Source organism: Stenella coeruleoalba (genome assembly GCF_951394435.1).
Source record: "Stenella coeruleoalba genome assembly, chromosome: 6".
NCBI classification, from domain to species: domain Eukaryota; kingdom Metazoa; phylum Chordata; class Mammalia; order Artiodactyla; family Delphinidae; genus Stenella; species Stenella coeruleoalba.
Window position 1 is genome coordinate 125,215,556 of NC_137151.1, and position 67,890 is coordinate 125,283,445.

General features: G+C 56.9%; 2 protein-coding genes across 3 annotated transcripts; both read left to right on the forward strand.

The window, feature by feature from the left end:
* Window positions 1-2,964: 2,964 nt before the first annotated feature.
* Window positions 2,965-31,982, forward strand: SCLY (selenocysteine lyase; the record flags this gene model as incomplete). The annotated part of the gene is made up of 12 exons (XM_079924211.1): window positions 2,965-3,053; window positions 5,828-5,940; window positions 11,840-11,940; window positions 16,358-16,538; window positions 19,740-19,867; window positions 20,048-20,212; window positions 21,227-21,333; window positions 25,159-25,195; window positions 27,902-27,985; window positions 28,645-28,744; window positions 30,229-30,304; window positions 31,173-31,982. The coding sequence occupies 12 exons, from the start codon at window positions 2,965-2,967 to the stop codon at window positions 31,324-31,326; spliced, it is 1,335 nt and encodes a 444-aa protein (XP_079780337.1). The 3' UTR covers window positions 31,327-31,982.
* A 1,229-nt stretch (window positions 31,983-33,211) lies between these two features.
* On the forward strand, window positions 33,212-60,521 carry ESPNL (espin like). Of its 2 annotated transcripts, none has more exons than XM_079924235.1 (9): window positions 33,212-33,536; window positions 34,767-34,957; window positions 36,601-36,787; window positions 39,638-39,820; window positions 48,121-48,252; window positions 54,462-54,579; window positions 55,636-55,739; window positions 56,625-56,819; window positions 58,901-60,521. In XM_079924235.1, the coding sequence occupies exons 1-9, from the start codon at window positions 33,243-33,245 to the stop codon at window positions 60,491-60,493; spliced, it is 2,997 nt and encodes a 998-aa protein (XP_079780361.1). In that variant the 5' UTR covers window positions 33,212-33,242; the 3' UTR covers window positions 60,494-60,521. The 2 variants fall into 2 exon arrangements, with proteins under 2 accessions (XP_079780361.1, XP_079780360.1); XM_079924234.1 differs by having other exon boundaries at window positions 55,642-55,751.
* Window positions 60,522-67,890: the final 7,369 nt, after the last annotated feature.

A 67,890-nucleotide genomic window follows, 5' to 3' on the forward strand; every position in this document is an offset into this window, starting at 1 on the left:
CCCCAACCAGGGGTTGAACCTGCACCCCCTGCCGTGGAAGCGCAGAGTCTTAACCACTGAGCTGCCAGGGAGGTCCCAATATGTTTTTTTTTATTGTTGTTTGTTCTTGTTTTGTGACTGCCTTTTTTAAAAAATAAGATATACCCCCTTATCTCCTTGTAGACCTTTCCTGTACTGAAGACACTGAGTGCTGTATGACTTTTTTCCCTTAGGTGTGAGCTGTTTGGTGCATTTACTTCCTCATTTCCATGGAGATGGCGTTCCTCAAACGTTTGGTCTTTATTGGACACTGATTTCGTAATTAAGACACCCTGTTAGGGCACCTGTTGCATCTGTTTGACCAGCCCACTCGGAATCGTGGTGGCTGCTACCGCTTCTAGGAAGAGTGGAGAAGAGGCCACTGGTCCTCTGTGTGTGGACATCGCCAGCCACATGGGGCGCTGTCTTGTCTCTGACTTCACCACTACGCTCACTATATCCACCTGGAAACACAAACCCTCTAACCGCTGCCTAACTGGTCCAAGGGGGGCTGGAGATGAATCAACCCCCTTGTCAGTGGTCCCTGGGCCCCTCCAGCTCCCACCCTTATGGCCTTCCATATAGACTTAGAGAATGAAACGTGCCCCCCACCTTTGCTCTTGCCCTCATGCCCGCTCACTGCATCCAGGACTTCACCTCTTCTTTCTATCTTCAGCTTCCTTGTTAGCTACTTCCCGTCAGCTATAAACATGCTCAGTCTCTAAAACATTTCCCCTTCATCCTGTACCCCTTTGACCTCCTTCCTCCACCTTTTGAAGAGCTGCCTGCCTTCTCCACCCTTTCTTGTCCTGTTCTTTCCTCAGCTCTGCATCACCCCTCCCCCACCACTGCTCTACTGAAATTCCTCTCGCTGAAACCATCAGTGTCTCCCGACTGACTACTGAGTATCAGCAGATACTTCAGATTTCCTCTCAGCTGCACTTACACTACCTTCTGTATTTTGACACTCTTCCTTCATTCCCTTTCCTTTCCTCCTCTTTTCACTGGCCTTGAGCTTCTGTGTATCTATTTGCTTCTTTATTATTATTATTTTAATTCGAAAGGGTATTTTTAAAATTTATTTATTTATTTTGGCTGCGCTGGGTCTTCGTTGCTGCACGTGGGCTTTCTCTAGTTCGGCGAGCAGGAGCTACTCTTCCTTGTGGTGCGAGGGCTTCTCATTGTGGTGGCTTCTCTTGTTGCAGAGCACAGTTCTAAGCGCCCGGGCTTCAGGAGTTGTGGCTCGCGGGCTCTAGAGTGCAGGCTCAGTAGTTGTGGCACATGGGCTTAGTTGCTCCGCGGCATGTGGGATCTTCCTGGACCAGGGCTCGAACCCATGACCCGTGGCAAGTGGATTCTTAACCATTGGGCCACCAGGGAAGCCCTCTATTTGCTTCTTAAATGTTGGTGTGTCCTTTGCTCCTGGCCGCATTTGGCAAGAAATGAGCTCGGTTTGCAAGCAAGAATGAAAGGAAATAAGGAGTCCAGGAATGTGGAGACTTGAAGAGCTGGAAAAAAACAACTTCTTCTGGACCCCAACAGGAGATAAAATTGAGCAAGTCTACAAACATCCAATTAAAATTCAATTTCTTTTTTTTTTTTTTTTTTTTTTTGCGGTACATGGGCCTCTCACTGCTGTGGCCTCTCCCGCTGCGGAGCACAGGCTCTGGATGCGCAGGCTCAGCGGCCATGGCTCACGGGCCCAGCCGCTCTGCGGCATGTGGGATCTTCCCCGACCGGGGCACGAACCCGTACGAACCCGTGTCCCCTGCATCGGCAGGCAGACTCCCAACCACTGCGCCACCAAGGAAGCCCTAAAATTCAATTTCTTGACAAAGCATTCCTGCATTCAAATTCTGGCTCCATTACTCCCCGTGTAAACCTGGGCAAGATGCTGACCTTTTCTGTACCTGAGTTTGCTCATATATAAAGTGGGGATAAAGGCACCCACTTGATAAGGGTGTTATCAAGAGGAAACTAGTGAATACAGGAAAGGCGCTTGGAACAGTGCCTGACACATGCTCAGGGCTCAATTAAACTTAGAAATTGTTATTTTGTCAAAAGGGCAAGAGACGGTGGGTGGCTTCATTAGAATTCAAACATCTGGATCTTTGCCCTCTCTCACCGCTTTCGCAACTGACTTGTGTTATGGTTGGCAGGATACACTAGACATGTCCATTTGGCTGCCTCTCAGACAAACCAACAGGTCGGAAACTCAGCCCATCACCTTCCCCATCCCGGGGCTCCTTCCTGTCAGGGTAAAGGGACTAACATCCTCCTCCCTCACCCTCCCGCGTACCCCACATTCAGCAGACCCCGTTCCCTAAATCTGTCCCGGATCCATCTTTCCTGCGCTTTGCGCCCGGGCCTGGTGTTCCTCATGTCTTGCCTTGGCTCCTGTAACAGTCTCCACTCCAGACCCCTCAGATCCACCCGCAGGCAATGAGCCCTAATTTCACTCAAAGTCACCCAAGCAGAGGGTCGGATCATGGTGGAGCCCCCCGGGAGCGGTGACGCAGGGCGTGGCCCGCCGGCCTCGGAGGACCGGGGCTCCCGCTCCAGCCGGGCGGAAGCACGCGGACCCCTCGCTCCCCGGTCGCCCCCGGGCCCCCGCCGCCCTCGCTCTCGGTGCCGCCTACCCGCTCACCGCCAAGGGCCAGCTCACAGCCTTTCCGCCCGCGCTCCGCCGCCGGGACCACGCCCCCTGTGACGCGCATGAAGCCCCGCCCCCAGCCCATCACCAGACGGCGCGCAGCCGGGGCCCCGCCTCCCGGCGGAGCGCCACTGAAGCGCGAGGATTGGCTGGGAGTGCGCACCTCAGCCAATCCGGACTCGCCCCGGCCCTCGCGCCCCCCCCCCCCCCCCCCCCCCCGGTGGCGCTCCTGACAGTGACATGCTCTGGCGGTTGGGGCTGCGCCCGGGGCGGCCGGGCTGGGAGGGCTTGGGATGGAGGCGGCCGGGCCGCGGAGCAGGGACGCGCAGGGGCGAGCGGCGAGTCAGCCTGGCAGCCGAGCAGAGAAGAGCCCGCCGGAGAGGTGCGCGCCTTGAGCGGAAGGCAGGGGAAGCCGTCGGCGCCCTCCTCCAGGAAGCCCTCCAGGCGCCGCGTGGCGAGGTCTGAGGGTGGCGGCCGGCCGGTGGTCACTCCCCGAGGGAGGGGGCGGCCAGCTGGTGGTCACTTTCCAGGGGAGGGGTCCTTCCAGGAGAGGGGCCGCCAGCAGGCCGGTCTCTCGCGGGCATGAGGGTCCGCGCGGGGATGCAGCGCCGCCCGGCTGTCCGCGCGGGAGGCCTAAAGCAGGGATGAGCGCTGGGAGGACGAGCGGATGCGAGGCGTGGCCTGCGAAGGGCTCCGGGGAGGTGACGCTTGGGCTAAAACCTGAGTGACATCCAGGTGTGAGCCGCACAAGTTCTGGGAGCGAGCGCGCGGGGAAGAGGAAACCGCAGCAAAGGCCCCGAGGGCAGGAACGAGCCCTTGGGGTCCAGGGCAGTGAGGACTGCGGAGCGGAGGGGCTTGGGGCAGCTGTCCGCGAGCAGAGACGCAGAGCCCAGGAAGGACTTGGGGTGTCCTGGAGGTTTGAGAGTGGAGTGACGTCATTTAATTATATTACAAATTACTACTTTACATTTTAAAGGAATCCTTCTGGCTGCTTTGTAGGGAGTAGGGGTTGCAGGAAGCAGGGAAGCCAGTTGGGAATGTTTTGTCACAATCGAGGAGGGAGAGGCGGTGTGGACCGCAGTGATGGCAGGGGTGGCGGGAGAAGGGTTTGTACTGAGAATAAACCCGGTAGTTGCTGATGCGTCCTCCGAGTATGGGAGAGGTAGGGTTAAGACGGATGCCCCGAGGCTGCTGGCCTGAGCACCTGTCAGAGTGGGGGTGAAGACGGGGCGGGGGGGCACTCTAGCCCACAGAGCTGTTCCAGCCTGCTGGGACCTTCCCTTGGGCGGGGGAAATGCATCTTTGTTTGTTTGTTTGTGAGTCTTCACCCTCAATCCAGGAATTTGTTAAATACTTTCTGGGTAGGAGGGGTAATCCTCTCTGAGTGTGAGGAACGGGTGTGTGTCTTTAAAATGTGGGTCCAGGCCTAAATCTGCCATGTCTTTCATTAGGTCTCATTTGCTTGGAACTGAGAAAAGGGAGCTGGGAAAATGTACCGAGTGGAGAAGAGATTCGTGATGCCTTTTTCTTTTTGGTTATGAACCTAATAAAGTTTAGCTTTCCCGTGCAATATTGATAGCACTTTAAAGAAATAACAAATAATGGGGCAGAGAAATGTCTGAAGTGTTCTGAAATTCAAGCTTTGAATTAACTCAGCCAAGCAGGAGATTGAAGAGCTGTGGTCACTAGTAGTTTGAGTCATTTTGGAATACTTACCATTGGAAGTGAGAGCAGCGCTAGGGGCACATGCAGATTTAAGACTCAACAGGACCCAGGGATTCCTAATACCCCGGTGGCCAAGGATGGCTGCTCAGACTTCCCAAGCCCCAAAGCCTTGTGCTTGGGCATCTTAGAGACAAGATGCTGCATTAAAACACTCCATGGGGGGGACTTCCCTGGTGGTCCAGTGGTTAAGAGTCCTCACTTCCATTGCAGGGGCCATGGGTTTGATCCCTGGTTGGGGCACTAAGATCCCACATGCTGCAAGGCGCGGCCAAAAAAAACCACTCCGTGGGTTAAAGAACCTGTGTTTCAACAGCCACCATTGGTAATTGTGTTTGAATTTTCATGTGGATTGGTTTAAATGCTATTGCTGATTTTAAAGTCAGGTAAAATAATCAATGGTATCTGGCAGGATTGCCTACTATTACATATTCCTGAAAGTTTTTGGTACTGGTAAAAAGATATACAGATAAGTTTCACTTAGGGATCTTTCAGGGGCTGTGCGCTTTCTGTGACATTTGTCACCTTATAAATCAAGCCCCTATTCTGCGCCGGCCGTTGTGCTCAGTGTTGGCGACAGAGCTGGGAGGAAAACGGGAGCTTGTGGAGCTGCTGTTCTGTTACTTTCTGTTGAGACAGAGAATAAACAAGGAGCAAGTCTAGTGTGTTAGATGATGGGGTGCCTTGGAGAAACGGGGTGCCAGGGGGCACAGCCCTGGGGAGGAGGGCATGGGTGGCTGCAATTTTATTTAGAGCCCAGTTTGCCTCACAAGAAGGTCAAGTTGGAGCAAAGACCTAAAAAGTAAGGTGGGGGTGTCAGTGTGGTCATTCTAGGCAAAGAAAACGGAAAGTGCAAAGGGAGGAGAAGCCTGCACATGCCCCCCACCCCGCAGAGGAGACTGCATCTCAGGGGAGGCAGAGGGGAGAGAGGGGGAGCAGTGGGCGCCTAGATCACCCGAGCCTCACGCCATCGCAGGCACTGCAGGGAAATAAAGGAAAACTACTGGTGAAGTGGTGAAGTTGAAAAACCAGGGAAAAAGCCCTGAGGAATGTGCGGCTCCCTGGGACTGCAAGGTTCCCCTGCTTCCCTCAGGAGGAAGGTCGGAGTCAGGTAGGTAGCCCAGGCCCAGCGCACCACCCCTCCTACCAAGCGGTGGAAAAAAGTTTTGAAAGTCCAAAGGGACAATTTCCTAACAGTGATAAAGGAAACTAGCAAATACTATTGATAGATGGTTGGAAAACATGTATACATTTTCCATAAGTAATGAAGATGTGGAAATTTCTGAGCTTGTAGCATCCGGCACATGTAAATGCAGAGAAGCACCCCGACCTTGAACTATTTGCTCCTGTTGCTACGATAGACAGGGTGCAGCTGTGTTTCCAGATCTCACCTTCTTTTCCCTAATAGGCACGTCTTTATTTTCTCTCCAGCAGGAAAGTGTATATGGACTATAATGCAACCACCCCCCTGGAGCCGGAGGTCATCCAGGCCATGACTGAAGCCATGCAGGAAGCCTGGGGAAATCCCAGCAGCCCTTACGCGGCAGGTAATTCTAGAAGACACACGCAGATCAGAGACGTGGGGGGCAGAGGTGCTCTTAGAGAAATTAGAGAATCCCACATGGGATGACTCGGTTTTGAATAGATTTTCTGTTAACTGCAAATCTTTAGCTGTAATTTTGGGTAGTTTTTTCCTGAGAAGTCCAAATTTGAGCCTTGTTGATACCATAATCTTTCATCTTTAACATACTCTCCTGTCGTCCTTTCCCAGATGCAAAAGCTGTCTTATTAAGAATTGTTTGTAGTGACAGTACCTATTAAAACCCTGTCACGTATCTGTCTCAGTCGACTGTTACAAAATTTGCAAAATAGATCTTTTACAACATCAGGATCACATAGAATCCTGGTCTTTTTTTAAAAATAAAAATTACTTTCAAATTCTTCAATTATAAATATTCTTATATGTTTCTCGTTTATTCTTGTTTTAATGTAGAGCATTAAATTGGCGGTCTTGGAAAAGAATTTGCTTCAAATCAGGAGTCACATGGCAGAGTCACGTTGTGTCTTTCAGACAGTGAGCTGAAGCTGTGTCTTCTTATTTAATGCTTTCTCAGGGATAATGAAGATAAACTATCTTAACTGTGGATCACTGATGAACTAAAGTAACTTTGAGACTACTGCCACGCCCTAGGATTTAGCAACACCTGTGTACAAATTTATAGACTTGTGGGTTTTCATGTCGGTTTGCTTATTCAGAGCTTCACAGCTTGATAACTAAAAGCTTTTGCAAAATCAGATACTAGTCATTCATTAACTTTGTTGTTGGTTTATCTCATACATGTATTCTGGCTAATCTTCTGGACGTTGCCTTGTAGCTAATCTTTCCTCTAGTGAAACTGAAGTTTCTGACGCATAAAACTGGAGAATCCAGAGAACAGTCAAGTGCTAATAAAAAGCATTTATCATGAAGAAATTTAGGAATAACCCTCAGGGAGAAATAACCCTTCTCGACCTGATGACGCCTGTCTGTCTGTGGATTGCATGTTGCCTTGACAGCCTTTGTTTCCACAAATTAAGAACCATAACTAAAAATGCATTGCAGTAATTCTCTGTTGACACTCAGGTAGAAATGGAAAAGAAAAAAAAAAAGGAAAGAAAGAAAAAACCACCTGTATGGTAGAATGGTTTAATTATTTTCACAATATTATGATTTAATAATGATAATAATCCCTTGGAGGGTAATCTGTTTTAAGGCCAATATTAAGGCGGTGTGGGCAGAGTTCAGAAACCCGAGATGTTTTTTACTACCTCGCTTATAGCCTCAGTGTCCATCAGTCACGGATGGATCACATAAGTGGGCAGAGGCCCTGGCGTGAGTTCTGGTCGCCCTTAAAGCAATGGTGTGGACTGTACCGACGACCTAGGAGGAGAGTTGCAGCATTTGGCCCAAGTGGAAAATGCACGTTATAAACGTGCTGTGTGATTGATTCCCCTGCCCACCACCCAAGAAAAAATTACGTAGAGCAAGTATGACAGGTGTATAGTTTTGCTGTGAGAAACTCCCAAATACCTGGAGATTAAACAGCTTGAAATTTATTTCTCTCACGGTCCAGGGCCCACGTGGCTGCTCAGCCACTACCAGAGATGCAGCTCCTTCTATCTTAGAGCTTCTTCCATCTTTAACGTGCACCTGCCCCTTGGGGTCAAGATGGCTGCTGCAGCTCAAGCCATCATGTAAGCAGTCCGGCCTGTGGGACGGAGAGAAAGAGGAGGAGAAAGGGCTGCCTGAGTCCTTCAGAGACACTTCTGGAAGTTGCAAGTACCACTCTGGCCTGTAGCCCATTGCCAGAGGTTGGTCCCATGGCCACGCGTTGGCATTTCGGTTGCAGTGGAAGTTGGGAAATGGGCTCTAAATTCTTAACTCATCTAAGGCTTTCTTCATTTAAATGTGGCCTTAATTAAGATGTGTTCCAGCTGAAAATGCCTCCGTGGTAGGGAGGCAGAGTGGCAGCAAGGGCAGCCCCGACGCAGATGGGACGCGCACCAGATGCTCCCACCGCAGTTATCTTGGAGTAGCGGGATGGCAGGAGGTTTTGAGTACTTTCTTTTTGTATCATGGTATTTAGTTCTTCTACAATCAGCATGCCTAGTGTAATGAGAAGAAAACTTTACTAAAGCCAAGCTTTTGTCTCTTCAGAACTCTTTCTTAGCTGACACGGCAGTACACACGCCGTGCTATGACGTTCCCCAGCTCACCCCCCAGCACTGGTGGGTGCCTCAATGCGGCGAGGGTGTCACTGTGTGTACAGTGAGTTAGGTTGACGGTGCTCTCGCACGCACCCACTTTTCTTATTAGTGAGAACCTGCATGGTGGGTGGGGATCGGGGCTCAGGTTCACAGCTGAGGGCGTCCGCTCTCAGAGTGGGCCAGCGGCCTGCAGCATCTCGGGCTGGTCCCCAGATGGAACCCAGCTCTCCTAGCCCTGGGTTCTGGGGTTTTCCCACCATTACCCCTCCTGCTGCTGTCAGGGATTCCCTAGGGCCTTTTCCCCAGGTGTCTGGGGCTCACCTTCAAGGGCTTCAGTCCTCCCCCGTGAGTCGTCCACTCAGCTTGCCTGGAGGGCGCTTACTCTGTGCCTGGTGGGTGGGGCAGCCAACAGACAAAGGTCCTGCTCTTGTGAGGGGCAGCAGGCAGGGCAGTTACAGTTGCAGGTGTGTGAGGTGGACAGAGCCCTGTGGGGAGCAGTGAAGCCGATAAAGGGCACACAGTCTGGGGGAGGGGCCCCGCTTCACGGAGGATGACCCTACTCTCGGATGACGTACGTTTGCAGACATGAGGAGGGGACACCTGGGGAGGCACTGCAGGCAGAGGGCTGTGGGTGACAGCAGGGGGTTTGGGGGTCCCAGGGGTTTGGGGGCAGTGCCACGCTGGGCTGTGGAGGCCACTGGGAGGTGAGGGCTGGCTCTCGTGGGCCTGGAGTGGAGTGCGTCTGGAGGGCCTGAGCAGAGGGGTGACATAACTGAGGTCACTCGTGAGACCCCACACTCTGGAAACGTATTAAGGACCCCAAAGAGCCTCTGCTTATGCATGCTTTGTCTGTAGATATTTGCCATATCAGAGCTTAACACTAAAACACTTTAAATAGATACGTATCTATTCATTAAAGGTAACAATAATGAATCCATTACATGTTAACTTTTTTTTTATGAAAAAGAAACTATCTTTTCCAAAGCAGAACAAATTTAGTGAGAAGAATGGCACTGTTGTACATGTTTGAAAATCTTCAGGGTCTGGATAAATAGAAGACGTTTGGGTCCCATACCTGGCTCTGTATCCAGTCCATTGCAATATTCACATCACGTAGCCTCTGGAGGGCTTCCTTATATACCTGTGAGAAAATGGGTGTAAAAAAGGCAAATGATGTCTCAGTATTATTATGAAGATAGTTTTGACTTTGTGGACCCCCAGAGCTCCCCAGACCACACTTTGAACACAGGTGATTTAACCAATATTGGGTGAGTACCTACTGTGTGCCGAGCATTGTTCCCGGTGAGGGGAAAGCACAGAGCACAAAGAATTGTTAGGTTTTCAAGGCATTACTTTGGCCACTTTGTGGAGAATGGACCACAGTGGGGTCCGTGGAGTTGGGGTCATGCCAGGGGAATATCCCAGCCGTGGCCTTGACTCAGCTGGTGGCTGGGGCGGGGGGGGGGTTGGATTCTGGATATTTTTGACGGCACATCCTACAGGACTTGATAATGGGTTGGGTGATGGGGTAGGAGAAAGACAGGGGCTTTCACCCTGGTCCCCTGGAAGGACTGAGATGCCGTTTACTTACTGAGAAAGGAAAGGCTGGGAGCCTTTGAGAAAGGAGCCAGTTTGAGGGGAGGGAGGCAGGCATTCAGCTTTGTTCGTTTTTGTTTTCAAATTTATTATTTATTTATTTTTGGCTGCGTTGGGTCTTCATTGCTGCACGGACTTTCTCTAGTTGCGGCGCGTGGGCTTTCTCTAGTTGCGGCGAGCGGGGGCTACTCTTCGTTGCAGTGCGCGGGCTTCTCATTGCGGTGGTTTCTCTTGTTGCAGAGCACGGGCTCTAGGCGTGCACGCTTCAGTAGTTGTGGCTTGCGGGCTCTAGAGCGCAGGCTCGGTAGTTGTGGCGCACGGGCTTAGTTGCTCAGCGGCGTGTGGGATCTTCCCAGACCAGGGCTTGAACCCGTGTCCCCTGCCTTGGCAGGCAGATTCTTAACCACTGCACCACCAGGGAAGCCCCCGGACATCCAGCTTTGAATGTGTGTAGTTTCAGATGCCTGTTGGACATCCAGGTAGGGTGAGTGGCGTCCAGAACAAGGTCTGGGTTGGCATTTTGGGCGTATGTTGATGTACAAGTTGTGGACATCACCTTCTTTTTTCTTGGGTAAACACTGTTTACCCTAAACACCTAGGAGCAGAACGGCAGGGTCAGATGGGAGGTGTAAGTTTGACTTCCTAAGGAACTGCTGTGCTGTCTCCAAAGTGCTTGTACCAGTTTCTGTTTCCACTGATGTGAATGAGAGTTTCGTTTTCTCCACATCCTCCTGACCACTTGGACTGGCCAGTCTCTTCATTTTAGCCGTTCCAATAGGTACATCACGGTGGTGAGGTAGCCTCCCGAATCCTTGTGTAGAAGGGTCTCCAAGACTGATCGATAAGTGGAAAGGGAAGTTTTTGCAAACCAGTTTGTAAATTATGAAACCCATTTTTGAAAAGGAAAAAGAAAACCCTGTGAAATGCTTATATGAAGGTCTACAGGCACATCGAAACAGGCTCTGGGGGCTACACGCCACATGGGCCACCCGATTGTCCTGGGAAGGGCAGTGGGGCATGGGCAGGGGACCTGCTGCTGTGGGATCAGCCCAGCATCCCCTCAGAGGGGGCTTCTCAGCAGAATCCTGGAAGAAGAGTGGGCCGTGAGCTGGTGGACGGGCTTTGAGCGGCACTCAGGAGGAGCTAACAGCGGACCAGGCCGGGGTCCTGCCAAACTGACTGACATTTACTGCAGTCTTTTAAAGTATCACTGGTTGAAAGGACTGGGTTTCCTAGACACCCCAGACCTTCATTGTTTGTAATTAGAACCTACGCAATAGTCTTAAGGAGCGTGTGGATTACTTTGTATATTTATTTTTACCACATCTTTTTACATTTCTGTTTTTACGTATGTTTTATTATTTATTTGTTTATTTTAGTGGTACCTGCTCAAAAAAGTTTTTTTATAAATAGGACTGAATAGTCAAAAAAGTTTGGAGTCTACTGGTCTGCAGACTCAAAATGGCTATCAAACTTTTCAGAATTCCCACCCCAGAGCCTTTCTTTCTCTGCTGCATGAAGTTTGGTTCCTGTTTTCCTGCTCTCCAGTGAAACTGGGAGTCGCTGGGCTCCTAGCAGCTGTTTGAAGGCAAACGTGTCCCTGAGGCGGTGGCCTTTCTCATTCCCTAGGGGACTGGCAGTATGACATGGCACTGGGCTTTGTGTCGAGGAGTCACAAGTTCTATTTTTGCTGATTTGTGTTGTTTTGCAGTGTGATCTTAAGCAAATTATTCCATCCTTTCATTCTCCTGTCTTGACGGATGGGAAGCAAGGCAGATGGCCACAGCTTCCCCTCTCCCGTAGCATCCGGTAAGAAGAAAACCATGTCTCAGGGAATTTTAGGGTTCCCAGGCATTCTCCCATATTTGTTTCTGGCTCTTACTAAGTTACTGAAATCTCAGTAGTTTTCACTGATTTGCTGACATCTTACAGCTGCCCCTTCGCCGAGTGATTTCTGGTTGTAGCTCACGTTAGTGGAGCACGTTTTGTCTTAGAACTGCCCACTCAGATCTCTCACTCCTTCATGTCTGGTTGTTCTTTTAAACATGTGTTGATTGGACTTGGTGAAGCAAAGTTAATGAATTTCCACTTTGGTCCCTCAAGGTAGGAAGGCCAAGGAGATTATCAACGCAGCTCGGGAAAACCTTGCCAAGATGATGGGTGGGAGGCCTCAAGATATGATCTTCACTTCCGGGGGCACAGAGGTAAACAGTCTCAACAGTCTCGTGTTCTTTTAGCTGTAAATTATTTTTTTAAAAAAGTAGAAGGTGGCTGCCTCTTGGTATTATTGTTTTTTAAAGAAAGAGTAATGCTTTGTCCTTGATATAATTAGCCAACATTTATCCTATAAGTGAATTCCAGGGGGCTGGTAGGATATTTGTTACATAACGTATAAATTAATTTGCTTTGCATTGCTATTTCAATAAAGAGAGTTTCCCCTTCATTTTGGCCTGTAATCATTCCTTCGAATCCCACTAAGTTGCTTACCTTGTTAAGAGTGTGAGGTTTCCAGTCAGAATGGCCATCATCAAAACATCTACAAATAATAAATGCAGAGAGGGTGTGGAGAAGAGAGGACCCTTCTACATTGTTGGTAGGAATGTAAATTGGTGCAGCCACTATGGAGAACAGTATGGAGGTTCCTTAAAAAACTAAAAATAGAACTGCCGTATGACCCAGCAATCCCACTCCTGGGCATACATCTGGAAAAGACAAAAACTCTAATTCGAAAAGATACATGCACCCCAATGTTGATAGCAGCACTATTTACAATAACCAAGACATGGGAACAACCTGAATGTCCATGGACAGATGAATGGATCAAGATGTGGTACATATATATATATATATATATACACAATGGAATATTACTCAGCCATAAACAAAGAATGAAATAATGCCATTTGCAGCAACATGGATGGACCTAGAGATTGTCATACTGAGTGAAGTAAGTCAGACAGAAAGACAAATATAATGTGATATTACTTATATGTGGAACCTTAAAAAAATGATATAAATGAACTTATTTACAAAACAAATAGACTCACAGACACAGCAAACAAACTAAGGGTTATCAAAGGGGAAACAGGGGAGAGATAAATTAGGAATTTGGGATTAACAGATACACACTGCTTTATATAAAATAGACAACCAACAAGGACCTACTGTATAGCACAGGGAACTATGTTCAGTGTCTGGTAATAATCTGTAATGGAAGAGAATCTGAAAAAGAACATATATATCATGGAATCACTTTGCTGTGCACCTGAAACTAACACAACATTGTAAATCAACTCTACTTCAATTTAAAAAAAAAAAAAAGAGTTTGAGGTTTGACCCGATTTCAAAGGTACTTATTTTTAAATGGATAGAAGATACTCCGTGACCATGTGATGAAGTCAAGGTCTCTACTCAGTAATTCTCACCATCTCATTTTCTTATTGGAGAAGAAGGTCATCCACAGGTGATGTGACTGTCCACATAAAAAACCAGGAGAATCTGCAGCTAGATTATTAGAGTCAGTAAGTAAATGCAGCAAAGTTATTAATAAAAAAATCAATTGTATTTTTATGTACCAGCAACAAACAGGTATTTACCAGAGCACCAAAAAATATCAAATTCTTAGGAAATAAATCTAGTAAAAAAGCTTTTGTAAGACACCCGCACACACACGTTGGGAAAGGAATAGAAACATTACCGAGAGCCTTCGAAGAAGTTCTAAATAAATGCAGCGTATACCGTGTTCACAGATGGGAAGACTCAGTGTGATAAATACGTCAGCTCTTTCCAGATTGATCTGTAGATTCAAAGCAACTTCAGTCAAGATTCTGACTCTTTTCTGATGGAATTTGCAAACTAATTTATATGGAAATACACAATGCCAAGAATAGCCAAATCTTCAAGATTAAGAACACCGTGAATTGTTCTACTAATTAAGGCAGACGGTCTTAGGGCAGGAGAGACACGAGGCCCGAAACAGGGCCATACCTGGATGGGTCCTTGTCACGTGACAAGGCCTGGCCTTTGTGATGTTGGAGAGATGGATTTCTTAGATAAAATACAGAAAACTTTAATCATAAAAGAAAAGGTCGATAAATTCTACCACCACCACCACCACTAAACAATTTGTAGTTCATCAGAAAACCCTGAAGGAAATCAGAAGACCAGCCTGACAGTGGGTGAAGATGGTAGAAAAATGGGCGAGAAAAGTGAATATGCACTTCACAGAGAAACCCATGTGGTTTCTACGTGGGAGAAGGTACTCAGCCTCATGAAGTGATCAGAATACAAGGGTAAACAACAACATGGGTTGCCTCTGCCCACCCATCAGGATGGTAACAATTAAGAAGTCCAACGACAAGAAGTGTTGACAAAGGATGCACAGCAGCGAGCACGCACGGTGCTGGCAGGAGTGTAGGCTGGAAACCGTTCTGGAAGGTGGGTGGGCATCACCTCGTGAAGTCGAGGCCACGCCACCCCATCAGCCAGCAGCTCCTCTCAGGTACGTACCATAGAAGAAGGGGGCACGTGGGCAGCAGGGGCAGGCAGGAGAGACTGGCGACAACGCAGATGTCCCTGCAAATAGCATGGACCGATATTCACACCTCTGATGCAGTCCCGGGTGGAAGGGTACCACACAGTCCCCTGCAGCAGCAGCGCGGAGGGATCGTGAGTGTGGAGCGGCGGGCGTCAGCCAGCGGCTATGCTGAGCCGGGCCCGGGCCGAGCCAAGCTGGCCAGAGAGGATGGGAGCTGCCGCCAGGCCCCTGGGCACCGACCACCCCCCAGGACCAGACTCCTGGTGCCCCGCAAGGGGCCGCCCCTGCTGCCCTGTGGGCCGTCCTGGTCTTGCCTGGGGCCAGGTGCTGAGGGGCCTGGGGGCACGTGGTACGTTTTTAGTTGCGACTGACCGGTTCCGACAGAGGCTGCTGTGCTCCCAGTGCCACCTGGGCGCTCAGCGTGGAGTCCTGTGCCCTTTGGTACCTGCAGGTGGAGGCGGCCCATGGGAGGGGCCCAGGCACCTTCGTCGCGTTCACGGTGGGTTGGCTCAGGTTTGACCTGAGGTGTGCGGCCCCCGAAGGCCCTCCTTTCCGGACCAGGAGTCGCTGTGTTTTCTGCGAGGGGGTGACCTGGGGCTTTAAAGGGCCATCCACCTTCAGAGGGACACATCCAGCCTTCCATCCTGGCCGTCTCCTCCCCTTCATCTGGTTTGCTGCGTCTCAGACCTGGGTGAGCCCTGCCGTCGGCCGCCTGGTCCTCCATCAGGGCCACCTTTTGGGCTCTCAGTGCCTTTCAAGTCCTCTGAGCACCGGCTGACCGCGTGTGGGTTCCTCAGCACCCGACAAGCAGCAGCTACCGCCTTCCCGCTGGGCGGCGCCTTCAGACACACGAATAGGTGGGATCTTCAGTTGAGAAAAAATTAATTCAGTCCAATTCCATTCATTTGCAGGTCAAAAAGAGGCAAAATTAGCAAAATCACTTAGGGATCCTTACCTAGGGAGGAAAAGCATAAAGAAAAGCAAGGAAATGATTACCATGCGAATCAGCGTGGAGGTAGCTGGCATGGGGGTGGGGCAGTGATTGAGGGCGTGTGTGAGGTGTTCCCTGGTGTGGGTCCTGTTTTCGTCTTGACCCAGGTCACGGTTACTCAGGCCTTCACTGACATACTTTCTCATGAAACTTACATTTCTGTTTCATACACTTTCCTGTGTGTATGTTGTATTTAGCAGTAAGAGAAAAGGTCCTTAAAAACAAAAATCTCCCACCTATCCCCTCAGTTACCCACTTCCTCTCCCTACAGGAGACCAGTAGTAGTTTCTGTCGAGTCCTGCAGAGATAGCCTTTGCCTTAAAAACAGATTAAGTGTGTAGATTTATATATTCTTTTCTCCTTCCCTTTCTACCTCTTCAAGGGTTTGGGGGATGTATAAGCAAATGTGTATGTTTCTCGCCCTTTTTATACAAGTGGTGTGATACTGCATATAGTGCCCGCTACCTGTTTTCATTCAACAAGTGCCTTGAGATCTCTGGCATCAGCCCTTAGGGCGTTCCCCCATGCTTCTACCTCTGCTCGGTGTCCACCGAACAAGCCCCTATGGATAGACGTTGAAGGGTTTCCTAAGGTTTTGCTGTTACGTCATTGTACACTTAACCGGTAGCCGTTTACATGCATCATTTTGCTTCTGTGCAGGTGTAGCTGTAGGGTCAAGTCCAAGAACTAGACTTCCTGGGTCAGAGGGCCTGTTTGATAGATATGCCAGATGGCCCTTAACAGAGGTCGTGCCAGCTCACATTCCCACCAGCGATGGGTGCCTGGGCAAAATATTCTTTCTTGACAGATTTAGGAAATTTTTTAAATGCATAATGTTGCTTAACAAAAAGCCTGCATAATCCACCGGAAACGAATTCTGACATTTTTGAAAGTTGAAAACCCCCAAATCTTTGTAGTTCGGCCTTTGAGAAGGTGCAGCTCAGGAGCTGGTTTTCTTTGAGACCGTTTTTCTATTTGGTTGTTTTCTTTTTAAATGTTAGCTACAAAGGGAACTACAAATGAGAGAGATTGTTACTCTGAGTCTCCCCTTAGCATAGTTTTCGTAAATGATTTTTCTGCTCTGTCTCTGCAGTCAAATAATTTAGTAATCCATTCTGTGGTGAAACATTTCCACAAAATCCATGCCGCAGTGGGGGACACGGCCGAGCGTCCCAGCCCAGTGGAGGGGGCCCTGCCTCACATCATCACCTGCACCGTGGAACACGACTCCATCCGCCTGCCCCTGGAGCACCTGGTGGAAGAACAAGTGGCGGGTGAGTGGGCAGCTGGCTGAGGTGCGGCGACCCGGGGGCCCTCTGGCGCTTGGGCTGCCTGGCTGTGCCCAGGGGCGAAGGTTACGAGGCCTGTCCTTCCAGATTTTCTCTGAGGGAGAAATCAATCACCAGTGCGTGGAACTGGTCGTTCATCACCGCATGAGACGTCAGACTCTTGTACATGATACATCCGTGCACATCTAATAGCATGCCTATAGATGCTAGCCCGTGCTTCTCGTTGTTCGATTTTAATGATTGAATCTTGGCTTGCACTCCCTGTGGTAGAAAGAAAGTGGACCCAGTAGACATCGAGTTCTGGTGGTAAAAACAAGAATAAGTGCACCCCTGCTGGGAGCCTGTTATCTCAGCAGAGAGAAGGTGAGGGCCTCCCGGGGTGGGGGGAGCAGAGGTGGGGGGGTGCTGGGGCCCCATCGGGAGATGCACCTGGCCAGGCAGTCTGAGGGGCAGGTGGAGCCTCTGCCCAGCAGTGGCAGTGGCCCTGGCTACTTCTGGTCCTTTCACATGTCCTGTGATGTGACATCTCAAGACACAGGGTATAGATACTAGCTTTTGGAAACGTAAGAGACATTTTTCCCAAGACAGCCAGGGTTGACCTCTCCTTGGAATAAGTCTGGTTTTCTACGAAGCATTTGCCTTCTTACCTTATCTGCCTGGAAACCTGAAGGGGAGGCAGACGAGAGTGTTCTTATCTTAAAGGTAAAGGATGGCTTCCCTGGTGGCGCAGTGTTGGGAGTCCGCCTGCCGATGCAGGGGACACGGGTTCGTGCCCCGGTCCGGGAAGATCCCACATGCCGCGGAGCGGCTGGGCCCGTGAGCCATGGCCGCTGAGCCTGCGCGTCCGGAGCCTGTGCTCCGCAACGGGAGAGGCCGCAACAGTGAGAGGCCCACGTACCGCAAAAAAAAAAAAAAAAAAAAAAAGATAAAGGAGTGTGCCAGAACTGCTCGGTTTGACTGTGAGCCTTGTTACCACTTTTCCCCTTTGACCACTGGAAAGGTTTTTCTCTTTATGCACCACTCTAACTAAAAAACAGTCAGGTCCAACTTTCTTGTTTAAACTGTCCTTCCTTTTAATCCCTGGTGCCTTTTTTTCTGTGTCTCAGGTACAGGGAAGGGCAACTTAATACATTGTTATTGGTTGCTGTTACATTTTGCCTCTTGTTTAAAATTGTACACGTTTTTACAAAGAATAGACGCGCACCTAAAGATCACAGAAGGGCTTCGAGCATTGCTGTAAAGTGGAGGCTCTTCCCCGCCGCCCCCAGTCTGGCTCCTCAGAGGCAGCCGCCCCTCAAGTCTGCCTTCAGGTTTTCTCGTGGTTGTGGCATTATCACTTTAATTACTTCCACGTTAATACTTAATAACTTACACACATAATCTCCATTTCTTAGTTTATTAACTCAAGCATCTATTTGTTGACTCCCTGGTATAAAACGGGGACTTGACCTCAACTGTCTCACACCCCTCCACCTCCACACTGTCCAATTGTTGCTGTTGTTGTTTTTTACTATATATGTCAGCTTTATGGAGACGGAACTCACGTATGATACTCTTCACCCGTTTGAAGTGTACGATTCAGTAGTTTTTAGTGAATTCACGGAGTTGTGCAACCATCCCCACAGTCGATTATAGAGCATGTCCTGACCCTCAGAAGAACCTCTCATCTGTTAACTGTAACTGTTTCCCTCAACCCTGGGCAACCACTAATACATTCTGTCTCTGGAGATTCCCCCATTCTGGACTTGCATATGAATGGAGTCACATGACATGTGGTCTTTCGTAGTTGGCTTCTCTCACTTGGCGCCATGTCTCGGGGCTCATCCGCGTTGTGGCCTGTGTCAGTATTCCATTCCTTTTTATGGGTGAATAATATTCACATTTTATCCATTCGTCAGTTGATGAACATTTGATGGACATTTGATGCTATGAATAATGCCATTGTGAGCATTTGTGTAGAAGTCTTTGTGTGGACGAATGTTTTTGTTTCTCTTGAGTATATACCCAGGAGTGGAGTTGCTGTGTCATGTGGTAACTCTGTTTCACCTTTCGCAGTATCTTGGTGTTTAACCCTAACCTCTGTATCCCGCAGTAGCTGCACCGTTTTCCATTCCCACCAGCAGTGCCTAGGGCTCCAGTTTCTCCATGTGTCCTCGCCAACGTGTGTTAGTGTCTGTGTTTTCCGTAACAGCCGTCCTAGCGGGTGTGAAGTGAGAGCTCATGGGGGTTTTGATCTGCGTCTCCCTGAGGGCTGATGATGTTGAGCAGGTGCTCATAGACTTAATAAAAAGACAGAAGTCCTGGCCGGAGCTGCCTTTCCTTTGCTCCCGTTTGAGTCCCGTAGTGGATGCACCAGCTCCGCCCTTCTCTTGCTGCCCCGCACCGCCCGCCCACCCCGGAGCCCGCCTGCTGTCGAGGCCAGCGCTGCTGCCACCCACTTGCTGGGTATGAGGCGGGGGTCCTCGTCCGTCGGAACCTGGTCCCCTGCCTGCCTCGGCAGTCGGCCCCCACCCTGCTCTCCACAAGTGCACCCTGAACGTGGGTGGCCTCTGGATCCTTTCCTACTTTCTGTGGAGTCAGTTATCGCCTATCAGTGTCCTGGGTGGGTTCTCCCTGATGCTGTTAGTCTAATGACATCATCTTTCTGTATTCTGGGCATTGCTCAAAATTCCTTGTCCACAGGTGGTCGCCCTTATTGAGAAATATATCCGTTCTCTCGTTTCCATGGGACCTTGAGGGGAAAGTGGGTGTGTTTGTCTTCACCATTTTGAACCCAAAACCTCGATTTGGTCACGTCTCGTTGTTTTCCATCTGCAGTAGTAGGATTCTGGGTGCCTAGAGCAGTGCCTGGCACACGGTAGGTGCTTAACAAAGGCTGGGTCAGTGCCGAGTGAGGGAAGGTTAAGTACTTAGCGCCTCAAGATGCTCCCATGGACTGAGGGTGTCTCAGCTGCTTGCGGGTCCCTTAGAGGCGGAACAGGGTGTCCCCAGACAGCCCCCCAACTGAAGCTCATTGACGAAGCCTTCAAGCCAGTGGTCTGTGGGCGGGGCGATAAAGGGGCTCATATTCCTTCTTCATAGTTTTCTGAACCTTTATGATAAATTGCTTTTTTCACTGTGTCTAAGTAAACGTTCCAGAAAGGATACTTTGTGGGTTTGACCTCATGCTTGTGTCTTATTCCTCAGAGGTCACCTTTGTCCCCGTGTCCAAGGTGAATGGGCAGGTGGAGGCTGAGGACATCCTGGCGGCCGTCCGCCCGGCCACGTGCCTCGTGACCATCATGCTGGCCAATAACGAGACAGGCGTCATCATGGTGAGTCGCGGCCCCTCTTAGGAAGATGGAGCGCGGACCCCGGCTTCCCAGCCCCGCCTCTTCTTTCCCCTGCTCTTCAATCCGGGAACCTTTCGGTGCATCCTCATTAACAACTCCTCATTTCCCTCATTCCGTCTTCATCAAATCAACACACTCAGCCGTGCGTTTCTCCCTCTCCAGCCGGTGCCTGAGATCAGCCGGCGAGTCCGAGCCCTGAACCAGCAGCGGGCGGCGGGCGGGCTGCCGGGGGTGCTCGTGCACACGGACGCCGCCCAGGCCTTGGGGAAGCGGCGCGTGGACGTGCGGGACCTGGGCGTGGACTTCCTGACCGTCGTGGGCCACAAGGTGCGTCCGTCTGCCTTCCTGCCCTCCTGCCAGGGAGACACCTCGATGCCCGGGAGGCTCACCTGCGAGCAGAGCCCGCGGCCCCGCTCATCCTCCGTCACCGGTGCACCCGGCGCACATGCCGAGCGAGGCCCTGGGTCATGGTGATGGGCAGACCGCGGCCCCGCCCTCGGCAGCTCGGAGGAGAGCCCGGCAGAGCTAGGATGCCGAGGGCTGAGTGCCCACCGGGAATGCTGGGCAGGGCAGCTCATAGGGGGTAGGAGGGGAGGCCAGGCAAGGCCTTCGGGGGAGGGGGGAATGGGAGGGGGAGAGGCGGGGTCGGGGGAAGGATGGGGGGAGTGGAGGTCACAGGTGGGTTTAGCCTGGGAGTGAGTGAGCTCTGCAGCACGGAGAGTGTGTGCAGACCCCTCCTCAGCCCACTCACCCCCGCACCCAGGGACGGAAGATGCAGGGTTCAAGAACGATGGCTTCTCTAACTTGACTTAAACTGTGTTTCTGAGTGTGAGGTTGTGGTTTTCACAGCCCTCATCTCTAGGGTGTGCTGGGGAAATAGTTAACAGTGAAGACCCTTCTGAAGCTTTTGCTCATCTTTCCAGCAGCTGACTAGAAGCTGGATTATTTTTAGTAATTTCCCCTCAGCTGGTTCCCAAGGGAGTGAGGTGCTGGCCTGACATGGGGGCCCTTGAGATTTCTAGCTAATGTGGATTTGAGAGCATGGAGTCATCCGCAGGGCAGCCCTTGGCCATCTCTCTCTCCAGCCCCTCTCCTTCACAGAGTCTCCCACGCACCGTGCAGGTGCTCTGCTGCCCCCGAGCTGGGGGCCAGAGTCCAGCACCTGCCCCCACCCAAAGGCTTCTGTGACCCCCGCGTGTCTGCAGTGGGGATGGGTGGCCACCTGCGGGACCAGAGGAGGCGGGCCTGACGTCATAGAGTATCTCTGTGGGCCTCTCAATACATATATGGAAAAGGTCCCCAGAAGGTTCTTGTTGAATAAATGACTGACTTTTCTTTCAGTTCTATGGCCCCAGGATTGGAGCACTTTATGTCCGAGGGCTTGGTGAACTCACCCCTCTGTACCCTATGCTGTTTGGAGGTGGACAAGAACGGAATTTCAGGCCAGGGTAAGGTAGAAGTTTAACGAGGTGTCTGGGCCGCTGGCAGTGTTGTCTGTATGTAGGGCAGTGGCTCTCCCGTCTCTTGGAAGCACGGTGATAGCACAGCACTCTCATCTCCACTGAGTCAGACGTGGCTCCACTGGCTGGTTCTACACGTGGGGCTCACAGATCTGCAGTCTCGCTGGGGATGATTCAAAGCAGATGAAGGAAGCCTCTTTCAGCTGCTTCAAAGCATCCAGTTCCTTTTGTTATTTTGGCCCAGCCCCCCGGCTGAGATGTGCTGCCCTTCTCTTGACTGTGGGGTGAGCACCTGGTTTCCTCTCTGAAAGCGCCTGTGTCCCCATGACCTGCAGGGGTGTTTTAACCAGGGAATGAGGTGGCACCAGCACGACACGTGTTGTCAGAAACTTGATAACAAGAGGAAGAAACAGACAACATGTGGTGAGTTCCCTAGGGTTTCTCTTGCTTCCTTTATTCCAGAATTAGAGCAGAAGAAGCCCGCAACTCAGAAACACCAATAAGGGCTGATGAAAAATGCCCAAGAAAGCCCTCTCTCTCCAGCCAGTGGACCAGGGAAAGGAGAGCCTAGCAACACAGAGAACTTTTAGACAATACCTGCTTTTCTCCAGCCCGTCACCATGGTAAACTGCTGCTACCCCCACCTGTGCCACAAAGGAGTGTAGGGAGCCCAGACTTCACCCACACAGGCTGTGACAAGAGCCCCACGCCCCGCCTGTGTCAGACAGGGCCTAGTGAAGAGCCAGGACTTTTGCCCCACCACAGTCATGCACCCCACCAAGGTGTCAGTGGAGACCACGTGGGCACCCTGGGCTTCCACCCATACCCATCACTAACAAGGTGCGTTCTCCTCTTGGATGTTGACACGGACCAAGGAGGGAACCTGGACGTCTGCCCCTGCTTGGCAGTAGTCAGTTGGCACACTCCTCCTGCCAGAGGAAGGTCAAAAAAAAGACAGCTAATACGGAAGGGTTAAGAAGCATCCAGATTCATAACGACATAGGGCTGTCCAGGTTTCAACTGAAAATCGCTCATCATCCTGAGAACCAGAAAGATCTTAAATCAAAGAAAAAAGACGATCAAGAGATGCCAACACTGAGATGACAAAGATGTTAGAATTATCTGATAAGAGATTTTAAGGCAAACACAATAAAAATGCTTTAATGAGCAATTATGAACACCCTCGAAACAGAAGAAATAGAAAGTGTCAGCAAAGAAGAAGATGTAGAGAAGAACTAAACAGAAATTTTAGAACTAAAAACTACAACAGCCAAAGTAGAAAGCTCAGTGGACAGGCTCACCAGCAGAATGGGGCAACAGAGGAAAGAGTGAACTGAAAGAACAATAGAAGTAACCAATATAAAAAACAGACAGGAAGTAGACTGGAAGAAGATTGAACAGAGCCTCCGGGGACCTGTGGGACTATAGCAAAAGATCTAACATTCATTTCGTTGAGGTCCTGGAGGGACAGGAGAAAGAGGGTGGGATGAAAAAGAACTTGAAGAAATAATGGCTGAAAACTTCCCAAATTTGGCAAGAGACATAAACCCACAGATTCAAGAAGCTGAACAAAACCCAAACAGGATAAACCAAAAGAAATCTACCCTAAGACATAAATAGTAAACTTCCATAAAAGAAGGACAAAGAAAAATCTTGAAAGCAGCCAGAGGAAAGAATAAATAACACCTTATCTATAGGAAAAAAATAATTTGAATGACAGTAGATTACTCTTCTGAAGCCATGGAGGCCAGAGAAAGTATGCAAAAATTTTCAAGTGCTCAAAGAAAAGAACTGTCAAACCAAATTAAAAACACAGCAGAAATATCCTTCAGGAACGAAGAGGAAATCAAGACATTCTCAGATGAAAGAGAAAACTAACAGAATTTGTCACCAGAAAACCTACGCTAAAAATGACTAAAGAAGTTCTTTACACAGAAAGGAAACAGTAAAAGAAGGAACCTTGGAACATCAGAGAGAAAGAGCATGGTAAACAAAAATATGGGTAAATAGGGGGCTTCCCTGGTGGCGCAGTGGTTGAGAGTGCACCTGCCGATGCAGGGGACGCGGGTTCGTGCCCTGGTCCGGGAAGATCCCATATGCCGCGGAGCGGCTGGGCCCGTGAGCCATGGCCGTTGAGCCTGCGCGTCCGGAGCCTGTACTCCACAACAGGAGAGACCACAACAGTGAGAGGCCTGCGTACCAAAAAAAAAAAAAAAAAAAAAAAAAAAAAACGGTAAATAAAATAGACTTTCCTTCTCTTCAGTTTTCTAAATTATGTTTGATGGCCTAAGCAAAAATCATAGCACTGTCTGATGTGTTTCAAAATGTATGTGGAAGAAATATTTAAGATAATTATATTATGAATGGGGGAGGGTAAAGGGATGTAAAAGGAGGTAAGGTTCCTGTTCTTCACTTGAACTTCTGAAAACTGTTTAAGTAACCCACAGAAAGGTAGGAAAAAGAAAACAGAGAAAAAATAAAATGGAAGACTTAAGCCCAAACATCAACAATTATATTAAATGTAAATGGTATAAATATACCAATTAAAAGGCAGAAATTGGCAGAATAAAAATTTAAAAAACTGATCCAACTATATGCAGTCTATAAGAAACTTGCTTCAAATATAGCAAGAGGCAAGTTAAAAGTAAAGGTTGGAAAAAAGTGTATCACACTAACATTAATCTAAGGAAAGTAGGAATGGCTATATAACATGAGATAAAGGAGACTCCAGAGCAAAGAAAATAGAAAATTACCGGGGATGGGGGAGGCAGGGGGAATTATATAATGATAAAAGAATCAGTCCACCAAGAAGACATAGCAATCCTAATGTGGATGCACTAAACAGTAGAGCTGAAAAGTATGTGAGGAATAAAAAATCCAAACTAAACTGAAAGGAAAAATAGACAGATCCACAATTATAGATGGAGACTTCAACACCCTTCCCTCAACAATGGATAGAACAACTAGACAAAAATTGGCTAAGGTTAGAAGAACGCAATAACACCCATCAACCAACAGGATCTAATCAACCTGTTTGGAACACTCCACCCAACAACAGCAAAATACACATTCTTTTTTTTTTTTTTTTTTTTTTTTTTTTTGGCGGTACGTGGGCCTCTCACTGTTGTGGCCTCTCCCGTTGCGGAGCACAGGCTCCGGACGCGCAGGCTCAGCGGCCATGGCTCACGGGCCCAGCTGCTCAGCGGCATGTGGGATCCTCCCAGACCAGGGCATGAACCCGTGTCCCCTGCATCGGCAGGCAGACTCTCAACCACTGCGCCACCAGGGAAACCCGAAGAGTAGTTTTTCAGTTTGTTACATCAGTGTATGGGAACCGCTGGTCTTCGGGGGTGTTCCTGTCCCCTCCTGCACAGCCCCCCTGAACACACACACTACGCCCCAAGTATGTAGTAACAAAAGATTCATCCCATATTACAGTTGAGAGGCTTCAGCTGAAACGTCAGCTGAAGGGAACGGAGTGGGGAGTGAGTTCCTCAGACCCTCACCTTGTTTGGCAGGGAGACCAAAGAGGGGGGCTCTGGGGCCTGCAGTCGGAGGAGGGCTTTCTCCTGGGTAGGAGGCGGGTCCAGGTAGAATTGTCACTTGGACGCCCACTGTTGTTGCCCACAGTGGGCCACGCCTACTGTCCCTGGGCGATGACGAGGGTTTGGGGGCTGGCAGCTGCCCTTGTTTAGGAAAGATGTTGGTGTGACTTTATTTGAACACCTGACTTTCAGATAGACAGGATTCCTTCCAGGGATGTCTGTTAATCGCTTTGCATGGAAATAGGATTGAATCCTTTGTCTCTTACAGGACAGAGAACACCCCGATGATTGCCGGCCTTGGGAAGGTAAGCCTTGGTGACCTCGGACAGCCGAAGCCGTGTGTTGTCCATCGATGTCTTCCTCCCGTGTTTCCGCCTCACTCTCACACCACTGCCACACTCACCACACTTCTGACACCAGATGTGCGGGGTTGGGGGTCCCCACCCAGCAATTCTGTGGCACCAGCTGAGCTTCCTACAATTCAATTCTGACACTGTCTACCCAGAGTTACTGTCAGAGCCCACAGGCTGAGGGCTCAGTTGTGGGCACCCACAACTTCAGATGCCAACTGCCACCCGCACTTCTGACCAACCAGCTGTGAATCAGAGGTTCCCATGGCCCCTCCTTGAGTTCAGTGTATTTTCTAGAACAGCTCACAGAACGCAGAGAAACTAGAGTACTGGTTTATTATGAAAGGATATGATAAAGGGTACAGGTGAACCTCCAGAAGGAAGAGAAGTGTAGGGCAGGGGATGTGGGAAGGGGCTTCCACGCCCTCTCCAGGCACCAGCCTCCTAGCACCTCTGTGATCAGCAACCTGGAAGCTCTCTGAACCCACACTGTTGAGGTTTCTATGGAGGCTTTGATCAGTCATCAACTCCGTTTCCAGCCCCTTTCCCATCTCTACAAAAATTCTAGGCTTCTAATCAGGACTCGGTGACCAGCCCCTATCCAGGAGCCCACCCGGGGTCGCCTCATTAGGGCAAAAGACACTGTCACCCAGGAAGTTCCAAGGGATTTAGGAGCTTGGCAGCAGGAAGCAGAGCCCAAGCCAGAATATTAGAATAAAGGCTGCTCCTCCTGCTTAGGAAATCCCAAGGGTCTCAGGAGCTCCGTGCCCGGTCCAGGGCGGAGGCCAGAGCGCATATTTTCTACGATCTCACATCAGTTTCCCAGCAGCTTTAATAGGTCTCCTGGCTTTAGGAGAGATCACGTTCACGATCCCAAGAAGCAGACCAACATAAGAGGAACCTTGAATGGTATTTATCAACCTGGAGATGTGCTGTTTAAGAAATGTGGAGTGGGTTTCATACGCTTAGCATTTAAAAGGGAAGCATCTTTTCTCAAGTCTCTTCTAATATTAAAAGCAATGACGTCATCACCACAGGTTTGCTCCTCCCCTGGGTCCAGTTACCCCCCGCCCCCCGAGACGGTGACAGAGGGGCAGCTTCTTCAAGATCTTCCTGATGAGGATTAGACGGCGGCGCAGCAGCGGCAGGCCCCTCCGCTCCCTTCTGCAGCCGTGACCCTTTCCTCGCTCCTGGCTTGCACCTGTGCCCGGGCCCTCTGACCCTGCTGTCACTGGAGGGGTGGCACACCATTGTCGCCCCCTCCCCTTGCTCAGCCTGGCCCTCCTCGGTGTGGTCTGGCTCGGGACACGCCCCCCCTCTCCCCGGGAGGTGTGTCCTGGCCCCCCTGGGGCGAGTCAAGGTCTCTATGCTGCCTTCCACCCCTTCCCCGTGTGCCGACTGAAGAAAGGCGCCCCCCTGCGGCCACCCCCTGCCCTGCACCCTCACAGTCTTCTGCCAGGGTGTTCCTCCCCCAGCCTTTAAAACCGGCCTCCCATGGTCCTCACTGCTCCAGCTTCTTCCCGGGTCCTCCGCCCCACAGAGCAGCCCGCACGCATTCTCACCCCCTACCCTTCTCCTGACACCTGCTCTGCTCCCCAGAAGCTGGTCGAGGAGGTCCCCATTTCGCCCTGTGACCTCCTGCAGCTGTGGGACCGCTTCTCCCCCCAGAGGTTCCTTCTCTGCCTCTTCACCCGTCAGCATCCTGGGTGCCTCCTCTCTCTCTCGCTGTGCTCACTCTGTCCCGTGGCTCTGATGCCAGCCTGTGCTCTGGTCTTGGACTTGACATCTCAGGGCAGGTCCTGACCTGCTGGGAGGTCCACGTCCCACCTGCTTCCTCAACGTGTCCTCTGAGCCCACGATGTGTCCTGCTCTCTCTCCTGCATCGTTGGCGTCTCTCCCCGTGGTGCCTCCTGCCACCCAGGCTCTCAGCTGAGAAATCTAGGAGGTGCCCTTGATCTGCCCTGTCCCGTCCCCCGCACCTGATGCAGCAGCTGGGCTTGTCTGTTCAGTCTCCACGAGAGGTCCAGGACCTGCCTCTTGTACCGACTCTAGGCCGGATCATCCCCGTCTTGTGTGTGGACGCCGCATCCACTCTCCACGTAGCATCCAGTTCTAACACACAAATCAGAGCAGCCCACCCCTTCCTCAAAATCCACGTGCATCTGCCTTGTGTTTAGGCTCAGATCCCGCCTGTCCTGGGGCCTCTGGGGCGCTGTCCCCCTCGCTCACTCTGTTCCAGGAGCGCTCGCCTTTCCCCCTGCAGGGCCTTTGCCTGGAATGCCCTTCCCCACTGCCCCGAGTTCCCGTCACGGCGCCCACCCGTCGGTCTACCGTGGTCACCTCTTCCCTGGTGTGTCTGTCCCTGGGATGGATGTGCCTTCAGGACTGGGATTGCCTTTGGTCACCGGCTAGGGACCCTGCAGCGCCTGGGGTATCCGGAAGCCTGAAAAAGTAAATTCCTGTTAACCAGTGAAGGGTACTCGGCACTTATCCCGGCCCGGGTCACACGGTGGGCGCGTACTGTGTATCTGTGAGGTTCCAGAGAGTGAGCAGTTTGAGGCCGTGTCGCCGGTCTGCCTTCGGGGAGAATCACCTCTGCTGCTTAAAGCTGTCTTGCTCCCCTTGTTTCACCGTAACTGAGGGGCCCTCCTGTGTCCCTAGGCGGCTGAGCTGGTGGCAGAGAAGTGCGAGGCCTATGAAGCCCACATGCAGGCTGTGCGCGACTACCTGGAGGAGAGGCTGGCGGTGAGCGCCCGCGGCCCGGGGCTCTGGGGACGGTGAGCGCCCGTGGCCCGGGGCTCTGGGGACAGTGAGCGCCCGCGGCCCGGGGCTCTGGGGACGGTGAGCGCCGGTGGCCCGGGGCCCTGGGGACAGTGAGCGCCCGTGGCCCGGGGCTCCGGGACGGCGGGGCCGAGGCCCGGAGCTCTGGGGACAGTGAGCGCCCGTGGCCCGGAGCTCTGGGGACGGCGGGGCCGAGACCCCCAAGGCGGGCTCCAGACCAGGCGACTTTCTCAGACACGTGACAGAAATACCAGAGACGGAGTATCTCAGGGTTGTGTGAAGACGATCCAAATGTATTCAGAAGTTTCTTCTCCCAGTTAACTTTGCTCTCCATAGTCAGTCTCCCTGACTATTATCAGTAGATGCTTATCAGTAAGATAATCATTCTGTGTGTTGAGGGTAAGGTTTTTTTTTCCTGCCACACCCGTGTGGCTTCCGAGATCTTAGTTCCACAACGAGGGATTGGACCCAGACCCTCAGCAGTGAGAGTGCAGAGCCCTAACCACCGGACCGCCAGGGAATTCCCAAGAGTGAGGTTTTGTTTTCCAGAAAGTCTGAAGTTCAAGCAGTTGGGGGGAGGGGGCTTCGAAGATGTTACTGCACATATTCTGTTCATTTTCCAGGCTGAGTTTGGTGAGCGAGTCCATCTGAACAGCCAGTTTCCAGGCACTGAGCGACTCCCCAACACCTGTAACTTCTCCATCCAGGGACCCCGGCTGCAAGGTGACGACGGCCCCCAGCTCTCCCTGGCTGGGGGCTGGGCTGGACTGGGCAAAGCTTGAGCTGTGGGGAGGCGTGGGCACTGGCCGAGGGCAGGGTCACCCCACCAGGCACTGTCCTGTGGTGGTGGGGCTCTGGGCACAGCTGCTGACCTGCTCCAGGTGCTAAGGCTCTCTCTGGACACAGCACAGCGGCGCTCAGCTCTCACAGGGTCCTAGCCCCGCCCCAAAGATGTGAGGGATGGAGATAAAGTGAACTGAATTTTAGGCTAGTTGGTCCATCTTTGTCTGCAATTTTTACAAAACATTTTATGAGGGTCAGGAAAGTAGAGGCAACCAAGTGAAAACTGGCCCAGAGTCAGGCTGAATTGCAGATCTGTGGGCTTCATTAGTTCCCGCGATCTCTGCCTCCCCGCTGGAAAAGTTAGGGTTCGGGTTAGGACTAGGCTTGGGGTTAGCGTTAGGATTAGCCTTAGGGCGACTCGTATCCCAGACGCTTAGGACTTGGCTGCCCGGAGTCCCTGAGGCTTGAGTCCTGGGTGTAGAGCATCCTGTTTGTCTGGGAGGAGATTACGGTGGCCCCGAGAGCACGGGAGAGCCGACCTGAAGGGCAGTTTTCACCTCTTAGAAGAAGAGGTCGTTGCCTCGTGGTCACTCTGAGAAACGGGGCAGCGTGTTTGGACCACGAAGAAACCCTGGGGCGGCCGTCACCGGGTCTGGAGTGCATCCTCGTTGGGAAGGAAGCACACGGCTAACTCTCCAGGCCTCCCCGCTGTGGGAAGGGCAGTTCCTCCCTCTAGTGTCTTCCCCGCCTTCTTCTGGGGGCAGACTGTATATTCTGTGAGGACCTGTGTGAATTTAAATGAGACAGGCTGTTCGTTTTAATTAAATCGCAGTCATCGGTGTTGGGGTTTTTTGTTTGTTTGTTTATGTTTTGGGTTTCTTTTGGCTGCGCCACGTGGCTTGTGGGATTTTTAGTTCCCCGACCAGGGATCGAACCCGGGTCCTTGGCAGTAAGAGGGCAGAGTCGTACCCACTGGAGCGCCAGGGAATTCCCATCATTGTATTTTTTTAAATCTCTGTGCCTGTGAAGGAAGAGGGAAGTGCCTTCTAGCTTAACACAGACAAGCTCCCAGTGTCTCTCCCTTTAGAAAACGGAGACGTCAAGTTAGACATTATTACCAGGACAGCACGTTACTCGGTAAGGCAGCTCGTCAGGATTCTGCGAGTCCTGCCAGGCAGCTGGTGGTACCACATTCTCAAGGCCAGTCTTATGAGGCCGAAGAGTGTCTGCTTTTCTGCAGCCAAGGGGCAGAGGAAGCGCTTCCTCTGGGACCTGCTGTGGTTTCTCTCACCTGCCGTCAGAGGGACCTGTGCCCTGGGATTCCATCAGGTGGTACGAGGGAGGGAGCGTCCAAACTTGCAGCAGGGAAGAGAGGCAGCCCCTGCCTGGACTCCACCTCAGGGGCCCTGTGCTCTGTCTCCTAGGCCACTTGGTGCTGGCCCAGTGCAGGACGCTGCTGGCCAGCCTGGGGGCTGCGTGCCACTCGGACCATGGAGACCGGTGAGTGCTCTCCACGTACTTGGCCGCGGCATCCAGGGCGCATCGGGGCTCTAGGTTTGGGCAGCTCTGCAACCTAGCAGGGGCGTGGACAGTGACCAGACGGCGCAGGCCCTCGGGAGGAGCGAGTGGGAGCTGCAGCCGTCAGGGGCCTCGGGCTGGACCCGGAGACGGGCAGCAGGGCTCCGCGTGAGGTGGGGAGTGGGGAGGAGGGGCGGGCTGGTGCAGCAGGGCCGGGCTGCGGGCGCCCACTTCAGCCTCGAGAAAACCGGGAGCTGTGACCAGATTTGGGTTCAGATCACGCCCCCTGCCAGGAGCGGGCGGAAGCGGGAGGGGAGGGTGGAGCCTCGGGCCTGGGCATCGGGAGCAGCCCTGCTGGAGGAAGAGAAGGGGGTTCGGTTTCTTGGGGGGCCCTGCAGGCGGGAGTAGAGCTGGATGCGGCCACCTGGGCTCTGGAGAGAGCGGAGCTGTGGTCGTGATGAGCAACAGGCCTCTGTTCGAGGCCAGGGCACCGGGACCAAACTCAGCACTGACTTGGGCGGGCCGCAGCCTCCAGGGTCTGCAGGAGGCCGTCCCTCTGCCTCGCGTGTGGCTCAGCGTCCCTTCCAGGAACCGAGCCCGCTAGCTCCTTGGAGATGGGAGTTGCCACAGTACCCTGGGCTCCGGCTCTCGGGTGCAGGGGCCAACAGCCGCCTCTGTGCTCCCGGGGTCGGGGTCTGTGCCACCCGGCTGGAGAGCAGGGAGGCTTTGAGCCGGCCCTTGGTGACGGTGGGCCAAAGAGTGTGCGTGGCCAGTGGGGAGCTGGCCAAGGACACGCGGCAGCCCGGGAGAGCCCGTGTCCTGACGGCTGGCCCATCTCCCCGCCCCACAGGCCATCCCCGGTGCTGCTGAGCTGCGGCGTCCCCTTGGACCTGGCCAGGAACGCCATCCGGCTCAGCGTGGGCCGCGGCACCACCCGGGCCGAAGTGGACCTCGTCGTGCAGGACCTGAAGCAGGCGGTGGCCCGGCTGGAGGGCCAGGCCTAGTGCCCAGGGCGGTGCCAGAAGGAGTCTTCCTCTTGTCCCAGAGCGTGTGGGCTCCGGGCTCCCTCCCGTCCCTTGGTCAGTGAGGGAGCGGGTCTGCTGGGCCCACAGACGCCACCGGTGCTGAGGGGCCCAGGACAAGATGCCCTCGTGGGACTGTCCCTGTCACTGCTGCCCAGTGGCACCAGTTGGATTAGAAACTCTTCAGCCGCGTCCACCCTCCCCTCTGGGAAGTGGGGCGGGCTTGTTGTAAGCACGCCCTTCCTGGAAGGTGGCATTTTTATCCGAAAGGTAAAATCCTAGTATTTATAATTGATTGTCAGCTGCTCTCATGGAAATAGGAGACCTGGTTTTTGGCTGCTGTCCTGGCCTCTGTGCACCTGTTGGCTGAGAGGTCAGTCCCTCCTCACCCTCATGGCCCTTCTCAAGCCCTTTCAGAGGGTGGGGGCCCCTGTGGTCAGGCCCCTCCCCGCTGGGCGTCCCCCCGCTTCCGGGCCCGCCCATCCTCCTGATCACTTGCTGGTCACTCGGGCCACCGACCACTGGGCGCCCTCTCTCCCAGTCCGCAGGCCCCTCCCGTCCCTTCCATTCGATCATTTGCTCAGGGTTTCAGCTCAGCCGTCAGAGTCACGGGCGGCAGCGCCTGCGTGATGCTGGCTCATTCCCAAGGCGGAAAATCATTCATCCCTCGCTCAGCTCCCATCTCAGTTGTATTTGCGGGAGGATTCTTTGATCTTCACAGTGGCATTGTGGTGTCTGATTCACATCAAATGTCGTGTCTATGGAGACATTTACATAGGAGTGGGTTTTTTTAATTGAATAACACTTGTAATGTGCGGTTGAAAGGTGCAAGGAACTTCGTGATGGCTCTGAGGAAACAACCGTCAGAAATTAGATGAACTAATAAAAGCTTCCAGTGCTTGTTTTGGACATTTTGTGGTTCTTCTAGTGGGTGCTTCTCTTGGGGGCACAGTGTGTCTGTGCCGGCAGTGGGGTGGGGTCAGACCCACTGCTCATGCATAATCACGCCTTAGCTTCAGGAACTCGGCTTGCGACTGTGTCTCTGGGAGCTCTAGAAAGTAGGTCCCTAACATGCAGCATCCTGCTTCCGCCAGGCAGAGGCTGTGGTGTCCCGACTCCCCCAGCAAAGAACTATGGGTGTCCAGCCCCACGGAAGAGGACAGTCTGGAAAAAGATGCTTGGCAGCTCTGGAAAATGCACTCGGGACCTTTAGCTGCAGCACCAGAGACGCTCGGTCAGGCCCTGTGCCCGTCACCGGCCCTGGGGAGCAGCTGCGGTCCAGAGGTTCACGGAGCCTCCAAGGCCAGCTGAGGCCAGGATCCAGCATAGATTTCCCAGGGGCCAGGAAGGCCCCCAGCTCCCGGTGGGTGACAACATGTCCCAAACACTTAAGGTCCCCAGAAAGGGCTCCACTTGGATGGGTCCGCCCTCCTGTGAGAAGGGTCTCTCAGGTGGCCTCCCATGGCCCAGCACAGCCCTCAGGGCGGCTGCCCCCAGCCTGGGGGAAGCGGACACTCGGGAGCCTACAGCTTTCTGGAAAGGACACTGCCACTGTGAACACCTGCTCGACGCGGGAAGTCCATCCCAGCCCTCGCTCCACGGGAGGAGGAGGCGTGGGCCAGCACAGGGCAGTGCCCCCCGGGCCAGCGCCCACCCCCAACCCAAACCCAGTGTGGGCCCTTCCCCCGCGCCCTCTGTCCACCGCAGCTCCGGGCGCCGCGGGAGCGGCTGGGGCTGGGCTGCGGAGGCCCGGTCCCCAAGGCCTGTCCCCCCACCCCCCTGCCGCCTCCCATCTGCCCTCTGCGCCGCTTATCAGGTAACCGGAGCCGGGAGCTGCGTCCACGCCTGAAACAGGAAGCCCGGGCCTGTGCGCTAGTCGAGGAGAGCCGGCCGGGTGGATGGAGGAGCAGCGGGCGCTCGCGGCCGCCAAGGATGGGGACCTGGCCACCCTGGAGCGGCTGCTGGAGGCGGGTGCCCTGGGCCCGGGGGTCACCGACGCCCTGGGGGCTGGCCTGGTGCACCACGCCACCCGGGCCGGCCACCTGGCCTGCGTCAAGTTCCTGGTTCAGCGGGCCCAGCTACCTGGCAACCAGCGGGCCCATAACGGGGCCACACCGGTGCATGACGCCGCCGCCACCGGTAGCCTGGCCGAAATGTGCTGGCTGGTGCGCGAAGGGGGCTGCGGTCTGCAGGTGAGCCGAGCGGGCACGGTGGCCGCGGGGGGACCCGTGTCCATGGGGCTGGAGGGAGGCGTGAGCCAAGAGCCGGATCCGGAGCCCTCGGCCTCCCCTGGGCACCTCGGCCCTGGGCTGTTCCTCTCGGGGAGTCACCACGCAGGCCCCACGGCACAGTCAATGGCGTCTGTCTCTGCCCAACATCCCTCCGCCCCCAAAGTGGGCACCTCCTAAACCCCCTCGCGTCCCCCAGCGCCCAGCACTGGGTGGCCATCCTTGTTCTTCCTCCCCACGTCTCACCCAGGGGCGCCTGGCCTTGCCAGTGGCGATCTCACGGAGCCCTTATCAGGCCTGATCCGTGGGCCTGTTTCCGAAGGGTCTAGAAAAGGGTCCTTACGAAGAGAAGCAAGGTGGGCACTCGGGCTCGGGAGCTGTGGACGCCCGGGGGCCCCGGTGGGTGACAGCACAGGCGCAGCTGTGGGGGGCAGTGGGACGAGAACCTTGATGTGAAGAGAAGAGTCTCAGGGCCCGCCTCTCCCTTCTCCTGCCGGCCCGGTGGGTGCTCCGTGTCGCGGTGAAGGACCACGGGAGGTCGGTGAGCCAGCTCTGACGGTGTAAGGACGTCCTCCCAGAGGCCGGAGTCGGGGGGTGGGCATCATCGTGACCCGCTCGGTCCGCGACGGGGAGGACTCGGCGGTCACAGCCTGAGCGTCCCAACAGCCTCCAGGCCGCCGTCCTCATCCTCAGCGGCTCTTCGCACAACCCCGGGGGCGGGAGCGGGGCCACCTCTGTGCCTGGGAGAACGCCCAGGTCTGCCAGAGGCCCACGGTGGATAGGGTCCCCGGCAAGAGGACTCGGGGGCCGGCGGGTGGGCGCTCAGTGGGGGTGGGGCAGAGGCCCAGAGACGCCGCAGCCCTGGACACGGGGCAGGCCACCGGCCGGCGCGGGCGCAGCTGGGCGAGCGGAAGCCGCTCTGACTGCGAGCAGAGAAGGGGAGGGAGCTCGGATGCACTTGGACCCAGAAGGCCTGGACTTGATCCTGGCCCTGCCGCCGACCTCTCAGTCCCAGAGACCTCCCTCCGCACGTCCCGCGATGGAGCACGCCGGACGGAGGGGCGGGGCGGAAGCTCTCCGCCGGGGTCCCGGGCGCTGTGGTGCCGGGCGGCTGGCCCTGGCCGCACTGGTGCTGCCGGGCAGGGCTGGGTCCGGGCCCGCCGCCCGCTCACCGCCCCGCCCGTGCCTCCGTAGGACCGAGACTCCTCGGGCGTCTCCCCGCTGCACCTGGCCGCCCGCTTCGGACACCCGGTGCTGGTGGAGTGGCTGCTGCGAGAGGGCCACGCAGCCACGCTGGAGACGCTGGAGGGGGCCTTGCCGCTGCACCACGCCGCCGTCAGCGGGGACCTGACCTGCCTGAAGCTCCTGACGGCCGCCCACGGCAGGTGAGGAGCCGCAGCGCCGCCTGTTGGGCAGTCCGGGGGGTGCAGGTGCTGGGGAGGCCGCACCGAGGCGGCGGCGGAGGAGGGGCTGCCGCCTTGGAGGCGGGCCTTGGGGGAGGGGAGTGTGGAGGGACAAGTCTGTGGCCAAGGCGCGGGCGGAGAGCGCTCGGGGTGAGGCTCGGAGCGTGGAGGGGGCAGTGAGAACGGCGAGGAAGCTGCTACAGCAGTCTGAGCAGGAGGCGCTCTATATGCTCAGGCAGCTCCCGGCCCTGCCTGGGGGCGTCTCAGGGCCCGGCTTCCCCTGGCTGGGAAGGTGGCCCCCTCAAGCCACCCGAAGGGAGCAGAGGCTGTGCAGTGGACTTGGGGGCCCCTTCAGGTCGGCCTGAATTCTCCCTCCACACTGTCCGGTTCCTGACACTGTGAACCCCTGTCCCACCGCCTGGAGTTGGTGGATGGCGAGGCGGGGGCAGCGGGCAGCGGGACTCCCCTTCCCCATCGTGGGCACCGCTGTGGCCCTTGCGCCCCACAAAAGATACCCTGGGCACACAACGGGCCATCTAGGGTGCCGTGCACGTGGCCTGCCCCCCACCGTCTGTTCTCAGGGCTACTGCCCTGGCTGGGGGTGGGACTCCATGTCCGCCCCACACCTGACCTGGCCTTTGTCCCCCAAACCCGCCTGCCTCTGTAACCACACGCCTTCTCCTCTGCGGGGCCTCTTGTTGGCCGGCTGGCTGTCCTGGCCACCCCACTTTTGCTCCTGGACGAGGCCTGACAGCTCAGCTGTGGAACAGTGGTCCTGTCCCTGGGCCTTCCCATCCCGACCCCTCGGCAAAGGCCTTCGGGACTCGCCTCTGCGGATCTTCCCCAGAGCGTCCACACCAGCTGCCCCGGGCCCGGCCGGCCACAGAGTGTCTCTCAGACCGGCAGTTTTAGAAGCAGCTTCTGTCATTTGAAAAGTGGAAGATTTCACATTAAAGCACACACAAGCACACGGGAAGGTCCCCCGCCCCAGGGCCCACATTCCCACCGGCACCGAACACAGGACCTAGAGGTGAAGTCTTTGTCAACAGGGCGTGGGTCCGGTTTGGGGAGGGGCTGCCCTGGGTACCAAGAACTCTCCTGGGCCTGCAGCACCATAGAGGCAAAGCCGGATGCAGGAAATCTGACGACCCTGCCCCAGTCCATCCACATGGGGGCCTGGAATTCGGATGCCAGGGCTGGGCACCACAGAAGGGCTACTGCCCTGCTCACTGGCCCCTTGTACAGAGCAGGCCCCCAGCTCTGGAGGTTCCCTGACCCGTCCACTGCGGGCCCTGCTGGGCTAGTCACCCCCTAAGAAGCGCCCTCTGCCGGCCAACCCCTGGCGGCGCGCACATCTTGATGGGGAGGGGGGTGGGGGAAGGGAAGCTGGATTCCGGCGACCCGTGCCCACCTCACCCCCGCCCCGACCCCATGCCCTTGCGCCGTGCGCAACCTGTGCAACGCTACAGGTGGCCGGCTGGGCCCCTCACCTCAGCCGGGAAGCGGGGTGGCCGCAACAGCTCAGCCAGGTGCCGGGACGCCCCTCCCCGATCTGGGCCCTTGGCTGGAGCGGCTCCCGGCGACCCCCGGGCCGAGCGCCCTCTGAACCCCTCCCTCCCCCATAGCGGCGTGAACCGGCGGACGCGCAGCGGCGCCTCCCCGCTCTACCTGGCCTGCCAGGAGGGCCACCTGCACCTGGCCCAGTTCCTGGTGAAGGACTGCGGCGCCGACGTACACCTGCGCGCCCTCGACGGCATGAGCGCCCTGCACGCCGCCGCTGCCCGCGGCCACTACTCGCTCGTCGTCTGGCTGGTAAGGGGCCGCCGGGGGCGCGGGCAGGGGAGGGCCGGGAAAGCTGGCAACTCGCTTGCAGAACCGCCTTCGAGCGAGTGGCTCCCGGCTGGGGTGGGCGCGGCACACCCAAACTGGGTCTCAGTTTGCCCGCAGGAAGTCCGAGGACCCACACGGTGGTTGGGGGAGCAGATGGGCCGGCCCATGGCTCAGAGCACCCACATGCCAGGCCCAGTCTCGGCCCCGCGGTGCAGCCCGGAGCCCCCAGCTTTGACTGGAGGTGGCTGCGGACTGAAAGTCAGCCCCTGCAGGACGGTGGGCGTGTGCAGGGCCCCCTGGGGGCTCTCCTGTCCCTCCCCCAAGAGTCCTCAGCGTCGGTGGCACCCAGCTGCTCTGTCTCTGGCACAGGCAGTGCCTGGCCCTGGCCATTTGGAGCCCAGGGCCAGACCCCTCCCCTCTTGCCCGCTGGACCTGTGGAAGGGTCACCCAGACCTCTTTCCAGAAGGAACACAGAGTGACCCAGCTTGGGGAGGATGCCTTCCGCCAACACTTCTTCCAGGGCTGAGGACTTCCTGGCTCCGCCACCAAAACCCTGGCCTGGGAGCTCTGAGGGTCCATCACAGAGACCCGGCCAAGTCTCAGAGTGGAGAGGTCTCTCTGGGGAGGGGCAGAACTGAGGCTGGGCAGGAGGTGGCTGGGCAGGGGGTGGTTCCTGGAGGAGCGGGGGCCCAGCTCAGTCACAGTTGGGAGAGCCCGTGGGGTGGCGTGAGGCGGAAAGGCAGACCAAGGCCCCGGGAGGACCTGGGCTCTTTCCTGGGGCACTGGGGAGCCGCTGAAGGGCTGCGAGCTGGGAGCGCCAGGGTCTGCTGGCATCTCTGAAGGTCACGCAGGTCACTGGTGGAGAAGGGAGAGCCCTTCCTCACTCAAAACCTTCCTCCCTTCGCATGGGGCCTGCTTTTCCAGCCCTCCCTCCAGCAGGCCGGCCTCCCTGCCCCAGGGCCTTTGCACGTGCTGCACCTTCTGCCTGGTGACAGCTCCCCAGGTGTGCCTCCCCCCCCACTGCATCCCCTGTCCGCCTGTGTAGGATGGCAGCCACCTGGCCCAGCTCCCCGTCCTGCTCTGCTGCTGTCTGTCCTGCACCAACACTGATAAACGTTGTGTTTGCCTTCATCTTGGTGGTTGTCTGTTCCCACCCCAGGCTGTAAGTTCCAGCCGCTCCAGGAAGCAGTGGCGCAGCCCTGCTGCTGCATTCCCTGTGCCTGGCACATAGTAAGGGCTCCAGAGATGTTTGATGAGTGAGTGAAGGAGGGAAGGAATCTGGCCTCCAGCCACTCACCTTGGCCTCAGAGGCCGCCAGCAGTTGCCTCCAGCCTCCCTTCACTGCTGGATCTCCCAGGCTGGCCTCAGCCCCTCAGGCAGCCGCACCTTCGTACAGGCCGCGTCCCCTCCCAGGCCCCCTTGCTGCAGCCCCTCCTACACGGCCAGCTACTCTCACAGGAGAAAGCTCTGCGGCTCCTGCTGCACTAACTTTCCCGTCTTCGGCCCCGCCCGGGCCGCTGGGTGGAGTTGTCCTTATGTCCCCTCACTGTAGTTCAGATCTTGGCCTCCCAGAAATGTGCCTGTCCCCAGACCTGGACTCCTCGCCCTGCGGGAGCCTGAGTCCTGGTCATCTCTGGCCGCAGGGCCACCATCGCAGCAGGTGCTCAGCACACGGTGTGGGAGTGAGCCAGTGGGCTGTGCAGGGCGAGGAGAAGCAGCTCGGAGCAGCGGGGGTGCCCAGGAGCAGGGGGAGGGTGGGCAGGAGGGAAGAATGTCCACCGAGCCCCATGGAGCCCCACAGGGGCTCATCCCGCGAGAAACAGCTGGGGCCACGGGGTCCCAGGGCCAGAAAGGCTTTTCCAGATGTGACTCCCCAGCCCCGCCTCCTGCAGGGTGGACCGAGAGGGGAGGGGGCGGCGTCCAGCCTGGCTCACCCACCCAGCGCTGGGCGCCCCCTCCCTTCGGGGAGCTGGCCGAGGGGAGGGTCTCTGTTCCCGGCTCACTGGCCTTTTTCTAACAGACACGTTTGGCTGCAGTGACCAGTGCACTGAGCCACTGAAAGGTTGTCCCTCCCACGTAGAGGCCGCTGACACTGGGTCACATCTCTGCTATTCTCCCAGCCTCTCCCTCATGGTGAGAGTTGGCCGCATTCAAGGCAGGAAGAGGGAGAAAAGGGGGTGAGGCCACATCCACCAGCCCCTTCTATCAGGAAGGCAGAAGAAGAGCCCCTGACGTCTCACTGTCACATGGCTGCCCCGGTGCACGCAGTCCATTGCGTGCCCACGGGCCTGGCCGGGTGCCGTGGACCAGAGCCCACTGGTGCCCTCACAGAGGGGCAGCTGAGGGCCCGTGAGGAGGGCTGGCCGGAAGTCACTCATGTGGCTGCCAGCAGGACGGGGCCCAAGCCGCAGGGTGACCAGGCTTGGGTCCACCGTGAGGAAGGCTGCTCAGGGCCCGCCTCCCAGCACCCCTGCATCTTCGTGCTGGAGACGTGATAGGGTACAAACAGGCCTGGTGCCAGGATGTCCTTTCTCTCCCTCCCTCCCTCCCTTCATCAGCAAACATCTGCTTACTGTCCCTTAGGTGCCGCCCAAAGGCATTTCTTTATTTGATGTGTGAAACCAGCCCCTGGGGGTGTTCAGCTTATGGTCAGGGCTGGGGCAGATTTGGGGACCGTGGAGTCTCCCAGCAAAATCACCGAGCTCACTTCCTCCCATGCTGCCCGGGACGCGCCAAGAGGAGGCAGCTCTGTCCCAGGGCTTCCTGCCCCGAGGTAGGAGTGGTCACCCCCGTCCAGCCTCAGCTGGCCCATCCCCCCTCCTCGTCCCTCAGGTCACCTTCACGGACATCGGCCTGACGGCGCGGGATAACGAGGGGGCCACCGTCCTCCACTTTGCCGCTCGAGGCGGCCACACGCCCATTCTAGACCGGCTCCTGCTGATGGGCGCCCCCGTCATGAGAGACTCCTGGGGTGGGACCCCTCTCCATGACGCAGCGGAGAGCGGGCAAATGGAGGTGAGGCAGGGGCCGGGGGAGGGTGCGTGGTGGGGCTGGGGGGCCTCCGAGAGCCAGCAGTCCTGGAAGGCTTCCTATGAATAAGTCATTTTACCCTCACCACAGCCCTGTAGAATAGATGTGATTAGTCCCCTTTTACAGACAGGTAAACTGAGGCTCAGAGGGCCAGTCACTTGCCCAGGATCCAGGCTCTGACCCAGCGGGGAACAAAATCCGTGCGCTCGGCCCCTCCCTTAGCACAGAGTCTCCCCAGGTTCCCGCTCAGGGAGTGGTCTTCCTGCCGGTCCTCCCCGGAGGGCCTTTTAGCTGCTGGCCCCCGATGTGAGCAGCCTGGGAGCAGAGCCCTGGCGGGTTCGCTATGATCCAGATAGACCTTGGGGGCTCCTGTGGCCCAGTTCCCAGGAAACAGCATCCAGAAATCCAGAGTAGGCAGGGATGGTGTTCAAATATTTACGGTCCAACGCTGGGAATAGACCTGGCCATCAGCCACTGGCCCCGCACCGGCATCACCTGCCCACTGACCTCCTGTAAAGGCAGGGCTGCATCTGAGGGGAGCGCACAGGCTGACTCTTCCACTGCCCCACCCAGCAGGGCTCCGAAGTGAGTCAGCTCATCCCATGCCGGCTCCCAGGCTTTCCCGTGTCATTCCCACAGTGCCCGGGGATGCCTGCTGCATCTGCCGTCGGGAGCAACGTGCTCCTGGCCCAGGAAAGGCCAGTCTTTACTGAGGTGCAACCGGGTATCCCCTTTGGGCCTACATTCTGGACAGCTGTTTCCAGCTGGAACCCAAAGTGTCCCTGGGGCCCAGCCTGAGCAGCGTTGTGTAATGCAGCACAGGGCGGCCACCAAGAGTCATGGGAAGGCGCAGGGTCCTTCTGAAGAGTCAGAAAGAGGCCCAGTCCAGCTCCTGGCAGCGCTGCTGAAATTGTCTGCCTCTGACTCTCAGGAGTCCTCGGGTCCCTCCTGCTCTCCACCCTCCACCCCTCCACCCCTCCACCCCTCCACCCCTCCACCCCACCACCCCTCCACCCCTCCACCCCTCCACCCCACCACCCCTCCACCCCTCCACCCCTCCACCCCTCCACCCCTCCACCCCTCCACCCCTCCACCCCTCCACCCCACCACCCCACCACCCCTCCACCCCTCCACCCCACCACCCCTCCACCCCTCCACCCCACCACCCCACCACCCCTCCACCCCTCCACCCCTCCACCCCTCCACCCCAGCCCCCCTCCACCCCTCCACCCCTCCACCCCTCCACCCCTCCACCCCTCCACCCCAGCCCCCCTCCACCCCACCACCCCTCCACCCCTCCACCCCTCCACCCCTCCACCCCAGCCCCCCTTCACCCCACCACCCCTCCACCCCAGCCCCCCTCCACCCCTCCACCCCTCCACCCCTCCACCCCACCACCCCTCCACCCCACCACCCCTCCACCCCTCCACCCCTTCACCCCTCCACCCCTCCACCCCTCCACCCCTCCACCCCAGCCCCCCTTCACCCCACCACCCCTCCACCCCAGCCCCCCTCCTCTCACCCCTGCAAGCCACCACTCAGCCCTCCCTGGCTCAATGCCCCCAATCCGCCCCTATCTAGAGGGAGGGGAAGGGCAGGCGTGAACCTCAGTCCGGGCCAGGCCAATCCTCAGAGAAGAGGAAGAGCCTGCAGTTACCCCTACAGTCATCCCTTTTGTCCTGGACACAAGAGAAGAAGCTGAGCAGGTGACAGGGTGGGAGGCGGGGAGGGCGGTCCCCACAGGCGGTTGGTGGCCTGAAGAGCCCTGAGCCGTTGCAGCGAGGCTCAGGCAGCCGCCCGTCTCCCAGCCTCCGGCTCCGTAATCGGGAGGGTGGCTGGAGCAGTGCTCTAAAAACTCTATTTTTAAGCAGCAGCATCTTTTTCAAGTGAAATAGTCTATAGGAGCCCGAGAAGCCCACCCGATAAGCCAAGAGACCACCACCTCCCACCCTCCCTTAATGCGAAAATAAAATAGCTCAGGCCTCAAGGCTGACAGCTGCTTTCCTCTTCAATCTGCTCCGAAAACTCTAAACACACAAGAGCAGAGCCTCGTGCCTCAGCTCATTGGCCTCTCTTGGCCACTCCCTCCACCGCACTATTATTTAACAGCAAGTCAGAGAAGGCACATCTTTTTCTCCATAAATACTTCAGTGGACTTCTCCAGGAGGCGAAGACTCCCTTTGTTTCTTATCACAGCCTCAAACCATTATCACGCCTAAAAATAATTCCTGATCATTTCTTTTATTTATTTTTTTTTTAGACTACTTTAAAAAATTAATTAATTAATTAAATTTTTTGGCCTGCGTTGGGTCTTCGTTGCTGTGCACGGGCTTTCTCTAGTTGCGGCGAGAGGGGGATATTCTTCGTTGCGGTGCGCGGGCTTCTCACTGCGGTGGCTTCTCTTGTTGTGGAGCATGGGCTCTAGGCACGTGGGCTTCAGTAGTTGCAGCATGTGGGCTCAGTAGTTGTGGCTCGCGGGCTCTAGAGTGCAGGGCCAGTAGTTGTGGCACATGGGCTTAGTTGCTTCGCGGCATGTGGGATCTTCCCGGACCATGGCTCGAACCCGTGTCCCCTGCATTGACAGGCGGATTCCTAACCACTGTGCCACCAGGGAAGCCCCCAATAATTTCTTAATATCCTCTAATATCCAGTCTGTCTAGTAGCCATCTAATATCCATTTCCCTGCTTGTGCTGTAATCAGGAGCGAAGCAAAGTCCACACATTATTGATTTGTCTGTTGGGTCTTAATCTGTTAGCAATTCCAGAAATATATTCATCCAGGAAATATAGGATAATGCTTCATTCCCACCCCACGCCACACCCCGTTTTAAAATAAATTCTATTTTATTTTATTTTTTATTTTTTTTGTGGTACACGGACCTCTCACTGTTGTGGCCTCTCCCGTTGTGGAGCACAGGCTCCGGACGCGCAGGCTCAGCGGCCATGGCTCACGGGGCCAGCCGCTCCGCAGCACATGGGATCTTCCCGGACCGGGGCACGAACCCGTGTCCCCTGCATCGGCAGGCGGACTCTCAACCACTGTGCCACCAGGGAAGCCCCAATAAATTCTATTTTAGAATAATTTGGAAGAGTTTTAGATTTGTAGAAATATTGAGACACTAGTACAGACAGTTCTCACAGAGTTCACATCCATTTCCCCCTATTATTAACAATTTACATTAGCATGGTAACTTTGTCACAATTAATGTACCAAAATTGATACAATATTACTAACCGAAGTCCATACTTCATTCAGGTTTCCTTACTTTTCACCTGATGTACTTTTCCTGTTCCAGGATCCCTTCCATGACACCACGTGACATTTCATCATCTTGTCCCCTGAGGCTCCCCCGAGCTGTGACAGTTCCCCCCCTACCCTTTCAAAACAAAACTTCAGAATCATGAGCTGGTGCCCTCGCACCCCCAGTGGGGGATGATGAGAGTTTAGTATGTGTTTTGTTTTGCTGTATCTCAGTCTTTCTTATGTCACAAATTACACTGATTACTTGGTTTTTTAATTGAGTAAAAAATACATCACATAAAATTGACCGTCTTAAACATTTCTAAGTGTACAGTGCAGAAGTGTAAATATATGCACATTGTTGTACAACACATCTCCAGAACTTTTATCTTGCAAAACGGAAAGTCTGTACCCATTAAGCAACAGCTCCCCATCCCCACTTCCCCAGCCCCTGACAACCACCATTCTCCTTTCTGTCTCTATGAGCTTGATTACCCTAGGGACAGTATTTATCTTTTTGTGACTGCCTTATTTCACTTAGCATAATGTCCTCAAGGTTCATTCATGTTGTGGCATGTATCAGGCTTGCTTTCTTTTATAAGGCTGAATGATATTCCGCGGTATGTTATGCCACGTTATCGTTCTCCATTCATCCATCAGTGGACATTTGGGTTCCACCTTTGGGCTATTGTGAATAATGCTGCAGTGAACATGGGTGTGCAACTGTCTCTTCAAGACCTTGCTTTCTACTCTGATTACTCTCTAAAATGTTAAACCAACCTTGCATTCTTGGAGTAAACTCAATTTGGTCATGAAAAACGATCTCTTTTATACACAGGTGAATTTAATTTGCTAACATTTTGCTTAGGATTTTAAGTGTGGTAGATAGCACTGGTGTAATGGTTCTCAAAGGTGGCTGTGCACTACGACTCTCCAGAACAGGTTTAAAATATTCTAATACCTGAGCTCCACCTACCCCAGCGATTCTGATTTAATTGGTCCTAGGGAGCCCACGTATCAGGACTTCTTGAAGCTCCCCAGGTAAGGGCTTCCCTGGTGGCGCAGTGGTTGAGAGTCCTCTGCCGATGCAGGGGACACGGGTTCATGCCCCGGTCTGGGAAGATCCCACGTGCCGCGGAGCGGCTGGGCCCGTGAGCCATGGCCGCTGAGCCTGCGCGTCCGGAGCCTGTGCTCCGCAACGGGAGAGGCCGTGACAGTGAGAGGACCGCGTACCGCAAAAAAAAAAAAAAAAAAGCTCCCCGGGTGACTCTAACATATGTCAAATTTGAGAGCCACCTATGTGAGTAGCGTTAGCTGAGCGAATCTAGAAAGAATTCATAGAGATGGTCGTTCTTTTCTTTTTGCGTTACTGACACAGAGTTTATTGGAAGACGGTCATTCTTAAAGCAGTGAATGTCGGAAGGAGTAGGGTTTCTAGCAAGGGAGAGAGGGTTATAAGCGCTCAGGGTGCTAGGACAGAGTGGAGAGTAGAAGCTGGGGCTTTAGTGAGAGGTCAGTGGTGGAAGACCTTGACTAGTTTTAATATTGTGTAAGGAGCCATTTGGGAGCTGCTGTGGGATCCCGAGAAGAGGGCATATGATTTCCTGGCTGTTTGGAGGAGGGCTCGCTGTGGACCGGGAAGTTGCCGTAAGATGGGGTGTGGTCTGGGGCTTTGCTGATGAGGTTGAAGAGGAAACAGCAGAAGACAGGTGTAAACGAGGTCCCTTCAAGGTTTAGATATGCAGTTAAAACTCGTTGTAGTTCTCCACCTAGCTTAACATTGCCGCTAATTCAAGAGAGAACTTTTATTGAGTATTGTGAGTCCCCAAAAAGGCGTTCCGAGCAGACGATTGCCTCTGTCGACTTTCTGTGCTGGGTAATTTTTTAGAGTCTTTAATGGTCAACGATTCATGTCCACGCTTTCCTTCATGCAGACACTCATTCAACAAAGAGTTATTGAGCACTTGCTTAGTATGTGAGCAAGGATTCGAGAGCCAGAGAATATCTGCAGTAGATGAGGGGTCGGTTTGGGAAATTTCAGGGCTGTTTCTGTTGTTACAACGCTTGGGGTGCTCTTGTGGGGGAGGCCGGCTAGCCCGCTGTTCCAGAACAGTCCTGCACAGTGAGGAAGGGTCTTGTGCCCCAAGCAAGTTCCCAGTGAATCGGACAGGTATGTAGGTAGAAAACCTGTTCATAGTTATCTGAGCTTCGAACCTAACTCAAGTACATGTAATTATCTAAGCTTAGAACCTAAATTCAAATATATGTACACATACACCAATGTTTCTTCATAGTTTTAATATACATAAGAGTTTTCCAAGAATGGTCCGACTGTATATATTGAGGGAAGATAGACTTTTGTTTTATTTAGCACTTTACCAAAACTTATTCACTATTTGAGCAAATGACATCACCAATGGCAATGCTGAACCTGACGTTTGCATCTCCAGCTGTCTGATTTTTAACTGAATTTGCAATGATTCCACATGTTAAAGGATAATTTTTAAAAGTGCTGGTAATCGTGACTTTCATTCAACTATAAAATGAGCCTGTGTCAAACATTTTTATTTAATTCATTAATTAATGAGGAAACCAGTAATTCAAAGTGATAGTATCTTTTCAAATTAGAGTTTTCATTTTTCCGGATATATGCCCAGGAGTGGGATTGCTGGGTCGTATGGTAGTTCTAGTTTTAGTTTTTTAAGGAACCTCCATACTGTTCTCCATAGTGGCTGTATCAGTTTACTTCCCCACCAACAGTGCAGGAGGGTTCCCTTTTCTCCACACCCTCTCCAGCATTTGTTTGTAGACTTTTTGATGATGGCCATTCTGACAGGTGTGAGGTGATTGTGGGTTTCATCTGCATCCCTCTAATAATTAGTGGTGTTGAGCATCTTTGCATGTGCCTGTTGCCCATCTGTGTGTCTTCTTTGGAGAAATGGCTATTTAGGTCTTCTGCCCTTTTTTTTTTTTGGTTGCGCCAGGTCTTAGTTGCAGCAGGTGGTCTCCTTAGTTGCGGCTGGAGGGCTCCTTAGTTGTGGCATGTGAACTCTTAGTTGCAGTATGTGGGATCTAGTTCCCCGACCAGATATCGAACCCGGGCCCCCTGCATTGGGAGTGCAGAGTCTTAACCACTGCGCCACCAAGGAAGTCCCTTCTGCCCATTTTTTGATTGGGTTGTTTTTGATATGGAGTTGTATGAGCTGTTTTGTATATTTTGGATATTAACCCCTTGTCAGTCACATTGTTTGCAAGTATTTTCTCCCATTCCGTAGGCTGTCTTTTCATTTTGTTGATGGTTTAAAATCGGTGCCGCTTTTTAGAATTTACAATTCCACGCCTAAATTTTCAAGCTTGGTTTCTACTTCCTTGAAAGCAGTGAGCACAGCTGTGTTACGGTCTGCTGTTTCTCAGGACTTTGTGGGTTGTTTCTTTGTGTGTTGGGTCCTCTGGTTCTCGTTTCTGGTATCTTATTTCCTTGTGCTGCTGGTTTTGTTTGACTCGATGCTGCACATCATTATTTAGGGCCTTAGGTGACGTCTTACTTGCTTCTGGCTGACAGGCACACGTGGATCATATTAGTCCACAATCCGGCTTGAGATTCCTGGAGCACCTGCGTGATGGGAAGCAGAGGGCGGGCTGGCTCCTGCTTCACCTTTCCTCTGAGGGCGGAGGCCCAGCCTGCGGTGGACCCTGAGCTGTTGCTGGTCTCCCTAGTCTCGTGAGCCTGTGACACAGCTGCTCTGGTTACAGCCATTTCTTCTGCGTCAGCCTGCTCTTAGGGCGAAAGCTGTTCTGAGTGGTGGGCTTATCCCTCGGGATTTTCCTTGTGTCCTGAGCTTGGTCTGCCAAGTCCTCACTTCCTTGTTGCCTGTCTGATGCTCTAGGAAGGTGCCTTTCACATTTAGTCCATTTTTTACGTTGACTCTGGAGAGTGGATTGGTGGTACCTGCCTGGTTCTCTACTCCTTGACGCGGGTCCGTCTGCCCACCTGTTTTTGCCGCTGGCACGGCTACCTCACGGATTTCCAGACCTAACTCTTGGTCATCTGTAACCACCCAGCCTCTGCTCACAAATAGGTCACCATCGTTTGCCAGCAGTAATCGCCATCATTCGCGGGGAAAGTTCTCTCCTCCCCCCTCCCTCCCCCGGGCTGCCGTCCCCGCCCATCTGGGGCCAGGCCTGACACTCCGGTGGCCCCTGCTCCACTGCGTTTCCGCTCTGACCCCCCCCCCACACGCTCTGGACGCACAGCCGGCCTCTGCAGCGCCCTGTATCCTCCCCCCGTACCCCATCGCAGCCTCCTTCACAAAGGGCCCTTCACAGACCCGGATCTCCTCTCACTTTGTTCTCCTCCATCCTCCCCTCTCCTCCCAGCTTCTGGGCCTCCAGGCCTTCCTCTCCTCCCAGCTCCCATCACACGAGCCCACAGGACCAGTCAGGAGGGAGAAAAGGGGGCCTAGGCCCGGCTTGAGCGAGGAGGGAGCATGCGTGTGGCTGGTGGAGCCGTGAGCTCAGACATAGAGACGCAGAGGGTGAGGGTGGGAGCCCCCAGAGCTCGCCTAGGCTTGGGGCCAAGAAGAGGGGCTCATTGAGTGCCAGGCCTGACCGGAGGCCAAGGAGTGGGCAGGGTGAGGTGGGCAGGGCACAGGCCCGGAGTCCTGGGGTGGAGCCACGGTGTTTAGTCTCCTGCACCCCGGTTTCTTCGTGTGAAAATGACACACGCCTCCAAAGGTCGCTGTAAAAATGGAACCCGGCTCCATATCTGAACCCGAGGCAAGGGCTACAAGGGCAGAGTCGGGGTCAGGCTGCCTGGCTAGGATCCGGCTGGGTCGCTGACTGACCAGCTGGGCCCTTGGTGAGCTCCTGAGCGCGAGCGCCTGGGGTTCCCACCCAGGACAGGGGCATGCCGGTGCCCGCGGGCAGGGCAGCCTGGGTCCGGGCACGGGTTCAGGCCGTGCCGCGGACTGAACGGCCTCGGTGCCCCAGCTCGGGGCTGGGTGGGGGGGCCGGCGGCGCGGCCACGGGTGTGCCCTCCCCACAGTGCTGCCAGACCCTGCTCTCCCATCGCGTGGACCCCGCCCTGCGGGACGAGGACGGCTACACGGCCGCAGACCTGGCGGAGTACCACGGCCACCGCGACTGCGCCCAGTACCTCCGCGACAGCACCCGGCCGGTAAGCTTCGCGGTCCCGCCCCCCCCCCCACCCCGGGCCGGGTGACAGACCCCTGCCGCGCTGACGGCCGGGTAGCTGGGGAGCCGTCTGCGTACGCGGTGTCATTGTCACGTGAAAGGGCCTGGCCGCGCCTGAGCCGGTGCCGGGACCAGGGCTGCGACCGGGGCCGTGACAGCCGGGACCAGGGCTGGGCTGTGGCTGGACCTCGCCGAGGTCTGCCCTCCACCTGGGCCGCAGTAACCACACTTAGGACCTGGGATCCATGCTTCCGGCCAGGGCTGCTGTTGGGTGACGCTGTGTCAGGCTGAAGACACCCCGGGGGTGGGAGCAGGGCCCTGGGCCCTGGGTGAGGTGACCCAGTGAGGCGGGCCAGCCCCGTGCAGCCCGGAAGGGGAGAGTCTCGTCCCGCCCTCCCACCTGGGCACGTGACCTCGCCGGGCCTCGGTCCGCAAGGGCAAGGGCCTCGTGGGTCCCAGCCCCCAGCACGTGACGGGCCACGCGTGTGTGCCGAATGAGTGGAGCAGTGGGCAGGCGGGTGAGCGAGTGGACAGGTGAGGGTGGCCGGGCGGGTGTGCGGTGGGGAAGCGTAGGGCCAGCGCCCTCCCGCCTGGCCTCCACCCCTGACTCCAGGCCCGGGGCGGCGAATACAGATTGTGCCGCAGTTTTCTGTAGCGGCCGCCCCTTCGGAAGGCGTCCCTGGGATCGCCTGGCCCTGCCTTCAGGTGAGAGCACCGAGGCCCAGAGGGGCGAGGCGCCCCCCATGCCGGGTCTCACCCGTGGCTGCCGTGCCTCCTTTTCCCTCGGGACGCCCCCCGGAGCATCTGTGACCAGCTGAGGCTGAGCTGCCGTCCCCGGCCCCGGGCCAGTGGCCTGGTCCTCACCCGACCACCACTGAGAGCCTCTTGTCTCCACTGCCTGAAAGCCACACCCAGGCGGCCTTGGGTCAAAGGCCAGGGGTGCTTCGGGGCACACGAGTTGGGAGTCCTGGTTTGTCTTGGTGTCGTAGTTTCAGAAACAGGACTATACTCACTGCTTGAAGTAATCAATGTACTGATTATTCACTAACCCTTCGGTTGGCTATTGTGTGATAAGGGTTGTCTTTCTGGCTTGGGTTCCAGAAGTTGCGGGAACTCAGTGGGTTCCTGGTGTAGCGGACAGAGCTCTGCAGCCCACCGGCCAGGGATGCCCTGGCCGCCTGGGCCCCCAGCCTCTGTGTGGGCCCTGGGGCTGGCCTGGAGGTGGAGTGGGCAGCTGCTCGCCTGCCAGGGAGCAGGTGCCGCCGGGCCTCTGGCTGGGGTCCCCCGCTTGTCCCCAGCCCACACGGCCGTGCCCACGGCTGAGCCTTCTCTCCAAGCAGGGTCTCTGCTCCCTGCTCTCCATCCCCAGGTCCTGGCACATCTGCCAGCCCCTCCTGGCCACTGTGCCCAGCTCTCCTAGGGGGGTGGAGGCTCTGGGCGCTCTCCTGAGCCCCAGGGTTTTGGGGACCAGCCCATGTCAGGCTTCCTGTGGTTTCGCCTGGTCCTGGTGGCCTCCTTGGTGTCGCCACAGGATACAAGGCAGCATCCCCTCCGCTCAGGACTCCCCAAGCCGGGCTGGCCTGTCTGTGTAGCCTCCCCTCCCGGCCTTCTGGCCCGCGGCGTCCAGCCCGTCCACGTGCCCCGCCTGCGGTGGTGGAGAGCGGGCAGGCTGGGCCACCTCCCTGAGATCCACTGCTCCCCGCCAGCCCCCGCCTCACCGGCAGTCCCGGCCCCGCAGACGGCAGGCTGTCAGCTGCGCGCCTGATGCAGTATTGATGGAAACACGATCTCCAGAGGTCGCCCGCGTGGCCTCTCCCTGTGTCGGGCTCAGAGGAGGTGCTGAAAGTCATCTTCTTCCTCTCCACACGGCCGCCTGCCTCTGCCCCCAGGGAGCCGTGGGTCCCAGGAGAGGCAGCCTTGCGGGGCACGGCTGGACGGGGAACGGAGACCTGCCCTGTGGGAGGCGCCCCCTTCCTGGGAGGCTTCGCAGGGCCTGGGTTCACCCGCTGCCCATGGCGGGGCCTCCGCGAGGCTCGGGAAGGCCAGGCCCTGCCTCGGCCACACCACCTCGACCTTGACCAAGCCTTGCCAGCCCCTGGGCCTGGGGTACCCCTCTGCACAGTGAGGGCCTGGGCCTCTCTGACCCCCAAGGAGTGGGCCGGGCAGCTGGGCTCCTGGCTGCAGGGCCAGGTTAGAGTGAGACGCTGGACGGCAGCAACAGTGAGGAGTAGCGGCCCAGGAGGGGGAGCCTAGCCCTTCAGCTTGCCCCCAGCCCGGCACTCAGCGCTCACCAGAGCTGGAGCGAGTCTTCCCGGCCGGGTGGCACCCCCAGTTCTGAGCGTCTGTGAGCCTCGATGTTCTCATCTGTATAATGTAACTCAGGAGGCTTGCTGGCCGGTAGACGTGTGCCTTGAGCACACGGCGGGTGCTAATTTCCCTCCCCTGGTCCAGAAGGGCCCTAGGACCCCTTCCTTCTACAGATGGGGAAACTGAGGCCCAGAGAGGGCAAGGGACTCCCCTGAGCAGTCTCCTCCCCCAGGGAGGGGCGGGGCCTGGCCGTGCAGCCAGTAACCGAATCTCAGCTGTCGCCCATCTGTGGGTCATGATTTTCTCGGCCCGGGTGGCATTACAGGCCTGTAACCCGGCTCGCCACAGCTGTCCTCGATGTATAATGCATGGCAGGCATGGCTGCTCAAATCTCATCAAAAACACAGAAAAGGAGACACCAGGCCGTGGGAAGGGCACCAGCCCAGGGCCAGCTGACCGCCAACCTTAGGGCAACAGCCCCCTTTGGGGGCAGCACACGCCCAGCTGTCAGAATCCCAAACGTCGGGACCCAGCATCTGCCACTCGCTCGGGTCCTCGTAGATTCGGTTAGTGTCCAGGGCCTGAATGAGGGACACGGGGATGTGGATACTCCTGTCACCTGGGAAACACCACAGCCGACCCCCGTCCCCGCTGAAATTCAGAGATCATCGAGACACCGTGCTAACAACAGCAAAGAGGTCTGAGTGTCACGTGTGCCAGGCCCTGCCGGGGGCTCTCAGTAACCCCTCCCCTTCCCAGCAAAGGCAGAGAAACTCAGGCCTGGGGGACGCTGAGTGACTCCGCAAGGCTTCTCCTTGGTGAGGGTTGGAGCAGACTCCAGCCTCAGGGACCAGGTGGCCTGAGGTCTCCCAGGCTGTGGGTACTGTACTGGCGCCAAGTCCATCCCCCTGGGCCCTGGACCAACTTCCTGCCTCTTCCATCTTCCCCGGAATGACAGGGCCCCAGCCACCCCAGCTGAGCCCTTCACTCCGCAGGGACTGGGAAGTCCTTGCCCCTCAACCCCAGAGCAGATTCAATTGCGGGGAGGGGCTGCGGGCTCCCAGGCAGGGGCAGGGAGCAGGGGAGACTGCGGCAGCCTCACAGCCCTGTCCTGGTTGTGCAGGGGCCCGGGGCCCACCTGGGACTCAGCCCTGCTCTGCCCATCAGACTGTCAGTGCCAGCCGTGGGGTCTGGGGTCTGACTCGACCCTGCATAAAGTTCCTAGGCCAACGGGCTCCTGCCTTGCGGACGCTGGAAGAAGACAGGGGATTCCTAGGTCGGAGACACGGCAGGGAGAAAGCGTCGTGTTTGGTCGGATCCCCTCCCGCCTCCAAGTCCCAGTGTGACCGGATCCCCTCCCGCCTCCAAGTCCCAGTGTGACCGGATCCCCTCCCGCCTCCAAGTCCCAGTGTGACCGATAGGGGCCCAGATGGCTGCTGCGCGCACACACTTGTGTCACAGGCGGGGACCCCTGAGCCTGGGAAGGCCCGTGTCCTGCAGCAGTCGGCGAGCAGCCTGCTCCTCCTTTGGGTCCCTCCCGTGCAAAGGCAGCCCAGAGGAAGAGCGGGTGAAGCGCGGTCAGGGCTTTGCATCCTCGGTAGGGGCGCAAGAGACCCCACCCGCCCGCCTGCCTCTTCCTCCACTGCTGATGCCCCTGGACGAAAGGAGCAGCGATTCGAGGGGCTCTCAGTCCTGGAAGGAGCAAAGAGGGGGGTCTCAAGTAAGATTCTGGTCTAGCTCTGCCCCGTCCCAGCTGTGGGCCCTTGAGAAAGCCCCTTGCCTCTCTGAGTCTTGGGTTCCCCATCTGTGCCTGGAGGGCTGTACTGTGGAGGGTTAAGGCACAGTGGTAAGGGATCCCACACCCAGCCCATCTGGGTGGTCCCTTCTTGCGTGACCAGGGATCTCAGGTCTCCCCCACCTCTCCCGAGGGTCCGCTCCCCTGGCCCCTGCGCTGCGGAGGGTTAAGGCACAGTGGTAAGGGATCCCACACCCAGCCCAAGCCCGCCGGGCCACCTGACACCTCAGCCTTCAAATATTAATGCGACACCTCCAGCTCCTGGGGGCGGCAGCTGCGACAGCCCCCGACGGTCCAGGACAGCCAACAGCTTCCTGTGCTCACAGCCCAGCACCTGCTTCTGAAGGTCCTCCCGGCTGGGGCCTGGCGGACACTCCCTGCCCTGTCGGACCAGGGCTCCTGGGCTCTCGGCACAGATTCCTGCAGAGAGTGAGGTATGAGGTGCAGGGCGGTGGCAGATAAGGGGTCGGGCTGTGTTCCCCTCCCCGTGGCTCCGCCTGGCCAAGGGTCCTGGATGGGAATGCGACCGAGGGGCCCGAGGCAGTGGCTGCAGAGCCGGGGATTCTTCTGACGGGAATCCCCCAGGCTGGGGAGGCCACCTAACGCCTGCGGGAGGGACAGGGCCCACCTACAGGTGAGCCAGGGGACACTCAGCGTGGCCGGGAGACTTGGCCCTGCAGCTCCAGCTACATCACGTGCAGGGCTCAGTGCAAAATGAAAACGTGGGCTTCTTGTTAACAACTGATTAAGAATTTCAAGACAGAGACTGGAGAACCTTCAACAGAGCTGCAGCACGAGCCACCCATGCGTGACACCTGCGCCAAACCACATGTCCCGCCTGGGGGCTGTGGGCTGGAACCAGCCCCTCTGCCCCGCCTGGCAGCCCTGAGGCCACCTTCCACCGCAGCTACCCACTGGAGGGAGCGGGGCGACGCGCTTTGGTCTGACAGCCAGTGGTGGGTGCCCAGAGAGACCGCCGTGAGCGGCCCTCCCTGCTGGGGACCCGAGCTGGGGTGGCCATGTGCTCTCAGGCCATCCTGGCTCAGCCGGGAGCCACGTCATCTGAAAGACGGCCGGCCTTTTGACGTTCAGCTTTAAACCAAAAGGCAGCAAGCCCGGCTCTGGAGTCCTTGGAGGACAGCTCAGCGTCCTCCCGGAGAACTTCTCTGCCGCCTGGGGAGGGACGCGCCGCCTGCGGCCCCACAGCAGCCTGCGTGCTCCAGTCTCGACTCTTGGCTCCCATTGGCCAGATGCAAAAGCTGAGACCTTGCAGGCCTCAGCTGGGGGGATGCAGGGGGCAGTGGCACCTCCAGGTCGAGGATTCTTTCCGGCTGCCCACCAGTCAGCGCTTGGGGGCAGGGGAGATGGTCAAGGCCAGGTCTGTGCCTCGCCCCAGACCGGGGGCAGACATGGGGTTGAAATGCGGGTGCCCCTGCAGCCCCAGACTGGGGCTGATGGATCTCCCTGACCCCAGGCTGCCGGGGACCAATGTTGGTGGTCTCTGTCTCCGGGTGGCCCTTGGGAGAGTGGCCTAGACACTGCATGGTGGGTCCTGGGCACAGCGCCTCTGCTCTGACGCGCGGTCACACGGCCGCACTGTTTACGGGGCTGAGAAGAGTTGCAAGTTTGTTGTGGTTCCCCCTATGCCCAGGGCGAGAGAGGGGGCAGGTTCAGGCAGTGTGTCTCAGCACAGTCAGGGGACAGTCAGGGAGGGTGTGCAAGTGTGCATGTGTCTCTTGTAAGGCCAAGGAGTGGTGAGTGAGCACGAGGGGGACACCAGACCCTGACCCAGAGCCCAGAGCCGCTGAGTTAAGCTGCCTCCACAGGGAGCCGGGCCTTGAGATGAGGGGTTCACCTAGGGGTGGCAGCTCTCAGACAAGTGCGTGGGTATGTTTGGGGGGCGCTGCTCACCAGTGTGGAGGGGTGGACAGAACCGCTAGGGGCGCTGCCCCTCACTCCCGCAAACTTACCTCTCCGAGCTCCGTTCAGATGCACAGCCCCAGCCCCAGGGAGACCGGGCCAGGGCTAGCCTGCTGGATGCCTCCCACCCCGACCTGGGCCTCCCAGTGACCAGGCCTGTCTGCCCCCAGGTGCCACTCCTGATGGCGCCCCCGCCGCCGCCGCCGTTCCCCCCTCCTCCGCTGTCTGCTGCAAGGCACTCCCTGGAGGATGGAAGAAGAGGGGGCCCAGGTGTCGGGGATCCCGCTGGTGCGTACACGTCTCCAGGGAGGGCTGGCCTGGGCTGTGCGTGCTGGGAGCGGGCCTTTCTGGCCTCACTTCCGAGGTCCTTCGAAGGGGCCGGGGGGAGGTGGGGAGCAGAAGCTTCGGCAGCAGGGCACGCAGAACACTGAGGACAGGGCCGGGGCCACCCCTTCTCGTGAGCCAGCACCCCCGCTCTTCCAGGATTCCTTTATTGTCCTGTTGCCTTTTTCAAGTGAGGACAAACTCCATAACCACAATTAAACAGCCTCCTGCCCAGCCCTCGGGCGTCTCTCTGTGAGCCCTGAAGCCCCTGCGGCCTGACTCTCCTGCCGCTGAGATCTCGGGCAGCCTCCTCCCTTCTCTGGGCCTCAGCCTGTGCAGAGGGAAATCAGAGGCTGTGTCTGAAGGGGTCTCCGAGTCCGCTGCTGTTCCCTGAGATTCCAGCAGGGGGCGGGGGAGCGGTCACCACCCATTAGGGAACCGTGACAGCACTTATGAAAATGAAACGGCAATGGAATAGCATGAAAAATGTCTGCAGGCCCCATGTGCAGGGAAGGGCAGCGTGCTTCATGGAATGGGCTGTAGTTATACAGTCACACGTAGGGGTGCGTGCGTGCGTGCGCGTGTGTGTGTGCGTGCGTGCGTGTGCGTGTGCGTGCGTGTGTGCGTGCATGTGTGTTTAGTGGAGGGAAGAGCGGTGAAAGGACAGGTTTGTGGTCTGATGGGGCTGCATTAGATCCCCAGACCACGGAACCCTATGCCCTTTCTAGTTCCTTCTAGGCTACAGGAGAGGCTGGGGAGGGGGGGCGGGCCATGGGATGGGATGAGGTGGGTGGAATGCAGGCTCCCCAACCGGCAGGGCTTGGAGGGGGCTCCAAGGACACCTCTGGAATGCCAGGGATGAATGAGTTTGCCCAGGTCCCAGGGCACTTGGCAGGGAGCTGCTTGGGCCTTTGGCTCCAAGTCCAGTGGTCCTTCAGGAAGGCCGGTCCTGCCCCAGGTCCGGGGTCCTCTGCTCCCCATCCCCCGACCTCTCTGACTCCAGCTGCCCCTTCCTTCCAGTGGCAGCGTCTCTCAGCCCAGCCTGGCCCGGCCAGCCTGACCAGCCTCTTCCGAGGGAGCACGTGACCCGCACAGCACCCCCGAGGGTCACCACCGGTGCCACAGCCGTCCCTATGGTGAGAACCCCCGCCGTATCCCTGTCTCCCAAGGCACCCCAGCCAAAGCCTGGCTGGCTTCTCACCGTGTTCTCCTATGTGGGCCCCAGCCAGGTCACTCCTGGGGCAGCCAGGCCCTTTCCTCCAGGAGGCCCCTGGGGTGACTGGCTGGCATCTGAGGAGATGGAGATTCCAAGGCCAGAAGCAACCTGTCTCCCCATCATAGTAGACGAGGGACACTTCTCTGATTCCAGGGGGTTCCAGTGGCCCAAGCCCCTCATCCTGACAGATGCTGCTGTCACGGTACAGGGAAGCATCAGTCCATGGGAAGGGTGGGCCTGGCGCCCACTGCTCTCCTCCTCGGGGGGCTCCCAGCGGCCCACTCCTTCTCTTTCTGGGCACCAGCCCCTTTTAAATCCAGCCATCCTTTCCCTGAATGGGTCTTGGGAACGCTCAGCCCCTGAGATGCTCTTTTTGAGTTTGGGAAGTGCTGCATCGTGCTGCCCCCTTGTAGAGTTACAGTGCACACAGCACATTAAAGGCTCTGACAAGTCCTGCAGTCCAGAATTGGCCACCAAACTTGTCTATGCAACTGTTCCCCAAACGAGTTTGCCCATCCACATGGCGTGCCCTGGGCAGTATCTCTGATTGCCTCTTTCAGGCAGCAAGCCTCCCAACACGTGCCTGGGTCCCACAGGGCACAGCGGGGTCCCTGCCCTCAGAAGACTCACACTTAGGCGGGGGGTGCTGTCAGTGGTCAGCTCCCCTGCCCTACCTGGTCAGCCTCCACCGCCCCTCCTCCCTCAGCTGCGCTTGCCCAGGGCGGTCCTCCCCTCCGCTCCCTCCCGGACCAGAGGCCCATAGGGGCCTTGAACGACCTGCCTGTCCACACAGGTGACGGAGACGGCAGCGGGGGGCGCCCCGGACAGCCTGGTCGCGCTGCAGCTGGATGGGCTGCCCGCGGGCGACCTCGACGGGCTGGTGCCCACGCGGGATGAGCGCGGCCGGCCCATCCCCGAGTGGAAGCGGCAGGTGATGGTGCGGAAGCTGCAGGCTCGCCTGGGCGCAGCTCCAGCGCCAGAGGTCCAGGTGGGGCCTGGCGGGGACGAGGGTGGGGGCGGGGCCTGAAAGGGGGCGGGGCCCGGCTTGGAGGGCAGGGCCGGATGGGGTGAGGGGCGTGGCGTTGTGGGAGGTGGGCGGGGCCCGGGTGGGACCAGAGCGTAGAGGGCGGAGGCGGGAGCAGGAGGCTTTGTACTGGCTGGTGGACGTGGAAGGTGGGGTCCCTGAGCACACAGCTCGAGTCCTGAGACCCGGAACGCCACTGCGTGTCCCTCTGTGGCCTCAGCTTCCTCTTCTGCCAGACCATGAAGCTGAACCAGATCAGAGGGCTGTGTCCCTTCACCTGTAACCCTTCATCTCTAATGATGTGGTCCCCACATGTTCTTGGATCTAACGATTGTATCCCGTGCCCACCGTGTGCCAAAGCTCTGTTCTCAGCAGTGAAAGAGACCAGCCCCGCCCCCTGGCGCTTTTATTCCAGCAGGGAAGGCAGGGTGACTGGGCAACTGCGCTGAGGGTGGTTCCAAGTGCTAAGGAGAGAAGCGAAGCAGTGAAAAGGGGAGGGGGCTCTTCTGCCCGGGTGGTCAGGGGCAGCCTCTCTGGGGAGTGGCCTTGAGCAGGGGCCAGAAGCAAGTGAGAGGGGAGCCCTATGGGAATGTGGGACAAGTGATTGGGAGCAGAGGGAACAGCAAGTGCAAAGGTCCTGAGGCACGGATGGGCTGGCCCAAGGGTGGGCAGAGGTGAGGTCGGAGAGGGGTCAGGCAGATATCACCTTGGCGGGAACCGTTGAGAATATGAGCAAGGAAGGGCTGTGATCTGACTTGGATTTCAACAGGCTCCCTCTGGCTACCATGTGGACCGTTGTTGTAGAGTCTTATCCTGGAGGGATACAATTTTGTCTGAATGATGTATTCTGCACCCTTGGTCTAGAGCTGCCTGTCAATACAATAATGCCAGCCATATGTGGCTATTTAAATGAATTAAAATGAAATAAAAATAACCCCCTGCCCCTCAGTTAGCTGCATTAGCCACATTTCACTTCCGTAGCCCCAGGTGGCTAATGGCCACGGCAGGTTTCGGCATGCCATCCCCTCATCTCAGAAGTGTTGGGTGGCGCTGGTCTAATGGCCCAGCCTGTCCTCGAAGTCCGCGATGGACACCCGTGGGGTTGAGGGTGGAGCCAGGCAGGGGTGGGTGGGGCCTCCTGCCACAGCCGGGAAGCCCTTTGGAATCTGACCCTGGGGCAGGGCCAAGGGTATGCAGAAGAACTCCGGGAAACGGGAAGGACAGACTGAAGGGGAAAGGGATTGGCCCAGTCACAGCCTGGCCGTAGGGAGTTCCCGTGCCCGACCCTTGTGGGCCGGACACTGCCCAGGACAGCAGTTCCCCCCCACCCCTGCAGCACCTGCTCCCCTCCCCGGGCCTCCTGGGACAAGGAATCAGAACTTACTTGTGCAGAGTGCCACCTGGCACCAGACAATCCCGGGCCTCTTGGCAACCAGGTGGCAACTCAGTCCCCTCACCTGTGAAATGGGGCAGATGCAGGGCCTCCATCAGGGGTCTCGGAGAAGTAATCAGGTGGGCACAGAGCTGCACCCAGAGGGAGCCCAGCTCGGAGGCTCTCTGTGTCGGTCTCCCCCGCAAACTGTGAGCGCTGGGGGCACAGCTGTATCCTGGTGCCAGGGGAAGCCCCGAGGGGTGGTGTTTTGGGTGAAGTTGGCCACGTGCTGCAAGAACTGAGAGCAGAGCTGTTGAGGCCGCCCATCCTTAGGGCTGCCGTCCAACCGCAGAAGACTCTGCGGAGGAATTGGGGGGCTCTGAGGCGAGAGAGTCTTTGAAATCAACATTGAGGAGTTGAGGAGGACATGCGGGTGGCAGAGCAGAGGCACCCTTACCCCTTCTGAGGGGAAGACTGGGCCCTCCAGGGTGGGTGACTGCCCTGAGCCTCAGACTCGGGAACGGGGCTGGCCGCTTACCTCGTTTGCCCTCAGAGTCCAGGCAGTGGCCAGCGGGTGTCCAGGGGCTGGGCTGGGGTTCCCAGGGGAGCTTGTGTCCAGCAGGAACTCGCCATGTGGGCTGTGGCCCCGCTGAGCTGCCCTCCCTGTGCCCAGGACGACGGCGGGAGTACGGGCGCCACAGAGCAGGCGGCCTGGCGGTACTCGCAGACTCACCAGGCCATCCTGGGCCCCTTCGGGGAGCTGCTGACCGAGGACGACCTGGTGTACCTGGAGAAGCAGATCGCAGACCTGCAGCTGCGGCGCCGCTGCCAGGAGTATGAGAGCGAGCTGGGCCGGCTGGCGGCCGAGCTGCAGGCCCTGCTGCCTGCGCCCCTGGTCAGCATCACTGTCAACAGCCACTTCCTGCCCCGCGCGCCCGGGCTGGAGGGCGAGGAGGGCCCCAGCCCCGAGGTCGAGCCCGAGGGCTCCGTGGGGGCTCCGCAGGCCACACCCGGCGCGCAGCCCCTGCCCTTCTGGTGCAGCCACGTCTCCCGGCTGGTGCGCAGCTTGTCGCTGCTGCTGAAGGGCGTGAACGGGCTGGTGCCAGGCGAGGAGCGGCCCCCACTGGAGGCCCCCAGGGAGGCCCCAGCCAGCCCTCCGAGGAGCGAGGCCCAGCGCGAGATCCAGGAGTGTGGGGTGTCGGTGCGGACACTTCGTGGCAACTTCGAGTCAGCCCCCGGCCGGCCCTGCACCCCGAGCCCCGGCCCCTGTGAGCTGGGGCCCCAGCCGGGGCCGTGCCTGAGAGGCTGCTGGCCCTCCCCCTTGCAGCCCCGCGGCGGCCCGATCGCAGGGGAGCCGGGGCCGGGCGACGCGGAGGAGGCCAGCGACTCGGGCATCAGCTGCGAGGAGGCCCCGTCGGAGGCGGGAGCCGTGCCTGGCCCCGACCTGGCCAGCCTCCGCAAGGAGCGCATCGTCATGCTCTTCCTCAGCCACTGGAAGAAGTCGGCCTACACGCCGGCCCTGAAGACGGTGGCCTGCAGGACCCTGGAGGCCCGGCGCGTGGAGCCGCGGCGGCGGGAGGCGGCCGGGGGCCCTCAGCTGCCCTCCCCGCCGTCCAGCGAGAGCCCGCGGCTGGGCCACCTGTGGCAGCAGCGCAGCATCATCGCCCACCTGCTGGGCAACTGGAAGTCCATCCTGGCCCACGTGCCCGCCCGGCAGCTGCGGCGGCTGAGCCGGCGGCCCCACGGCCCCCTGTCCCCCGAGCAGTTCCTGCCCCACGTGGACGGGGCGCCGGTGCCCTACGGCAGCCTCACGCTGGACCTCTTCATGCTGGGCTACTTCCAGCTCCTGGAGTGCGACCTGTCGGCTGAGGAGCGCAAGATGCGCCACCTGCTCTGCTTCGAGGTCTTCGAGCACCTGGGCGCCCACGGCTGGGAGGCCGCGCGTGCCTTCCACAAGGCCGTGACGGACGAGGTGGCTGCCGGCCGCCGTGCCTGGACCGACGGCTTCGAGGACATCAAAGCCCGCTTTTTCGGCTCCAGCCGCAGTCACCCCTGGGGCGCAGAGCCCGGCCGCAAGTCGGGCCTGACCCCGCTCCGGCCCCTGCCCCATGCCAGCCCCAGCGGCGGCCCCGGGCCCGCGGCACAGAGGCTGGTGTCCGGCCCCCAGCGGGGCAGCTTCAACAGCGAGGACATCTGTGGCTACATCGACCGGAGCTTCGCCTTCTGGAAGGAGAAAGAAGCTGAGATGTTCAGCTTCGGGGAGTGAGATGGGCTGGCAGCCTGCCTTCCTACCAACGGGGCTTCCGGTGTGGTTTTGGTCCTCTCCTCTTTTCCTTTCGCCCACCTGGTGGCCAGGTGAGCCTTGAAGGCAGGCCGGCGGATCCTCAGCGTGCTAGTTGCCACCCTCCAGGTCTGCCCCCTGGCGGGAATCAGCTTCAGAGCCCTTCTCACCGCTGGCCCGAAAGTCAGTCCCCCAGTCGGCCCCGAAGTTGGATGACTTGCCATCTCGGCCCACGCCCTTCTGCCCAGTCTTCCTTCAGGCACCTGTGATTCCAGCCCGGGTTTCCCCTTGGTCCTCCTTCCAGAGTCGCCTGGGTGTCCCTTCTCTCAGTGCTTCTGGTGCCGGTGGCTCTGGTCGCGTCCTGAGCCTCTGTCTGCCCTCCTTGGGTCCTGCCTTGGTTCCTTCTGGTGACCTTGGGCCATGCCCCTTCCCCTCTTCTGTCCCCTTTCCCCACCTGTGAAGTGGCAGAGGAGCTGGGGGTCGGAGAGAACGGGATTCGACGGGCAAGAGACCAGACTCCCGAATTCTCCGGGTCAGGGAGGGAAACCAAGGGGCTTTAGGGGAGAGGTGTCTTGCAGCCGTGCCGTGGCCCCAGCAGGCAGTGTGCTGGGGAGAGGTTTCAGGAATCTCCTACGGGCCGCCGCCTCCCTGCAGACAGACCCGTTGGGATAGGGGTCTCTTGTGGTGTTCCTACGTGCCTGCAGAGCTTGGACGGCTCAGACAAGATGTGGGATGGAACAGAGGGTCCTCCCAGCCAGCTGACTTGAGGCTGTCACAGGGAGGGATGATCAGGAAAATATAAAGTCGGAGCTGCCAGGGCCGGGCTCGGGGGCAGCGCTGGCAATGGCTCCATCTCCAGACCCTCCTGCAGGGTGGACACCTGACCTGAGTTTGCTAAATAAAGATCCATTCCTGGCCGGCCTTCCCACCTGTGCCCGTAGAGAGCGAGGGCCCCACCTGGTGGGCAAGACCCAGTCCTCAGCTCAGCTCGGCCGAAACAGCAGAGGCGGCATCCTTAGCCCCTCAGAGCCTCCACCTCCTCATCTGTAAAATGGGGGTATGGCACTCACCGCCCATTCCCAGCGTCCTGGCGAGGGTGGGCTGAGGTCCCGTATGAGGGGTCTCTGTCCTGGGGTGACAGGGACACCAGCCTGTGTCAGTATTTTAAGGAGCAGGTTCTAATGAGCAGGGCACCAACCCCAGGCAGCTGGGAGCATCCCGTACGCTGTTGCCGTCATGATGCCCTGGCGCTTAGACCCAAAACTCAACCTTTGGAGCTGGACAAGGGCTGGTCCACAGGGCGCTTCCGCTGCCCAGGCTGGCGGGGTGCAGGTCCAAGGGGGGTGGGGGGAGCCCGGGGGCCGGGGGTCAGAAGGTGCTGGGCGCTCCGATGTCTCTCTCCCTGTGGGCCTCCTGCAGGACACTATTGTTCAGAGGAGGCCCGGAGCGGGGTGGGCGGCAGACACAGAGCGCAGCCCCAGAGGTCGCCTGCTGGCCAGGGTGCTCAGGGGAACCCTGAGCGGGGGGCCAGCACGCCCAACTTAAGGCGTCCCTGCCTACTCACTATGGCCTTGGGCAAGTCCCTCCATGCCCTCACTTTCCCAGCTAAGAGGCTGGACCGAGGCCAGCTGGGAGCAGCCCACAGTATCCTGGGGTCCATGAGGACCTGGGCTCAAGGTGAGTGGCAGGCAGAGGTTGAGGCGGGGGGCTCAGACCCACGCTTGAGGCCTGGAAGGGAGGAGAGGACTTCTTTGCTTGGCAGTCACGGGGGACTCCCCAAATGCCTTTCTGCGGACACTCTGCTTCCTGGGGGGTCCTTCTTATAAAAACACGGTGTCCCAGGAGCAGCCCCGGGGATTCTGAGTCCCTTTGCCTGGGCTGGGCCTGATAAAGCTGGGTTTCTTTTTAAAGATATTCCAGGTGGTCCTGATGCTTAGCGACCTGGGAACCCCTGGCCCACTAGCAACTCTCCTGTGGGAAGCAGGTGTCCCCTGCCGTAGGCGAGGGCTGGCCCTGGCAAGGCCACACATGCCGCTGTGAGGCCTGTTTGGTCCCTATAATCCTGCCATCCAGTTGTCAAAAGCTCACTGAGGACCCCGGAGCCACTACCTAGGGATCCGGAGGCTGTGAGGTGACCAGACACAAAACAAGATGCAAAAACAGGGGCTTCCAGAAGAGTCGGGAAAATACTGGAGAAAGGGAACCCTGTCTCTCTCCCCAGCTCATAAACATGTGCAGGACAAATATGAAGAAAAAGCTGTGTGGGAAAAATATGGGAATAGTGTAAGCTGTTCACATATCAATGCATAGATTTAGGCAAAGTCAAACTCTTTTTGAATGACTCTAAAGTTCTTTTGAAGCAAACCATGAACAAAGCCAGCTGTGGAGGCCAGCCTCCAAGAAGGCCTCCAGTAAGCCCACCTCCTGGAAGCACGTCTGCTGGAGTCCCTCCCACATTGTACCTCAGAATATGGCAGAAGCCACAGACAGCACCTCCAAGTAGGTTATGAAAGACTCCCATCTTGGTTGCTGTCCTATCTCTGGGGGAAGCTGGCCGCCATGTTCGGAGCAGCCCTGTGGGGAGGTCCGTGTGGGCCCCTACCCAAGGCCAGCCTTCAGACAACTGCAGTCCGGCCAGCCCCTTGGAGCCATCTAAGGACAGATCCTGAGGCAGAACCACCCACTAAAGTGGTCCCAGAACCATGAAACTGTGTGAGATAATAAATGTTCATTGTTTTAAGACACTAGACTTTGGGGTCATTTGTTATGCAGCAATAGCTAACTAATACAACAGACTAGAAGATTTTAAATAGAAGAGTAACGAAGGGGCTTACATTTCAAATATGATGACATCATAATTATAAAGCAATAGTCCATCAAACAAGGTGGTTCTGACCCCAGAATATGGTCACTCAGATCAACAGACCAGAAGAGAGAAAGCTGAGATATTTCACACAGAAAACTTTGCCCTTGAGATAAAGGCACTGCAGCAAATCCGTGGGGGAAAGAAGGAATTATTAATAACAGTACAGAGAATGTTGGTAACTATTTGGGGGAAAAAATGTATGACCGAGGGGGTGGACGGGTCTGGTTGAGCAGGACCTCATGGCGTGAAGGCACCGGGCCAAGTGTAGGGGACAGTTTTACCTCCTGATGGAGAAAGGGCCTCCGTCACCCAAGGTGACGACCCTCTTGTCCACACGTCGATGTAAACCTTGGGGATCTCACTCTCCAAATCTGTTCTGGGGGAGTAATCACAGAGGCGACACCGCACTAGTTATCACAGTCCAAAACAGCACGCAACTCACACGTCCCTTAATAGGAGTGACTGGGTGTCACTTCCACCTTCTTAAAGTGTGATATGTTCCCTTTATGATGAAATTAAAAATCGTATTTTCTTTTTATTTTTTTTGATGCGGACCATTTTTTAAAGTCTTTATTGAATTTGTTACAATATCGCTTCTCTTCTATGTTTTGGTTTTTGTTTTGTTTTTTTGGCCACGAGGCATATGGGATCTTAGCTCCCCGACCAGGGATCGAACCCACACCCCCTGCCTTGGAAGGCGAAATCTTAACCACTGGACCTCCAGGGAAGTCCCCCAAATCATATTTTCAAAGACTAATCACATCAGAAATGCTCACGATAGAATATTGTGATAAAACAGGGCACACACTGCGGTCATTCTAACGCCAGTGTGTTCATGGGGATTTCCTTCTACCAGTTTTCTTCTTTATACTTTCCTGTGTTTTCTAAATTTCCCACAATGAACATGTGTTATTTTTATAATCATAAAAACAAACAAGCAGCGTATTTTTAAAAACTGCGCCACTCGGTAGCAATCTGATGATGAGGATATGTTGAGTCCCTGGTTTCGAGTTTCCCAAACTGACCTGTCATCCGAGGCGTTGGGTCCCCGAAGGGCCTCCTTTCTTGGCACACGAGGGGAGGCGTCTGCCTGTGAAGTGGCCTGTCATCAGAATCCCCTGTCCTCATTTCCTCCAGCCTGAGCCAGGAATGCCTTAACCCTCCGCGTTCTGCCTGCAAACACAGTGGGGCTGGGAGGCGAGACCAATAACTCTGTTCCCCCTCCAGCGCCTTCCCCAGGATGGCCCTGGACACAAAGAGAGGTGGAGACATCCATGAGGCCCCTGGGCATGAGGCTGATGCCTGAGGCTACGGGGAAAGTCCTGGGACTCTCTGGGGGCAGGGGGCAGGGCCTTGGGCTGGGCTGGGCTATGACTGGACTGGCCTGAACTGGGATATGACTGGGCTGGGCTGGGCTGGGCTGGGGAGGGAAGCACGGATTCAGGAAACCTGTGAGTGAGCAAAGTATGGAAGAATCTTGTGAATGTATAATTAACTAGGCAATCACTGCAGTATGTGTGTAACGACGGGGTCCTCATGTCATGAGAGCAGAGACCGTGGTGCCCAGCTCACAACCAGCGCCCCAACAGGAAGCAGAGCCCTCTGTCTCGGACGCGAGGTGTCATGACACCCAGATACCCTTGGGAAATTACCAAATCTTGCCGGGAGTGAGACTGTCACCCTGGGACCCCCGGGCCTCTCTGCACCATAAGAGCATCAGGCCAGTCCCTAGTGGGTGTCAGGAGGCCTGTCAGCCTCGGCCCTACCTGACTCTTCCACGTTGCAACATGCCTAGAAAGTGGTTGCCTCGGTAAGGCCCACGCGGGGACAGGATGGAGGGGCTGACAGGTAGAGGCCCCACCTGGCCTCACCAGGCTGCAGGCTTCTCTCCTGTGTACCTGCAGGCCCTGGGCCGGGAAGCTTTCCTCTGACCGCTGGCATGAGAGACACCCTCGCAGCTCCTTGGGCTCAAGCCCAGACTCAGTCAGGGCCTGCGGCTCCAGAGCCCCAGCGAGACCCAGACGGCAGGGACTCCCCACTCCGGGGAGGCTGTGAGCCGCCGCTGCTGTATTTGTAGATGATCCCATTTCTTGGCCATCTTTGATGCTCACGACTGATGAAGACAGCAGGGCAGGGAGGCCAAGGCCATAATACGAGGGGACAGATCTTTGGGATCCCACGACCCTGTTACCAGCCTGGCGGGCACCTCTCTGGGCCCCTCCTTTACCACCGAGACTCCTCGCCACCAGGGACCCCAGGTTTTGAGAGTGTTTGCTGAGCAACCCAGATTTCTTCATGATGATAACTTTTCCCCGCTTGACGGAGAATAAGAGGCCATGTGGGCACCTGTCGATAACCACAGGGAAGCTGGTACCTGCTGGGCGCTCAGGACACCCAGGCCCTGCACTGGGGGCTCCGTGTGGCTCCTGAGTCCCCAGCTCAGGCTTCACCTGAGGGGGACCCTCTTGCAGATGAAGAAACAGAAGTGGGGGGAGCCGTGCCCACCCCCCGCCGTCAGCCGAACACCACTGGGAGGGGGTAAGCCCAGACTCGCCCCTGCCCCGCGGTGCCCCCTGCCACCTGTCCTGTCTCAGGGGGTCACAGGAGGCTCCAGGCCAGTGTGGGCTTTCAGGGAGGACAGCCAGGGAAGAGCTGTCACCTCTCTCCTTCCCCCACTGGCCACCCTCCCTCCCTCCCTCCCTCCCCACACTGACAGAGGCTAAAAATACCCTTCTGTCCCCACGTGGCCGCCCCGCCCAGCCCAGCCCAGCCCAGTCATATCCCAGCAGGCCCTCCATATCCCTTGGCCGCTGGGCAGTCCTGCTCTCCAGCCTGAGTTCTGAGACAAGGTCCAGGTGCTGACTGAGAGGTAGGGTCTGGGGGGCAGATGGGAAGGCAAGGTGAGGACCAGGGCTGGGACCAGAGGGGAGGGTGGGTTCTAGTGGGACAGCTCAGTGGGCTTGGAGATCACAGCGCTGGGTGCTTTGGAGAGACCCTGCATGCTGGCTAGGCCAGGCCCCTCAGCGTGGGGTGGGGGCTCAGGTCCTGGCTGGGGAAGAGGGCGAGGGTGGGCCGGGGGAGGCTGGACCACACCTCTGACTGCAGCCGGGGCCACAGCAGCCAGCCCCTGGCCAGAGCTGGGTTAAGGCCCTTTGGTGGCCCACCCACTCTGCCCTCCTCTCTCCTGGCCTGGCAGGCACTGGGTGGAGGCTCTGAGACCCCCTGGAAGCGCCCGCCCCCCTGCTGGAACTGCGGGGCAGCAGGTGTCAGCAGACGACCTGAGGCCCCACGGGAAGGTGCTGGGCACCCTGGCCCGCTGGTCCCCGGGGCTGCAATGCCCGGAGAACGGGGCCACAGCAATGAGGGGAATGCGAGGCCTGGGGGTGGCAGCCGCCTGACTGATCTTCTGCGCTCCCCTGGGAGGGAAGGGCCGCCTTCATCCTGGCCAGAGAGACCACTGGGTCAGGCAGGATGGACACGGCCCGGGGCTCCCTACCAGTCCTGTCTGGGCAGAGCCCAGGCAGGTCCTTGGGCCCCTAGGTGGGTTCCTTGGGTGCTTCCCTGCTCAACTCCCACCAACGGCACCCCCGCCCAGGGCACCCGTGGTGCACGGTTCTCCCGGGGCTTTGTCACTTTCATGGCTCTTGGTTGACCCAGCATTTTGCACTGGCCTTCGCTCTGATGGGTCCGAAGCTGCCCCCTGGCAGACAGACAGCTTTTTTGCTGTGTGGTACCTCAGGGTGAGATCACCTGTGCAAAACCTTTGTTTCTCTGGGGCAGTTTTCTTAGGGCAAAAATACCCGAAGATCATAAAGAAATATGCACATCATTAAATAAGCCCAGAAAAGGATCTGCTGAATCAGGCAATGTGAACGGCGGCCGCCCCCCAGAAAGTTTCCTTTGCCTGCTTTTCTTTACCAACTTACGCCCAGCGACGTGTAACCTGGGGGTTCAGGGCCCAGGCCCCCGAGCCCGGTTCGCCATGTCTGAGCTGTGTGGTCTTGGACAAGCGACCTAAGTCTTTTTTGCCTCTGTCTCCCCACTTGTCAAAGGGACTCAAACAGCACCCAGCTCTCGGGGTGGCCGCGAGGGCTGAGTGATGAGTATTTGTGCAAAGCTCAGGATGGGCCTGGCACGTGGGGGGCACCGTGACAGCACAAGCTGCCGTGGGGACGTGACCCCTCGGCCCCTTTCACCGCCAGCCTCTTAATCAGCACATGAGGAAGCTGGGATCAGAGAGGGACGTGGCTCACCCAAGGTCACCCAGCAAGGTCATGCCCAGTGAGGACCTATGGGGCAGAAACTATTCAAATGCTGATGCTCTCCCCAGCAAGGTGGGATCTGGGAGCTGAGGAGGCCACTTGGGGGGTTGGGGGTCCACAGGGATCCCCACGCTCCAGGAGGAGGTATGGAGGGGGGCTGAGGCTTGGTTCCCTTGCTGGCCTGTCCTGCCCTGATCACTTGACCACGACTAGGTCTCCCGCCCGCTCTGAGCCTCAGCCTCCACACTGTAACC

What these genes read in the sequence shown, in the direction of transcription:
- ESPNL (XM_079924234.1), top strand. Translation starts at nt 33,243, where the DNA reads ATGGAGGAGCAGCGGGCGCTCGCGGCCGCCAAGGATGGGGACCTGGCC. An exon ending in TCCGCGACAGCACCCGGCCG is followed by an intron (nt 48,253 to 54,461) that starts GTAAGCTTCGCG and finishes GTCTGCCCCCAG; the next exon opens with GTGCCACTCCTGATGGCGCC. An exon ending in AGGTGTCGGGGATCCCGCTG is followed by an intron (nt 54,580 to 55,641) that starts GTGCGTACACGT and finishes TTCCAGTGGCAG; the next exon opens with CGTCTCTCAGCCCAGCCTGG.